The 72,089-nt window shown below is 39.5% G+C and overlaps 2 protein-coding genes across 2 annotated transcripts in view; both read left to right on the plus strand.

The window, feature by feature from the left end:
- Positions 1-10,735: 10,735 nt before the first annotated feature.
- On the plus strand, positions 10,736-35,273 carry LOC135985576 (desmoglein-1-like). The gene is made up of 16 exons (XM_065629049.1): positions 10,736-10,917; positions 17,603-17,638; positions 18,014-18,142; positions 18,822-18,977; positions 19,120-19,267; positions 20,163-20,326; positions 20,581-20,715; positions 21,240-21,425; positions 21,608-21,867; positions 22,744-22,886; positions 23,030-23,248; positions 25,066-25,620; positions 27,494-27,642; positions 28,165-28,225; positions 29,843-30,051; positions 31,061-35,273. The coding sequence occupies exons 1-16, from the start codon at positions 10,870-10,872 to the stop codon at positions 32,030-32,032; spliced, it is 3,570 nt and encodes a 1,189-aa protein (XP_065485121.1). The 5' UTR covers positions 10,736-10,869; the 3' UTR covers positions 32,033-35,273.
- A 16,130-nt stretch (positions 35,274-51,403) lies between these two features.
- Positions 51,404-72,089, plus strand: part of LOC135985218 (desmoglein-2-like) — a 23,537-nt gene continuing 2,851 nt past the window's right edge. The window contains exons 1-14 of the mRNA XM_065628305.1: positions 51,404-51,493; positions 57,915-57,950; positions 58,864-58,998; positions 60,267-60,425; positions 60,697-60,841; positions 61,998-62,158; positions 63,032-63,166; positions 63,311-63,496; positions 64,511-64,770; positions 65,651-65,793; positions 66,461-66,688; positions 67,958-68,188; positions 69,214-69,338; positions 70,483-70,821. Of these exons, the coding sequence (XP_065484377.1) occupies positions 51,449-51,493; positions 57,915-57,950; positions 58,864-58,998; positions 60,267-60,425; positions 60,697-60,841; positions 61,998-62,158; positions 63,032-63,166; positions 63,311-63,496; positions 64,511-64,770; positions 65,651-65,793; positions 66,461-66,688; positions 67,958-68,188; positions 69,214-69,338; positions 70,483-70,821 (2,328 nt within the window). The 5' untranslated portion in view covers positions 51,404-51,448. The remainder of the gene's footprint in view (positions 51,494-57,914; positions 57,951-58,863; positions 58,999-60,266; positions 60,426-60,696; positions 60,842-61,997; positions 62,159-63,031; positions 63,167-63,310; positions 63,497-64,510; positions 64,771-65,650; positions 65,794-66,460; positions 66,689-67,957; positions 68,189-69,213; positions 69,339-70,482; positions 70,822-72,089) is intronic.

Here is a 72,089-nt window from a genome sequence, read left to right on the forward strand (position 1 = left end):
CTCTTCAAAGAAAAAAGAAAATAACCTTAATTTTACTCAGTTATTTCTCTGTCTAATTAATAATTTTTAATAAAGCACTGCGATAGACAGATGGTTGTGACTTTACTAGTTACTGTTGCCAATAATGATACTTTGATAGTGATTGCTGAACTATATGACTTCCACTTTCTCATTGCCTCAACATTCAGATGCAGGTTACACCACAAAAATCTGCTCTGAAAAAAAAAAAAAAAGACAAGGGTATAAAATAATTTGGAGAGGCAGGGCAACACCTGAAGTTGTTATCAATGTAGTGATGACTAAGACAGCAAAAACACCCAAGCAAATGGCTGCTTCAGGGCCCAGCTCATACTTGAACACAGCTGGATTCAGAATGTCTTTGTGCTATTAGTCATGCAATTCACACAGCAGTCACTGCCTGAGCAGTCAGTTTAGACAAGAAACTGCATGCTTTGCTTGTGGCTCGCATACCTGCTCTGTACAGTCAGTTGAAAAGAAATGATCACAGTCCCAGTAGTGTCCTGACAGCTGGTTTGTTAGTGCTATGAAGGTGTAAATGCTCCCTGAGCCTCAGCAAACACAGCCGATGAAGACGGCTAACCATGCCCTGCAGCAGCATATACAAATATTGGTCATTGCTATCCAAAGCTTGCATTGGGATTTCTGTAATCACCTTTAAGTATACTATGTTAATTAGAGTACAGGCTCTAAGGGCTAGAAGGAAAGTCACTGATTTCCTTTTTTTCATCCATCCTTCCATTCTTCCTGGGAAGGAGGGGCAGTTAAGGGATCAGCTCTCCTCCTACCGCATGTGCAGGCATTGTGACAAGCATCTGGTCAGCAAAACTCTTGCTACCTCTCCTCTAGGTCCACTGCAGTGAGAGTTGGAGGGAGAGCGTGCCTGTCTGTCTATCTGTTTCTCATGTGACTTTCAGGTGGAAAGAGATGGCTAGAGCCATACATAGGCTGGGAGGAAGAGATATTCTCAAATTATGCTAGAAGTAGTGGTGGGATAGGGCACCATACCAGAAAGCATAATCTGGTATTTCATTGTTAATTAAAACCAGAAACGGGTGTATATGTATGAAGCAATAAGACTGACAAGTAGTCTGTTCTGAGATATGTCTGATGCTAGCCAATGGAGATTAGGATAGGAAAAGCTCATTAAAATGCCCTGCCTTTTAAAACAGCAGGCAAAAAAACCTTAAAATGTCTCCTCTAAGCTGCTATCCAGTGTTAGGCAAAGTATACCAGTGCCACTGCAAACACACAGCCCTCCTCAAACCCAATGTCTTAGAATCATAGAATGGTTTCATTGGAAGGGACCTTCAAAGGTCATCTAGTCCAATCCCCTGCAATGAGCAGGGACATCTTCAACCAGATCAGGTTGCTCAGAGCCCCGTCCAGCCTGGCCTGGAATGTTTCCAGGGATGGAGCATCTACCACCTCTCTGGGCAACCTGTGCCAGTGTTTCACCACCCTCATTGTAAAAAATTTCTTCCTCATGTCCACTCTGAATCTCCCCTCTTCTAGTTTAAAACCATTATTCCTTGTCTTGTCATAACACACCCTGTTAAAAAGTCTGTTCCCATCTTTCTTACAGGCCCCTTTTAAGTTCTGAAAGGCCACAATGAGGCCTCCCCAGAGTCCCCTCTTCTCCAGACTGAACAACTCCAACTCTCTCAGTCGTCATCAGTCCTTGCCTTCAGCATCCTCTTGTCTGCCCATCCTGCTCAGCAGCTTTCAGAGGGAAGGATCCAGGTGCAGAACTTGTTCAGAGTCTGAGATAACACAGTGATCCAAACAACCAAGATTATGCTTGAGCTAAGATGGGAATGACACTTTCCGTCACATTCTCTTAGCAAGCATGGAAAAAAATTGAAAGTAAAACTAGGATGACAGCACTATGCTTCAGGGCTTTACTTGCCTTTGGATACTGAAAGCAGTAAGACTGGATAACACTGTAACATTGCCCGGAGTCTAGAAACCATGGGCGCTTTCATACAATATATTTGAACTGAGATGTTGAGATTGCTTGTGTGAATTTAGACACACAGTCCTGGCTCATTTGAGGATGAACATGGGCTTGAAATAAATGTATATCTATATATATGAGTATAAATCTAAACAATCCAAACTGTCCCGTCATGAATGTTCAGTTTTTCAAGTTTATACACAGATATTCTCCTCAGTATTTACTTCTCCAGTTCCTCAGTGGTGTGTGTCCTTGCAAGCCCTCCACCTGTGAAGACAAAACTGCAGCATGTGTGAGGTAGCATGACCATTTAGAAAATAGCTTATTTTGAGATAAGATTGGAATTTTTGGCTACAACTGATATCAAAAGTCCAAATGCACTTATCTTTGGGTCTTACTAACATCCACATTATAAAAATGTGAAATGTCATTATAGATTTTTCTTTTTCAGTTGAGAAAACAAAGTGCAAAATTGAACCAAGTACATCACACTTTAACACTAAAACTCAGTGAAATTGTTCCTAAAGCCCAGAAAAAAATCTCCTTACCATGTGCAAAAGGTTAGTAAGTCAGCTGAGAGAGGCACACTGGAAGAGTGAAGAACTGCTCCAGACACAGTTTTATAACTTTGTCCTTAATGCCCATGCATGCTGCTGCTCTTCCACTTGCTTATCTGGAGTAAAAACTGTTGGAAGTTATACCTAATTTTGCACTATCTAAGGCAAATTCACCTTTAAATCCTGTAAGCATTTGTTGTGTTTTAGATTGCCAAGCCAAGATTTTCTGATCTTTTTTTAGTGGCTGCTGATGTTAGACTCTTAAAATCATCTCCTTTTGAAGTGATGCTGTGATGCTGTTACCCAACTTGGTTTTCTAATTAGCGGGCCTGATTTTAGCAACAGTAATCTGGCGATGCTTGACATGTTTGAAAGGCATGCCACTTGGGTGTTTGGACATGACTTTACAACCATTTTAGAAATGTTGCTTGAAATTGAGCCTCCGCTTGTCACCAAATTGGTCCTGGGTAGCTTCAGATTGCTCCTATAGCTCCCAGAGTTTCTTTCTTTTCCTGCATCTTTGGCTTTTTTCACTCTTGAATATAGGATTATAGTTGTTCTTTGTCCCAGCACAGATGTTCCCTTCTTTATAAATAAGCAGGATAGCTCATGAGATATCGAATGCATTTTCAGTTAAACAAAATATATGGAAAAAGTAAATTTTTCAAATGAATATTAGTATTTTACTCTTTAGCCACTGAAAACCCTGATCTAAACAGTAAGATACAGAATACATTTTAAACATCAGGACTAAGTTTTATTTATCCACGTTGGTTTAGTCACTCTTCTATTCCCTCGCACACACATCCCTCCTTTTTTTTTTTTTTTTGGCTTCTATGGCTGTTATATAAGCCTTTGGCAATATTTAAATTCCAGAAATGTAACCAGATACCACTAATTATCTTTCACGTAACACTGATTATTCAAAAAAATGAAATAAATAATGTTAAAATATTTGCAATTTAACATAAATAGTAGATTTGTTGTTGTTGTTGTTGTTTAATAAACCATAATGGCTGCACGATGTCTGGAACAAATGTGTATAGGTATTTTATTTTAGAGATAAATACTTTAGAAAGTACTACACACTCTCTGAGTGAAGCAGAGGGGTGATGTTCCTGAGATGCCATTCTTTCTCTGCTCTGCCTTTTTGTACACACCATGTATATATGCATACATGTACACGGATACATAGGACATAATATCACCTGAATAATTATAGACTTGGTTTACAGCATCCATATAGTGAATATATCATTTATTCAGAAACTGTGGTATTATCATGACCTACAAAAATAATTTAAAGTGCATCCTCAATTCAGAGAACAGAAAGGAAAGCAAGATTACATTTGGAGAAGTGAAGTTCTGGCTGGTTTAAAATATTGACTTGAGATTGAAAACTCTCTTCTGAAACTGTTAATCCTTTTTCTGCACTGTGAGCTCCTCAGAAGGGAGACTCTGTTAGTATGAGTGGTTTAGCAACAAACACAACAGGCCTTGATGCTGAGGGCAGCCTCTGGGCAATTTCTGTGCACTACTGCAACACACAGGTTCAATCATATGAGTTATGACGTGACTTCAGTTTCATTTTTCTGCTCAGTATAATACCAAATACAGCATTAGCCTTTAATAAAACACATATTTCTTGGCTTCTGATGGATGTTTCCACTAACATTACAGTCTCTTCAATTCTAATAATCCTTTATTTTTTATCTAGCTGCCTATACTTACGTCACATATACTGCAAAGACTAACTTTCCAATAACTTTTAATGAAGTAAAATGTTTTATGAAATAATTTCAGAAGCATGCTAATTTTTCTTCACACATTTAAAAAAAAATCTGCTTTTTACTTTTTCATGCATTTTAAGGTGTCCTGTCACTGGATACCAGCTTATCCTCTTTTCCTCTAAGATGTACAGGCAGAAAGCGAGGAAACTTGGGATGGTTCAGGGGTGAATCTAAACAAATATCCACAGACATACTAGCCTTTCACAGGTCTTCCACGTGTGCCCACATTGACCAATCAGCTTTTCTTGAGGCTCTGAGGGCAAGACTAATTCTGCCTCCTGAACTAACTCTTCCTCAAGAGATAATGGATAAGAGTATAACTTTGGGGTTTGAGAGAGACAAGGTGAGATATGTGCCTCTAAGACTTTCTTGACTTTCCATCATGATATTTGATGTCCTCTGAAGAACTTCACTGGTCAGCACCTGATGTGTTCTCTGATATCACCTCCCAGCTGCTGCCACCATGCAGATGTGACAGTGAACTTCCTATCTTACAGCAGAAGTCTGTGCTTTGCGGCTGCAGACCTGCCTTGCACAAAAAACTCGAAGGAATGGGATAGTTTGCACACAGGTCTTGGAGAGTTCCTGGGCTGTGCAGCTGGGCCCAGGAGCTGGGAATTACTGGGAAATAGAGAATTATAGAATCATAGAATGTCCTGAGTTGGAAGAGACCCACAAGGATCATCAAGTCCAACTCCTGTCCCTGCACAGGACAACCCCACAGTTCACACCGTGTGTCTGAGCATGTTGTCCAGTCTCTTCTTGAACACTGTCAGGCTTGGGGCCGTGACACCTCTCTGGGGAGCTTGTTCCAGTGCTTCACCACAGAGAGACAGCAAGAGTATTAATACTGATTTTCAGTGATGGACTCATCATTCAGAGAGAGTCTTGGCAGTAACTCATACAGGCAACATTAACCTGCAGATAAGCCTAGACCTTACTGCAAATCCTAGAATCAGGGAATTTGGCTTCACCTGAAGATAAAACTCACTGGCAGTTAATTATAAATAAAGGGAAAATAGTTCTCCAGATTGGGAGAATACAAAGGCAGCTAGGAGATTCTAGTTGCTTGAAAAAGTAGCAGATGAGTGTTACCCAAGGTACTTAGGAATTTCAAGTTTTTTCTGTTGCTGTTGACTTCAAAGGTTTGACAAAGCAGACAGGCATCATCTCAGAGTGAGCAATTTCATGATTACATTGCCCTAATCATTCTCATTTCCACAGACCTTATTTTTCTTCCTTGCCTTCTACTCCTTGAACCATGTATATTTTTTCTAGTTTTTTGCAAGGCTGTCTTTCTGATTATGTTCCTAGGTTTGCCCCACACATCTTCAGCAACTCAGAAATGACAGTGTTGTTACCACGATTATTATTATCAACAGTTACTAACAATAAGTAAGCTGAAACGGATAGGCTGCAAAAATCATCTGTTCTGAGGAAGGTGAAAAATTGCCTTTGAGATGATCTTGCCTAAATCAAATTTTAACATTCCATTTCATATCCAGACAGATGGGTTGATAATATAATGCAGGGTCTTGTTAATGAAGCTGACAACAAGAGAAACTACCCATCCTCGCAACTCTTTTTGCTAGAGAGAACTTCTTTTGGACTGAAATGGATGCTTAGCAGTCTGAAATAGTCTTGATAGAACCCTGTACTCCATAAAAATTTTATCAGCAACAAAGTGATCCTGCTGATATTCCTGTGAGATTCACAAAGTATATCAAAACACAAAGTATTTGACAAAACATAGATCTGTGTATCACTGGCATTGCAAAGTGTGTCCTGTGCCTTACCTGCCAAATAATTCCTAGGAGCTCCAGCTCCGTGAATGTAAAATAAGATAAATCAGAGGTGAGTGCATTGCCATATGCCACTTGTAAGTTATCTTAGAGTGCAGAAGGTGAGATAGAGTTGTGTCCCTGCTTTGCTGAGGTATTTCAAACAAGTCGCTTCATCTTTCTATGCCTTGGGTTCCTCATATTAAAATTGGGTGAATGGTGCTGACTTCCTCATTCACTGCTTTAATAGAGCTAATGGCATTTACCATTTGCCTTTTCTTGCTCTTGCAGAAACTCTTCTTTTGCCTTCCATGTAAGTCTGAATATGGCATTGATAAAATAATTTAAATCTACATTCCTGGGTTCTTGGCAGGAAACAGATAGTTCAGGAAAGACTGTCTTCCTCTTCCAGAATGGTGGCGTGTATTGACTTAGGAATGACAGATCCTCCAGGTAAGTGCTGAGGAAACATGATTCCTTTAATCAAGATGGTAAGGCTACAGCAGAAAAGCTTAATTATGTAAGTTGTTGGGGTTTTTCACATCCCACACAGGAGACTTTCACTCAAGGCTAAGTCTGAGACTGTAGTATTAGGGGGTGTGTTCATGGTTATCTCAGGTAGATCCAAGCCCTTGCTACATCCCAGCTGGGCTGTCCTGCCCATCCTATGACCAGCTTGGCACTCATAGCTCTTCCCTCCTGCCATTATCTGCTCTGGATATTTAGTACCTTTTAAAGATGCAGGGTTTAAGCCATTTAGGAAATCTGAAAATCATATGCAGCCTCTCACACAAGTGAGTATATGCATGTTCTTTACAGTCATGGGTAATATAAAATTGTTTAAATATGTATGCTTATTAAAAAAAGAAAAACTGGAAAAATATTTAACATAAACTACTAGGAAAAAAAAATCAGAATGGAGCTCTCCCTAAAAAAAAAAACAGACTGAAGTGAAGCAAAGAAAAAAAAAAAATAGAGTTAAACTGAAAAATAAATATTAATAAATTAAAACTTTATAAGATGTGATTGATATTATGAAAATGAAGAACGAAAGTGAATAAATTAAAAGTGATAAATCTTTTAATTTAAAAATTCAATTAGGATATCCACATTAGCCTACTCTGCAACAGTCTGATACAATCATGATGAATTTATGCACAATTCAGTTCTGGGTTTTTCATCCCAGTCTGTAGTATGCTTACTTTTAAAGGCACATTTAGTTTCTTTCATGTGTTTTCCCCTTACATAATAGTACAACTCTTGAGTTGAGGTTGTGAGCTTTAGCCTACAGGAACATTTATATTATCCATGTGTGAAAACACCTACAACATACACCTGACTGAGGTACCTGGTGTGACACCCCATTTCCCTGTGTCCTTTAGCATTCCCACCTGGTAGGCTCATCACTTGTCCTGAAGGGAGGGGGTTGTTTAAGCCAGTGATCAGCTCTCCTTGAGCAAGGTTTTTGGCCGGGCCCCACACTGAAGCAAGTGCTGGAGATGGATTTATGGAATTTCTTCTCTGCCATTCGGTTATCTCTTTATCATTGGTGACTACTTTCTACTTCACCTCTGACACAAACAAGCAAAAAAAATCATATAGCTTTTCCTTTTGAACTCACGCCATAGGATTCAACCTGTCTGTAGTGACAACAGGCTTATGGGTAACTTCAGATCCTATTGATTCCATTTTCATTCATTTTGCAAATGACAGATAATATGTTGGTCAGTTTTGTTCAATGAAGACCACTAATTTAGACTCACAATTAACAATCACAATATTGCCAGAAATTTTATCAAGTGAAAAATTTTATCATGTTTTGCCATCTAGATGAGACACAAAAGTTGTATTTAGCTATCTAAACATTAAGAAAGGTCCTTTTGGAATTAAATGCACAGAGCAGAATTGTATTATTGTTATTACTGCTTTTATATGTATCTTATACCACTAACATTTCTGCATGTCTCATTTTCACTGATCACCTTTCAGATTCTGAGAAAAAAGTAATTTTTGTGTCCATGAGACCTGGCCACTTTATAGAAAGGCTACCCTAGCACATTACCTAAATTGTTCTCAGAATACCAAAATATGAAGAGTACCAACATTTTATCAGAATACACAAATACACCTAGCTTTTCTGTAATTCAGGTATTTATTATTACTTCATCATGCTGTTCATTGTTATTTCCTTTCCTATTTTTTCTAGGTCCAGTGAAGCTCTTTTTTGGCTCCTGCATATTGTGCAATATGGGATATGTTAAATAATGTCTCTCCAATGTCTTCAAGTATGAAAATAAATTATATTTATAGGCAGGAAGTAAAGCAGCCTTTCTGAGCATGGAGCAGATTTATTTATTTTGAAATTCAGAATGGCACTGAATGGGCACTTACCCAGTGAGGACAGCAACTGACCCTTGACTGGGGGATTTGCTCATTGCTGACCGGGGCCAAAAGCTGCCCCTCTGAGCCCCAGGACAGGGGCAGGTGTAAGTCATATTAGGAGCTCTGCCAGAAGGGTTGCAAGACCAAACTATTTTATTTAATTATTAATGTGCAAGTTATATTTTTGAAAGAATGAACATTTGCTTTGAAATCCCATTTGAAATTACAGTACAAGTTTTCCTATTGAATGATTGTTCTTATTTATCTTCTGTTATAACAAAAAAATTGAAACAACAAAAATTAGATATTTTGGTCTGCAAAAGCATATGCATATTTTACAATTGCAAGAAATAACTTCTTCTATCCAGTGGTCAAAATAGAAATTCAGAACAGCCACGAGCAGTTTTGAGTGATACACACCTTCAGCCTTTTTTGGTTTCTTATCAAGGCTCCTATATGTTTTAGCTTTCACATGCAGTGATTTCTTAATAATCTAAATAAAATAAGTTTTATCAATCTTATTTCAAGGATATTCCAAAAACAGTCTACTGACCCAACTCACTGAAGGTTTGTAGAGAAGTTTGAGAACTACTCATTCTGAAGGTGTGTTTGCCCTTATTCTATTTATTTCCACTACATAGAAAGAATAGAACCAACTCTGAAATGCCAAAATAATGGCCCACTTCAACCACTGACTATTGCATTAGTAATACACATATTTTACATGTTACTGCAATAATGTTTATATCAGTATGGTATGAAACATTAAAAAACATACAAACATAATGTTAAAAATTCTGCAAAATAAAAAAAATAAGCCCTCCAAACCAAACATTTGAAAAATCTAGAAGGAAACACGTTTTAAAAATGTCATACTTTGGAATATTTAATTAAGCATAAGTTCTGGAATAAGACACTTTGATTCATTAAAAAATACACATATCTTGTATGCACAATAAATAACTTTTTACTTTTATTTAATCCAAAAGCAAATTTCAAATTGATCTCAGTACCAAAAGCCGAGTGACAGCAAGGACATGCACGACTGGCTTTGGCAGCCCCAGCCAGCTGCAAGGCAGTAAAGCACTTGTGCTAAGCAGTGTATAGGCACGGCACCCTGCAAAGTTGCTTACCCAGTAGGAGCATGGGGCCTCATCCCGGGAGGTGCTGAGTAACCTCAGAGGTGCTGAGCCCTCTTTTCCCAGCTTGAGTTCAGCCCTGGGAGATGCCCAGCACCGTGGTGGGCTTGACAGGCTCAGGAGAACAACAGTCATATTACACTTTCAGAGATGAAGCGTGCACCCTCCTCCCAGGTTCAGTGGCAGAGCAGAAGCTCACTCTATGTTTTTCTTGCACGTTGTGAGATAGTTCAGGCGTCCCAAGGATGCAAGGTGGGACTCACAATGCCTCTGCTACAGAATGGAGGGACCTATTGCGGAGTGAAGTGGGGAATCCTCTCTGATCTCTCCATTCCTCACATATTTGTGCTCATGTCATCCAAAGTGAGACCAGAAGTGAGCTGTGCAGCACATTGTCTCTTTCCTCCACTACCTGTTGATTTGAGCAGCTCTCCAGTTTCTCTGGCACAGCACATGTACATCTCCCTCTCCACCATGAGCACAACCCATAGGAAGGGAAAGGTATGGCATGAGGAAGCTTTGCAGTTGGTGAAAGCAGAAAGTCTTCTTCCTCCCCTTCAGATGTTCTTGTGGTCTAATGAATGAAACACTGCTTTTTTCCCCAAATGAATATGTTACCTCTTTAATGACAACCCCATTCTGCTCTGAGTGCTGCACGTCTGTTAACAATGTGCATGGAACTGAGTTCTTTGCACTTGGAAGTAAACAAGTAGACTTATATTTTAATTCAAACTAATCAGTTCTGAAAGTCCATATTCTTTACAGTAATATTCATTAAGCTCTTCTGTTATAGTTGGTGCAAGGAGAAAACTGGTAATTGCATTCAAAGCAATGATAAGTTACCATCTTAATGCTTCCTTACGTTGTGAGTAATTTATAAATCACTCGGTATCTTCTCAGCGAAGCTTGTCTTCTGTTTTTAAAACGTGCCTTTTCGTATCCAACAAAGGGTTTCAGTGCAATAAGAATTAAGGTGTGTCTCATAGCTTTTACCTGCAAGCAATAATGATGTTGTCAAGCGTTTCAGGTGAGACCAGCCCAGGATTTTGGGGTGGGGAAAGACACTCTGTTATACAGCATCTTCAGTGCTTCCCTCAGAGGGAGGCAGAGACACCTTGAAGGGCTGAGTATAAGGACATCTACCGAGTGTCTTTTTAAATAGACACCAGAGTTGGGGGGGAGGGGAAAAAGGAACAGGCTTGTAACCATAACTCAGTTGGACTTGTATCCAAGAAGTCAGATGCCATGGACTGGCTGCCTCACCGAACGGCTGCTTTTCTGTTCCTTTTGTTGGTAAGTCAGATTTTAAAACAATATTTGTAATCTCTGTGATTATGCCAGTGGAGTGTTCCTCAGCAGACCATTAAATTTTACAGTGTAAACTACCTCCCAAAAAAATCTTGTGAAATTTAGCATAAAAACAAAGCTGGGCTTATTTTAAACTGCACTTCTGAAGATTCTATACAAATAATTTAGTTTTTCATTAAATACTGACAAATGTTTCTTTTGATTTTGACTTTCTGCACTCTGTTAATGTTGAATATGTGACTTTCTATGTTTAATGCATGACTTTTTGGGTGACTTTTTTCTGTGGCTACTAATTAAGGAGTCACTGTTATTAATAAAAGTCTTATCATTATAAAAATCCTAATAACTTGACTGGTTATCATTTGGTTCTATGTCTTTCTTTTTTGTATCAGTTGAGGGAATATGAAGAGCAAATCTCTTTTCCTAAACTGATTATTAAGAACACTTCAGAGCTGACCAAATCATACAGCTATATTCAAGAGAAAAACACTAAATTTAGTGAAGACCTTAGCTGAGTAAAAATCAAGACTCGACCTATTATTTCACATTATAAAGAATTGCTGTCTTGTAGTGCATTAGTGTCTGAGCTGCGATGTGCTGAACAAGTGAATGCATGATGAAAGTGTTGCTCTTTGGATTTGTTTTTCTCACTGTAAAAGGAAAGTTGTGGCTCTGGTCAAGTGGCATAGTTGTACAATGTGTTCATCAAGGCATGGAAATTACGCAGAAAGGACTTAAAAGAATTATGGAGGCCCTTCTACTTTTGCAATCTGATTTTTCCATGGATTATTTTTACTTGTCTGTGCTGCTTTGCTGAGATTAAGTAGAGGCTTAAGTCCTGAAGATTGAAAAGAGTAGGATTTCTTTTATAGTTATGTCCTTCTGGTTTTCCCATAGTTTTACTTTTTACACAATGTATTAGTAAGTGTAAATGTTAGTTAACTTCTTGTTAGTGACCCCTCTAGAAATGTTGTAGTCAGGGAAAAAGTGTTTGTTGTTATAGAACATGAAATCTTAAAACTTACTTTAAAAAGATAATTCATTAATTTTAGGTGACAGCTCTGCAGTCAGTAAAGTAGAAACAGCCAACACAGGGCAGCTGCAAAGCAAACAGTGACAAAACTTGGCAAAAACAAGTTACGGTTCGGATGAGTTTCTGCATGTTTAATGCAGCACAGAGAGATTGGCATGTAGCGCATCACACTAACACTTCTGAATTTTCATGTAGCGTTAGTGGCTCCTCGTTTTACTCAGCTACCTGGTGATGTATACTCCTGATGTGCTGAAGTTCAAAAAAATGTTGACTGTACTGTATCTAAGCTGTCCATTCAAAAGAGATTTTACTGCTTTATCTTCTCTCGGCAACTCTGCAGCCATTTTAATTGTTCCAGTATATTATTGTTACAGTTGTGACTGATGTGCTGGGTCAGGAAAAAGGAGCAATTGTGAAAATTGCCATTATGTTTTTATGTCTATCAAATATATGAACTTTTACTACCCATTGGAAACAATTGTTGTTATCTGTTCTTCTGCACAGCAGTGTTCATGGTGGCCTGTAAGGCTTAATATCTTCTTTTGGCACTTTATAGAAAGCTGATGGACAAACTATAGAGATTAAATACATTACAAATTATGTATCCAATTTTAGTGTATTCTGAGAAACAGTCTTGGCTTTCAGTTTGATTAACCTTTCATGAAAATCACCTCTCTGAATGGTGTGTCTAGTTAAAAATTGCGGTGGAATTATACATACTTCAGTACTCTACTACACTTTCAAAAAAAAGAAAATTTACCAGCCCTGAAACTAATAATTTTCTATGTGCATTTCACCATTGGTGGGACTGATTCTGCAACCTTTGCTCACGTGACTTCAAAGGCGTTATTCTCATGAGTAAGGGAGTTCTGTTTGTGACACTTGCACAGACACGTTTTATGGAAATAACCTGTTTGATCAGGTATGACTCTTCTCCTGCCAGCTATCATGTGACAGCTAATAATTGTAAATTCACCACATCTCTTATATGCACTTTTGTCTGGCTACATTTTCCCATGAGTTATCTACCTTTCTGTTTTGTTGGGTTTTTTTTTTTCCCAATTAGGCTATGGTTACACCCCTTACTCATAACTTGGTTGCACATAAAAACATTAAGGACCCAAATCCTCTCCTTGCATATGCATACGAAACTTCTGCCAGGATGTAGCTAGCAGCCTGCAGGCTCCTCTGCCAAAGAATTTTGTTGTAGAAATAGAAGTTAAAGCAATTCCACATCCAGGACTTATCACCTAAGGTTGGGTTCTTAAATCTGCAGTTTAACGTTCCTAAGTAAAAATGGACCATAAGCAAATATGCATTTGCAGATAGAGCACTCTAAGCTATCTTAGAATCCCAATTTATTGAGAGATTTATTGAGGAGAATTAGCATAACTAATTTGAAAAACTTGAATTTGAATGATAATGACACACACACCGTATTGAAATTACTTTTCTGTTCATTTTTCCAATACTTAAGCTCAGTTACTGTATGGAAATTCATTATTTCTGTATAACTCATCAGAATATAAACAATCTCAGTGGAAGCTTTTCCAAAGCGGTCACTTCTTTGAGTACATATATTTTAAAATAAATAAAACTTTGGAATATCTTCTTCTGACTGACATGAGCATTGTCATGCTCCTGCTGAAATAGCAATGGATTCTCCATCCAGGGTGCAACACCAAATCTTGATGTCAGTTGCTAACAGAGAAAGCAATAGAAGCACCTGACTTCCACAGAATTAGAATACAAAATTCCAGAAAAATTATCCTGAAAAACTTCAGCTTTAAGTTGGAAGAAACACATTCATTAGTGACCTAGAAAAATAAAAATTACAGACAAAACCACATTCATATTTCAATTTTAAAGTGATCAAATGGCTTCTTTTTAAAATATGAGGGTTCATCTTATGTTTTGAGTCTGCTTCTCATTATTTCATATGCACTGATTTGTCCTTTTTTAAAGAGATACAGAATGAATAAAGGGAAGTGTTCGTTATTTCAACCCTTTACTAGTCAGAGCTATGACTGAGTAAGAAAGATGTAGAAGTCCCAAAACGCTGACACAATCAGAGCTACCATGGCACCATAATGACTAATATAATATGTGTGAGTTCTCAACACTCCTCCCATCCAGGCCAATAACAATACCACTGTTAACTTCAAAGGAGGAGAAGCAGATCCAATATGAATAATGCCAGGAAGATGTTACAAGGCGTGTTCAGTCATTTAGATTTGAGTAGGTGGAGGAGGGAGGATTCCATAATTGCGTATAATGTTGCTTGGCAGTCAATTAATGATTAGTTAATTCTTGTTTGTAAATTGCTTTGAAGGTGCAAAGAACCATATACATCCTATGGGCCTAATTCTGTTCCCAGTTACATCAGAATAAATCCAGAATAACTCCAGTGTGACTCTAAGGCGTCATTTTGGACAAAAGGTTCAGGCTCTGTATCATTATAATAACAGACAAGCTTCCAGACAGGCCACTATGGGAATGACAGTCACTGTACAGATAATTCCTGCCCACACCTCTCCCAGCCCAAACCAGAAGCAGCTTGTGCAACGAGCCTCTAGCTTCTTGTCAGAGTTTCCATTTTGTCACAGTCTCTCAGACTAACAGGACAGCACATCTTGATACCGCTCTGATCAGCTTGCCTACCCCAAGGACCTGAGGATGCATCCCGTGCATTTCGGTGGCTCCTCTTGCTTTAATTATTGTTAATTACTGAATCTACAGAAAGTACTTCATGTAGCTATTCAGATACTAGATTAGAAGGGAAATTTGTTCACTACCTAGAAGCATGCTGAGTTAGCTGCCAGAAGGCAGTACTTCTCTGCTGGAAATAGCACTGGAAAAAAGGGTTTGCATCGCAGAGAGATATTAGAAATAGACAGCTGAGGTGGGGGGAGCCTTCTAACTGCTGATGATAGTGGAGAACCAGAAACCATTAGTTGGAGAGGCAGAGGAACCTCCATCCATGGATCAAGTTGGATATGTATCATTGCAGAATTGCTGAGGTTTAACTTGACAACTTTGTCTGGTGTCTGCCCACCCTCCTTCCTACAACAGAGTAGTAACTGAGAGAGACATACCAACTGCAGACATCAAGTTCATCAGATGAGCCTTTTCAAACATCATCACATTCTGTGCTAAGGACTTTGGATTCAAAACCATCAAGACATTTCAAGTTCTTCCATAAGCAACAGGTAGCAGAATGGATTTTTCCTTAGTCAGCACAACTGTGGAAATATAGGGCCTAAATTTACAATCCCCAGTATTACTGATGAACAAACTCCTGACATTCCCATTATTGGTGCTCAAGAACAACAGATGAAACTCCAGTGTAAAATGTATATTCTTCACTGCTTGACAACAAAATTCTCTAAAGGCTGAAAGAAAGCATTTTATGAACATTAATGTCTTTAAAGAACAGAATTTTTTACAGGCGTAATTCTTATTTCAGAGATACTCAACACAGTTTTTCAGTCAGGCCTGCTGAGTATGAGAGTAATGTGGCTGGATGTGAGATATTAGTTCCACTGTTGAATAGCGGAATACGCCACAGGATGCAGACAGCAGACAAGATTCACTAACGTTTCACTGGGAGGTGTATACCCATACTTTCCTGTGTCAAGACAATTGCTTGCATTGCCAGAAGGGATTTCAGCCTTCCATCAGGAGAGGATTTCACTGTACTCGCCAAAGGAGGGTCTGCTCTGCCTGCAGGATCAACTGATAGGAGATGTTGAATCAGTGCTCCTTCTGGTGGACTTTATCACTCAGCTTCTCTGGTGAGGATGCGATCTGCCCCTTCCATTCTCCCATGTTTCCCCAAGCTCCACAGGAGCTTATAAAAGGACAGACCTGAGCTTCCACTGAGGTGAAAAAAATACCCAGTTTAAACAGAATCTGATATTGTCCCTTTCTGAGGTGAGTAGTGGCTGCACATGAATTTGAACCCCACTCAGGATCTGAAGGTTTAAGTAGCCATTAAGACATAAACTCAGATTCAAATATGTATTTATGCTTTTAGCAAAATATGTACATAGCATAATGATTTTCCTACAGAGTACTTTTCTTAACCATTTATGTCAATAGCTTTCTCAAAGAAACAAGAACAAAAATTCTTACTCTATGAATAGTCTGATAAATTTCAAGGTACTATGCACACTAAATGGGGAAATCCACAATCTAAATTCCCTCATTCAGAGGCAGATTAGGGCAGCCATTATGTGCTGAGGTCTCAGGGACTGTTCTGCACAAGATCAGATCATTGGAGACATTCTTTTGTAAATGATAGATGGTGGACCTCTTATAGATTATAGGTAAATGGGGAAAACGGGGGAAGAGGAAGGAAGGTGAAGCTGCTGTTCATTGATCAGTTGCATGTAAGGGGTTGTTTTACCACGAAGTAAGTGGGAAAAAGTCTGTGCCCGTCTTCCAGCCTTGACAGAACAGTGCGATACGTTTGAAATGAGGGAAGTCCCACGAAGTAAAGCTACCATAGAGTAAAAGATTGTCATAGATTTCATCCAAGTATAACCGACATGAAGCCCACCAGATAAAACACATCAGAAAAAAAAAACCTATTGAACAGTACCAGGAAATTATAAGGAAAGTGGAAAATGTATATCTGTAGTTGTTAACCACATTTGGTGAGAAAAGAGAAACTCTGCAACACTTTTTGAGTTACCTGGGTATTTTGGTTCTCCCGATGATGAATGAAGCAAGCATCCAGTCCTGCAAAACCCATATTCTTCACCCTTTATCATCTGAAGAGAGTAGAAGCAGGTCCTAAACCCGAAAGAAATGCTCTGAAGAGGTACATTCACAAAGTGAACTTCATTATCACAACTTATTTAGGAACAAGGTGAATTAAACAGTGCTTTTTTCTAAATTGTGCTAATCAAGAAATCGAGGATTCTCTATTATTTTAATTTTAAAGCAATTACATATTCCATCCAATCCTGCCACCTTCATTTGCTCAAGACTTTGGTTGCATAGTTAGACTTCAAGTCAAAGCTCACTGCACTCCAGGGATATCTGCCTGATGACTGCAGTTGGCTTTCCGTCCTACGTTGAATCTCTTGTCCCTCATTGGGAACTTTATAGAAAACATTATCATTCTTTTTTGGTTAAACTACGTACTAAAGTACTCCAGGTCTACTGTGGACTTCCTAAATAAGAAAAAATAAATAATAAATAGTAAATTATTTTAAGTAAATAAATACTCCTTTTCTAGTTTCCTAGACATACTTTTTAATGACAACTCTTGCAATCACTTCTCTTTTCAGCTGATGTGTTCCAAGCTAAAAATCAGTATGAAAGCTGTATTTCAATGTAGGTATAACTTGAAATATGCTATGGCACCTCCATTCAAACTCAAAGTTCTACCTTGAAAGACAGAATTAATTTTGAAGGTGTTAACTCTCAAGGAATTCAAGTGATGGATATAGAAAAAAAATGAATTGCACAAAGTCATTTATGGAAATCTTGTGCCTACTACCTAGATAGGTTATTGCAATAGACTTGAGAAAAAGTACTGCTCCAGTCCTGCAATATATGTCAGCTGGGGTTTGCTTACTGTGTTTTGTCCTACATTTTTATATGCCTATCTTCTTATTGTTCTTGCAGGCACTTTTGGATTTCAGCACAGGATTTCATGTAGAGGTAATATATATTTCTTTAGAAACTTGTTTTCTGGTGAAATGAAATGTAGCCAATGCAAAAATGAAGTGGAAAATACTGAAATAAGACATTTCTGAACTTGAAGATGGAAAACATATTTAAATATTAAATAGCTGCAGATAATAACCTGCTCAGCCTCTCAAGAGAAATTCTCCTGAACCTAAATAAGTATCTCAAACACAGGAATAATTTTAAAGTAAACATTTACAGTCTTCAAGTTTGGGACTCACAGACACTAAAAAGTACATGATCTATAAAAATCCCTTTTCTCCTTGGTGTTGGAAATTCTAAATGTCTGTATTAATTTAAAATGTATTGAAGTTACTGGTCATATGATACTGGAACTATCTCTCAAAGGTAAAAGAATGGGATGGAAATGGAACAGCAAAATGGAAAACCTTCAGAAGACAAAAACGTGAATGGATCAAATTTGCTGCAGCTTGTAGAGAGGGTGAAGATAATTCTAAGAGGAATCCAATTGCCAAAGTAAGTAGAAAGAAAAATAAAAGTGTTCACTGACAAGGAAGATTTTCTAAAGGCAGGATGATACAAGCAGAGAGATTTGAAAGTATATTTGCTTAGAGTAGTCAAAGCAAGGAATGTAAAATAAAGACGATGCAATATTTCCAGCTCTGCTGAGACAGTCTCATAAGGTGAACCCAGGCAGCTCCTGAAGAGTGACCAAAGACTTCCCAGAACATTGCCATCAGTCTACTTCCTAGACAGCTCCAACCACAGTCACTTCATGTGCAGCATTTTTGTACTAAACTGCGATATTTTTCTTTTCTCTCTCATTCTGGGAAACACCTGAGCAGAAGCTCAAGGACAGCACATGACTTGTGGGCAAATGTCTTCCGGTCCTCTCATCATGACCATATCCTTACTGAGGTCCACCCAGAGCGTGATAGTCTTGGAATTCTCTCTTTCCACTTCCCTGCCAGAAGATTTAAGAGAAATAGAAAACCTGTCCAGCACTTAAGGGAAGATGGATCTCTAGGCTGGCTGTTTTGCAGCCTTCTATTGGTTCTGTCAACTGAACCTTGTGATATGTGCTTGAGAGACAAACTGAAATTATAGAGATGTACAGGAACTGGTATTAGCAAAAAAAAAGGCCTGCAGGTATCCTCTGTAAACTTGCACAAATTATAATTATCTGTTATTGTAGATCCGATCAGATTGTGAAGAAAACAATCCAATCACATACAGCATCTCTGGAGTTGGAATTGATCGTGCCCCCTATGGAATATTTGTTGTTAACCCAAGAACAGGAGAAATTAATATAACATCAATAGTGGATAGAGAAGTAACCCCAGTATTTGTTGTAAGTACTCCCCTTTTTCTTTTACCTTTATAATGGTGGATCCAGGGTGGGGCAGGGAGAGCAGAAGGAGACAAATTCATTTGTTTCAGATTGTTTCCCTGCTTCACTTTTGGTTTTAAAATGAGTAAATCTCTTTATTTAGATACGTTGCTTTGCTAAACACTCAGTGACTGGTGTAGATTTGGAACCACCTCTTGAACTTCGAGTCAGAGTTCTGGATATAAATGATAATCCTCCTGTATTTGCACAAACTGTATTTACAGGATCTATTGAAGAAAGCAGTATGGACAGTAAGTAACTATGTTATGCCTATTACAGTATAATTAGTGAAACTCCCAGAAAAGAGTTAGTATAAACCTGGGGTGCCCATTCTACTTTTTTCTTAGGCAATGACATATATTTGCTAGGCCTACTGCAGAGGAAGGAGTGAGAGATGCTTCTCCAAGCACTAGCAGAGCTGTGGCCCAAGCTCATTGACTAAAATTAAACACTGATGCTCCCTTCCTCCTTTCCTCCCAGACATGAATGTGAATGTCCCAGTTTCTAACCATACCACCATGCAAATTATTCCAAATGTGAAAATTAAAAACAAATCAATAAAAAAAATCAACATTACATTTACACTTATTTCCTTTGAGGGTATATAAAGTACTTTTTTTCCATATTTTATATTTCAAATATTTGTATTTGTAGCCTGAGTATTGCAATTGCAGTAGAATATTACTAAATACACCCTTACTTAAAATACTAATATGGTTCTTTTTACCAAAAGTAGAGCAATCAACATTAGACATGCAAGTAGCACTGAGGCAATGTTGCCTAATGCTCGTTTTCTACTTTGTAGAAATTCTCATTTAAAACTGTGGAGATTTCTTATGTGAATATCTACAAGCTCAGTACTTAATGGTTTTACATAGTCCGTATGATGACTTAAAGAAGTTCAGTGAAAATCTGTATTACTCTATCTGACCTTAATTTTTAATGCATTTTAAAGTCATAAATACTTAGTCAGAACCAGTGCTACAAAATTAAACTTTTGTTTTTCCTCTGCAGATGTCAATGAATAGACAGCATTCTATCATTTTTATACACTAAATTTGAGCGTTGTCTTGATGAGTTGTTTGCAGAAAAAAAAGAAGAGGTTTTCTGATTTGCTTTTTTAATTATTATTTTTTTATTTTTTAGATACACTGGTGATGAAAATAATTGCAACAGATGCAGATGAACCTAATCACTTGAATTCTAAAATTGCCTTCAAGATAGAGAGTCAAGAGCCTTCAGGTCCACCCATGTTCATTATGAACAAATATACTGGAGAACTCCATCTTGCAAATTATCTTGATAGAGAGGTAACATTTCCCTTTCCAAAGTTAAATAACATGATGTTGTGGTGTATTTGTGTTACGAGGAGTGGGGAGGAGGGGAAAAAAAAAGGTTGTGTGTTTTACAAAACTTAAGGGAGAAATGCTTTTCTTCTATATGTTACAATAAAACATCTAAGGCAAATTCCTGCATTAGGAAATAGCAGGAAGACATGAGTATTTGTAACATGTAAAATGTACAGGCAGTCCCTCTAACATGCTCATTTCTCTTTCTCTGACAGCAACATAGCAGCTACACTCTTGTTGTGAAAGCTTCCGACCGGGATGGAGCTGCTGATGGAATATCATCCCTTTGTAGCTGTAACGTTAAAGTTATTGATGTCAATGACAACTTCCCAACTCTTGCTCAAAGCTCGGTACGTTTCGAATACCAAAAGCAACATCACTGCTTTGAAATCCTGTTCAAAAGCCCAGCTGATAACAGAGCCCTTACTACTCCACACAGCGCTTTCATATTAGAATGTTTCCTTGAAAAAAATCTAATTGGTCACTTGCACACCAATTCTGATAACATACACCTAGATTATTTTTGTACCCAAAGAAGTCGGTCTTGACACTGACTTCTCTGTATTCAGAGAAATCCAGTCGTTGAGGCATCCAGACCCGTGCAATATGACCAGATTACATAGATTAACCTAATCTTTGTATAGGCTTTTTTTGTATAAAAAGCACAAATCCATTTCCTCTAAACTGCCTCTGCCAACACTTGAGGTGAGACAGCTCTTCAGATTTGCAAGCAGAATCACAATTTATCTTGAACACATGATTTTTATTAAATTTGCATGAGTTATGGGCAAGACATCCTTCAAAAAAATCAGTTGTGTTTTCCTCACATTACATATTTTAGTGTTTGCTAATAGGTATTTATCTGTCATTTCAGTTCTCAGCAAGCATTTCAGAAAATTCACTCAGTTCAGAACTGATACGAATACAAGCTCTGGATGCTGATGAAGAGTTTACAGACAATTGGTTAGCAGAGTTTTTCTTTATATCCGGTAATGAAGACAACTCGTTTGAAATTATTACAGATCGAGCTACAAATCAAGGAATTCTTAGAGTAATTAAGGTATGGATAAATACTGTGATTCAACTGGTGAAATAATAATCTTAGAATAGTTTTTAATTAATTGTTACAAAACTACACAAGTAGTAAAAATATTGCCAGTCAACTACTTAAAATATAAAATATTTAAATAAAATTAAAGGAAGTTTTATTTATTATATAGTTCTCTGTGGTTTCTCTTTTAGGAATTGAATTATGAACATCTCCAAACTCACTCACTGATTATTGGTGTCAGGAACGTAGCTGCCTTCCACCACTCTGTTGCACATGACTTCCAAGTAACTGGAACACCCCTTACCATAGAAGTAATGAATGTGAAGGAACCGCCAAGATTTCATCCATCTTCTGTTGTCTTTTCTGTACCAGAAAATACAAGAGTGAATTATGTTGTGGGAACATACACAGCCATCGATGAGGACACTGGCGCTATTGCATCTAACGTTGTGTAAGCTCTCCCTGCTTAACTCCCTGGGTGGAATAATTATTTTGAGATTTCAGTGGGATGAGGAATAGGTAGTTTAAATGGTGCTTTAAATAAATAAATAAATAAATAAGTTAATAGATTAGTAATAGACTAATAGCAATAGAATAATATTTTCTTCAGCCCATTTTTATGCTATGATTGCTTTTGTTTCCTGACCTAATGTCCTTAGCCTTGGGCACAAGACAAAGAAAATATCATTTTTCAAACAGGCTGTAATTTAAATAAATCAGAACAGATTTTTTTTTTTCCTAGCCCAACATAAGAATATTTTTTCTTGTAACATTTGAAACATTTGCTACAAATAGGGGTTTTTTTCTCTCCTCTAAAAAGGCAAGTAGAAAACCCCAATTATGGGCAATATTATACAATCAGAATAGAAGAATTCACTACCAGCTCATTCTATAGTAAAAAAAAATTTTAAAAGGCATTTATTTCTGCCAAAATTAATGATAATTAATAGGACAATAATTTGCTTTTTAATATATGTAGAAGTAAATACAGCCAGTTTACAAAGATTTGAAAAAATTTCATTAAACAGAGAAATATGTTAGCAAATACAACTGCAGAAAGTTATAGGAAGATCTGTGAAGATTTTACTTTCAGACTACCACTTTCAAAATATAATGGATTTCTATGCAATTATTTTATTCCTAATTATTTTTCTGGTCTACATCTTATGAAGTGTACAGGAAATTTGCTTGAACAGGGTGAAATGCAATATGACCTAGTACTGCCTAAAGAAAAATATTCCAGAGTGACAAATACTATTTGCAAAATGAATATGTAATGCATATGTTCATAACACAATGCTGAGTATTTTTACTTCATCAAATACAGATATAGTATAGGACGTGATCCAGGTGCCTGGTTCAGAATCAATCCAAACACTGGTGAAATTACACTGAACAGAGTTATTGACTGGGAGTCAATCTATGTAGTCAATGGGCAGTACAGAGCAGAGGTTCTGGCTATCACTAGAGGTAAGAAAAGAAAGTAAGTTTTCTGAAACAAAACACTATTTTTTCCAGATCTCTCTCAATGTCTTTTCCTAGATTTCCCACCTGAGCTGCATTATTTACAGTGTCAAAATTCCCTCTTGACCACAAATATCTTCTTTTTACAGGGGTTCCTCAATATACTGCTACTGGCACCATTGTGCTTTCAATACAAGACTTCAATAAGAATTGTCCAACTATTAATACTGAACTAAGGAAAGTATGTATGCATTCCCCCTCAGTGATTATCTCAGCAAAGAATGCAGATAGTGAGCTATATGGTACCCCTTTTACATTCAGCATACATGGTGAACCTCAAACTACGTGGATTATCAGATCAATAAATGGTAAATTAACTTACATTTTATTACAGAATAAAGCATAGTAATAAGGTCTTAGATAAGACAGCAGATTAGGATAACCTTTAATAACAAACAAAACAGTTATTAGAGTCAATTGTCATTTCAAATGTGATTTTATGTGCATACGAATCCAAGTAGTTGCTCTGGATTTGCATATATATATATATGTATTTAAAAAATCATATTAAAACTAGAATCAGAATCGTTACATGTGTTTTACCTAGTTATCATCTTTTAAAGGAAGCAAAATACACTGATAAAAATAGAGCAGCAAAACTGTACTTTACTTGAGTATAGCTATGATAAGCACCTCTATTGGTCTAAACCTAATGAGGTAATTCAAAGGGAGTAATTTGATACCTTTTTATTTCAATATTATAAAAAAAAGTCTAAACACATGACAAAACTCCCAAATTTATTTATTAGACTATAAAGTTATACGTTGACAAAGCTTTACTTTTATGAGAGGCATATGAAAATGGCAAATAAAGATTAAAGCTTTTGCAATCTATTGTATAAATGTTGATCAACACCCAGTTGAACAAGAACCAGCAGTGTGCCCAGGTGGCCAAAAAGGCTACCAGCATCCTGGTTTGTATCAGGAATAGTGTGATCACCAGGACTAGGGAAGTGATTGTCTCACTGTACTCAGCACTGTTGAGGCCCCACCTCGAATCCTGTGTTCAGATTTGGGCCCCTCACTACAGGAAAGACATTGAGGAGCTGGAGAGAGTTCAGAGAAGGGCAACAAAGCTGGTGAGGGGTCTGGAGCACAGGTCTGATGAGGAGCGGCTGAGGGAGCTGGGGCTGTTCAGCCTGGAGAAGAGGAGGCTGAGGGGAGACCTGATCGCTGTCTGCAACTGCCTGAAAGGAGGTTGTAGCATGGAGGGGGTTGGTCTCTTCTCCCAGGTAACAAGTGCTAGGATGAGAGAGAATGGCCTCAAGTTGTGCCAGGGGAAGTTTAGACTGGTTATTAGGAAAAATTTCTTCACAGAAAGGGTTGTTAAGCAGTGGAACAGGCTGCCCAGGGAAGTGGTTGAGTCACCATCCCTGGAGGGGTTTAAAAGACATGTAGATGGGGTGCTTACGGACATGATTTAGTGCCAGAGTTAGGTTATGGTTGGACTCGATGATCTCAAGGGTCTCTTCCAACCAAAATGATTCTATGATTCTAAGAAAAAGATTTTAGTCAGTGCCCAGTGAAGCTTTTCCTTCCAGTTTCCTCCAACAGGACATGACAAACTAATGGATTAATCAAATCTCAGACATGACAGCATTTGCATAATTTACTGTATGCATAGAAGACCATATTACATGGTAAATAGCACAATTACAACTACTCTTGTGTCTCCTATTTGTCCTAAACAGATGCAAATGTGTCACTTCAAGTATTTTAAAACTATTGAAAAAACTTTCGAAAAACGCATGTAAATGCCTTGTGAGAGAAAAAAAATCTATGAAATTTGCAATGTTTATATTAACTGTTGTGTGAGTAAAAATCAGGAAAAGCAGAAGTAGACATAAAAAAGTACATTTGCCCCTTTATATTTCTCAGGTTAAAAAATTATGACTACACTGATCCAGTTCAGGTTTTCCAAAAGGAAAAACTAGCACAGATGAATATGATAAGTTTCAGCTTTGAATAAGTACCGTAGACGTATAAGTGAATGAAGATCTCAGAATGGGAACACTGAGTCTTCATTCTGTTCTATGAACATTACTCACTAAAATTAAAGATTTTTACAGTATTTATAGTCAATACTTTAATCTGAATATTTTTCTCTTCCCGCCCCCTCCCCCAGCTTCCTCTGCAGAACTAGTGAATCAGAACATGGATTTTTACTATTATAGGATCTATGTCACCGTAAGAGATAACCAAGGTCGACGCTGTCCTAAACCACATATAATTCCTGTGCAAGCTTGTCAGTGTGATAGTCGTAATTACTGCACCAGCGGGGCGACAAAAATAATTATCATTGGTGGGGGAGGCAGTGCTGGTGGTGGTGGCAGCACCAGTGGCGGTGGCGGTGGCAGCGCCGGTGGCGGTGGCAGTGCTGGTGGCGGTGGCAGCGCCGGCGGCGGTGGCAGTGCCGGTGGTGGTGGTGTTAGTGGTGGAGGACACCAGGAAGGTGGAGGAGGAACAGGACCAGAAGGTGGTGGTACTGGAGGAAAAGACTATGAGGACCACACAGACTCGCAGGTTTACACTAGTGGATACAGTGAAGCTGATGATTATTCTGCAGCCACTGATGAAACTTATTATGGAAGTGGAACTTATGGTAGAGAGTTGGGATCTTCTACTACACTTAGCGCTTCTGCCATTGGCCTGATGTTTCTTGGTGGATTAATATTTGTTTGTAAGTATAAAATTAAGAAAACAGTTTTAATTAATTTTCTAAAAAATGTATTTTTTTAACTTTTCTAAAATAAAGTGACTTTTCCAGTTGGTTGTTAACCTGTTGGCTCCCATGGGCCATTTGCCAGAGAAAAAAAATTGTCTTTTCAACTAAAAGAATTTCTCTATATTTTATATTCTACATATTTATATATTTCATTCAGAAATAACAATTTCCTTCTTAAGACTTAGGGGTTTTTTTTCCTAAGGTCTTACTCAGTTGTCAGACCATCAGACAGGGTAAAAATGTTTAGTAAAACATTTAGAAGGTTTTTTGGCAAAAGCTATCCCTGTCACTTAAAATTTACATTTTGCAGTTCCTACTTCCACGACATTACTAAAAGAAATAGACAAGTATCAGCTCCAAGTTGGGTATGTAAAGATGTAAAGAACAAGCTTCCTCTGAACTCAAAGCCATATTTCAGTAGTAGAAAAATAAATATAACCATCCTAAATTTTGAACATATTTGTCTATGGCTGCCAAACATTACATCTATTAAAAACAAGTAGCGTTCATGATAACACAATCAAAACAGATCATTCATTCAATGTTCTAGTATTTTTAAAGAAACATGAGTTTCAAGGGTAGGAATTATTCAAGTTAGACTTCATAAAAACAATTACTTTCAGACCACCACAATCAGGTGTGATCATCTTTCTCTCATGGCCCAGGCATCGAACAATCAACATCTGAAATTTCCCAATGGAAAAATGCTGACTGCAAAACCAGAGGAAGCTGATTTTTCTCTGTATTTTTTGAAGAGTGAGGTTTCATTTTGGCTTTAATCTTTGATTACTAGAAATCAAGAAACTTGAAGCTGAAAAAGGCTGTTTTGTTTGTAGTTCCCAGGTGGTCAACATTACAGGACAGGCTGTCTTTCCACCTTTGGAAAACTCCTCTCCTAGTTGGTAGTCTGGAGTAAATATGTCCTTAGTCATGTAGTGTGAGGTAGCACTTTGTACACTGTTTAGCTCTTTCTCCTTTTCAGTTCACTTTGATGTTAAACTGAGCATTTTAGATGCTCAGCTTCGTCTAGTGTCAGCAACAGTCTCTCTCCACTCCCTCTGCAGTAATACCTGCTTACTAACTTAAGGACCTAAAGACAGTCAGAATTAATATTGCAGTGCCTTCTAAAATGTGCAATGTTTTCGATGTTGGTCTTTAAAGCATTCAGTAATTTCCAACACTGAGTTCTTGAAATAACTTACCACAATACAGCACACTGAGAAACCTCACTCACTCACTAACATTTGTTAAAACTGGGGTTTGGGGTTTCTTCTATCGTTTTTTTCAAATCGACCATTATGTATGTGTGATGTGAAAATTGCAACTGGAGCCTTAGCCAAAGACCATTGTAGCCAGATGGATATCTCTCCACTGATTCTCGTATGTCTATTATTACTGATGCGTATTTCTTTTCAATTGCAATATCTGAAGAGACAAATGTATGCTTATATATAAAAAATGAATGTCACTGAATGATTTACCTAGCAAGACTGGTTCTGTTTGTTTAATTCTCATATGCAACTTATATTAATTCAGCTGAGATAAATCACAGTCTGTTCCCAGGTGTACAGTCATAAATTTGGAGTAACAACCCTACTCCACCCCCACTTTGCTCTCCTATAACTAAATGTACAAATTATTCTGAATTTCCAAATACATACATATCTAAAAGCAGCTAATTATTCCAGAAGCGAGACTTGCAGGCTTTTGAAGCATTTTGAAAGACATATTTACAAAAGCTGTTGAGCACCTGCCCTCTGGAAAAAGCAGCTATTCCTGTAAGCAAGAGATGTCCTAAATCCCTGTTTCCTGTTTGTTTCCTGTTAAGTGATTCCAATTTTGATGTCAATGAGCGACTGTTGTGGCTGTGGACCTGGTGCTGCAGCTGGAGTTGGAACTGGGTTTGAACCTGTACCTGAATGCACAGAAGGGGCAATTCATCCATGGGGAATAGAAGGTGCACAGCCTGAAGACAGGGTGAGTACATCCCATGTTTCTAAAACCTGGAGTAACTCATATTTGCAGAAAAGACTGCATCTGATCACAAGCATGAAAGTGATTGTAGCATTGTGTCATCTTCTGAAAGAAGCCTGGCATTGTCAACAATTCCCAGGCAGATATAAAAAGTTATTTTCAATTAACATTTGCAGATGGAGTTTGTGTATTTTAAGTTGTGTTCAGTTAGCTCGGCCCAACACTTTGGTGTTACTATTTTCTCAGCTGAAACACAATAACTAGCAAGCTTTTTCAGTGCAAAGTAGGACAAAATAACAGAAACGATCTTCACTGATCACCTTTCACCTTGACAATGAAAAAAAACTTGGATGGAATCTTTTTGTTGTTGTTGGTTGGTTTTGGTTTTGTTTTTTCTGGAGATGGTAATTAATAGCTATCAGTAACAGTTTAGACTGCTAATTCCTTAACATGATTCACAAAGTCTTGGTCTTCATATGAGAATTTCAAAGTCATAATTCAAGGAATCTAAATGTTGTTTTCTAGGATGTCTCACACATTCTTGCTCCAACAACAGCTGCGGGAGGTGATTTTTGTGAACCCTCTGGTAAGGAGATCCTAAAATTTTCTATGTGTGCTGTCAAAACTTCGTATTTTCTGACTCAAGGAGCACTTTGGTGTCTCAGCTACAGCCCGACCCTTCCAATCCTCCATCTACAGATAGTCAAACTGATGCTAGTAGGACTTCCAGTATGAAAAAATGATCTGAGATTTAAGCCTTTGAGCAGATTCATTTCTGCAAACTACATTTATTTTGAAATATCTGCCAAGGCCTTAAAATCTCAGGCAATTTTTTTTAATCATTCCAGCTAGTGAACGGAGGGTCTTTTCAAGATGTCAGTTTTAATAGAAATCAATCTTCAAGACAGAATAAGGAAATTTTCATTCATAACTCAGTGGTGAAAGGCTCATTTCTTCCCAATTTCCAGGCTCTGCTTCCCACAAGTGACAATAGGACCTGTCAAGTAGCCAGTTAATTACTGTGCATTTATGCACTAGCCTAGACAGAAAGCTGGTACATATCACAATAAATTTATGCTTTTGAGATAAGGTTTCCCCAGGAATTTGATTGTCATAGAGAATAAGTCAAGCCCTGCAGGGCCACTTTCTCTTTTTCACCATTCCTTATTCCACAACAGGAAGGAGGGATGCTGGCACAGATACATTTTCACTAGGTTCTGACAGGAAGAAATGTCACTCTGCAAGACAACTTCTCTGTTGACTATTGTTTATTCAAAAATGTTCTCATTTTTAGGGTAAAACCGAAAGAGAACATTTTGGGGCATAAGCATGAAGTTAAGAGTGTTTGTTCTCAGGGAAGTTCTGCTGCCATGACAATGGAAGTTTAAGACTTATACATGTGTTATACTTTATTTCCATTGTTCAGTAACATTGTGGTGAAAGCCCCTGGTTCAAATTCTATAAACTGAGACTGATGAAATTGAATGGAAAAAAAAAAGTCTATGTTTCTTAATGTAATAATAGTCAAGACTACTGTATGCTATTGGTTTATTATATTACATGCTGATATTTAAGACCACTCATTGCTTGCTATCATATATGAAAAATTCTGGAGAAGATAAAATCCTCTAAGCATGACTTCATAATTTATTGTAAAGGCCATTTTCATTCTGCATTATGAACACTGGCGGTTATGATCAATTGTTGTTCTCCCAAATACAAGTTACCTATCTAACAACTAGAAAATGTGAAAGGAGTTACAAAGCTATTTCTTTTAGAAAAGAGTTTAAGGCAAAACAATTTTAACCCCGAAGAGATCATAAATATATATTTTTATATTTGCATAAATGTCCATAAACATTATCTGATTTTCTAATGCAAATGACGTGACAGCATATATATACACCAGACAGAGGAATCTCTCCAGCCAATTACACAAGTAAATCATTGATTTTCTAAAGTACATATGTACCTGCATCCTAGCCTCAGGAAAAAGCCAAGGTCTTAGATGTCTGCTAAGATGCGCTTCATTTTTATTGTAGTTTCAATGTTTGTCACATGTGCATGGATCTATGACTAGAATTAGTCTAAAATACCTTTATAAAGTCAGTAGTGTCATTGTACTCTTTTTAAAAACAACTGTCAAAATCAGTGTAAATTTTCGCAGACCTTTCACAAGAAGGATAACTTTTCCTGTTTTCAGACATATATACAAACACATATGGAGGAGGAGGAGTAGTAGCTTCTGGTGTTGAAGAAACCACAGGGGTTGGCTATGGCACTGGTACTGGTTACGGAACAGCTGGAGGAGTTTCTGGAACAGGGGAAGTAAAAGGATCAGTTGGAGGAACAATAAAAGAGTACCGAGAAGGAGGGGTGAACATGGCCTTCCTAGACAACTACTTCTCTGAGGTAATTACCTGATCCTTTTTGCATTAAGGCTGTGAGACTACTGTTAGATTCTCCTCCCTGAGTTACATGGTGGAAATCCAGAATAACTCCACTCAGATTGAAACTTCCATGACATAAGACTGGTGTAAGAGCAAAGCTGACCATACTAGTAGGAAAAACAATGACACTAGGAGTACTGCTTTTGAGCAGCTGTGATAGCAGATTTGATTGCTCAATACCCTTTTTGTAAAACTGATGGGACAGTTATAGGTAGCAAGCAATTAAATTATTTCAGCTTCATAAGTGACCACTGAATGCATATATTTGCCACTTTTTCCAGTGTATAAATAGAGAATAACTTTGTGAAATTGTTCACATGTACTTTCTGTACAGCTTGTTTAATGAAGTGACCTTAACCCTTAAAGAACTATGAACACCAGTTCACTTTCTCCCTTATTTTAATTGCCATTTCTGTTCCCTAAAAGGCTTGTGAACTGCAAGCAACACAAATATGCAGTTTTGTAATTGGCAACTTATTTAATAGCCTTTACATATACAATAAAAAAATGCTATGGAGTTTGCATGATTAATGGATTAATGGGATATATTTTCATTATTAGCATGAACTGTGAAGCATAAATACTATAATTGCATATGTCACTAAGATATCAATTAATATATAAGGACTGCTGTATTTCAAAGCCTAAACAAGACTCAGTGGAGGACAGAGCAGCCCTGAAACCCTGAACATAGACTTCTCCCAGACTGCAATCTCCTGACAGCAGACCAAATTTGAGATGCTAAGTGTTTGCAGAAACAATAATAAAATATCAGTAGCATTTGAATAAAACTTATTTCAAGGTGACAAAAATGTTAATGATATAATGTGTCCGGTTGATGTCCTGTTCTTCAAGGCAGCTGGGCCTTACTGTGGTTAGGTAACACTTACTATGGTTTGAGACCTCATAGTTAAAAATGTGATGAAAACTCACTCTGTTCTACTTATTTTTTCTGGTTTTGCACACTACAGAAAGCATTTGTGTATGCAGATGAAGATGAAGGTCGGCCAGCAAATGACTGCCTATTAATATACGATCATGAAGGAGTCGGCACTCCTGTTGGCTCTGTGGGTTGCTGCAGCTTTATTGGAGAAGATATAGATGAAACGTATTTGGAGACATTAGGACCAAAATTTAAGACCCTGGCAGAGATCTGTCTGGGCAAAGAGATTGAACCATTCCCTGATGTCAACCCACCCTGGCCATCTGTTAACATCAGCTTTCCCAACCCTGAAAGTGATCTGAACCTCCCGCCACCTGGAACCACCATCATTGTCAATGGAAGTGCACCTATGCCTCCCCCAGCTGGCACTACAACGGTCATTACAGAAAACACCTACACATCTGGGTCAACCATACAGCCCCCGAGGCCAATGCCAGATCCTTTGCTCCACGGCAACATGACGATGACTGAGACCTACACCTCCGGCTCCCCCTCTCTTTGCGTCGACCCTCTGCGTGCATCCAACGTTGTTGTAACAGAAAGGGTTGTCGGTCCTGCATCTGCCTCTGATTTGCGCGGCATGCTAGATATCCCCGACCTCACAGATGGGTCCAACGTTATCGTCACGGAAAGAGTAATCGCACCCAACTCCCGGCTCCCGACCTCTTTGAGCATTCCCGACTTGGTAGATGGGTCAAATGTGGTGGTGACAGAAAGGGTGTTCAGGCCTGCCTCTGGCATGCCAGGCAGCTTAATAAATATTCCCGCAGAGTTATCAAATGCCCACAATGTGGTGGTCACTGAAAGGGTAGTGTCAGGGTCTGGGGTGAGCAGCCTGGGGGCAGCAAGCCTGGGAGGAGCAAACCTGGGGGGCCTGAGCAGCACAGGTCAGATGCTCAGCGCTGACTGTCACCTTGGCCAGGCAATGGGCACAGTATCCCCCGGCACTTCCCGGAGAAGAGTGACAAAGTACAGCACCGTGCAGTACTCCAACCAGTAAGGCCTCTGCCAGTGCCCCTTCCTGCCAAAATCGCCAATTTGCACCAATATTCATTAGCTGCCACCCACCAAGAATATCGTTATTAAGTGTAACTAGGAAATAGCGCTAAGGTTTCTGGGATTCCTACTTGTGTGAGGATATCTAAAGGGTGCCCCATTTCAAGGTCAAACACAGAACTTTGTCAGTGACGGGAAAGTTGAAGTTAGCTTTAAATTTCTCTCTACCTAGCACTACGAGTGTACAAACACATACTAATGTTTTTGGAGAGAGATCTGATTACAAAATAGAGCACTGAGATGGGATCCTTGTGTGCATACAGTATCAGCATGAATTAATGTATTATAAAAAAGTATTAAAATACTGAGTGATTCCCCCAATAAGTAGATTTGGGTTAATAGCTAGCCCCTCACTGAAAAGACAGGAAAAGAATGTAATTAATAATTAGTCAACTCAAGACTAAATAAGCACTTTCAAATGCATCACTTTACTTTGTATGTTAGTCAAGTAGCGCTACAAAATGGCACTTTCAATCATTTCTCCCATCATCAGCAAGAGTTATAAATAATAATCATATAAACATAATACATTTTCATCGCTTTCTGAAGCTCTCAGTAAAAAAAACCACTTTGCCATGGCGTACCATGTTGCTACTCTCATGGCGAGGAGCACAACCAGCAATGCGCCGCAGCCAGTGCTGACACTGTCACCTGGGAAGATGTTGGTTTCATCTTTTCTCCATTAGCATTATAGCTTTACTTAAATCTAAAAGGACTTCAGTGACAACCAGGAGCTCTTAGTCAGATTTTTGTGCCAAACTATGACTACTATTTAAGTCTTCAATGTCAGTTTATACTTAGAGGGCTATCATATACCACGCCAGTTCTCTTTTCTAATACTGACAAGAAAATAAAGTCTTAGAAGCTTTGTGATGTGGCAAGGCAATAGCAAGTATTGTTTCACTGACACTGGTAGCTGAAGTTCTTCATGAAAAGCAAAAAAATACTTGGAAGCAATATAAATTTGCTAATAACCAATAAGGAGAATTGTTATTTCATATGTCAGTGTATTTTGCATTGATACTTTTAAAGTTTATTTGAATGTGTTAATTGAAAAAGTCTTTATGATTCTATAATTGTAATTAAATCTGGCTTTTATTTTCCCACAAAAACAGCTCTATTGGACTCTGTTTTTCTAATAATACCTTAAGGTGGCTTAGAATATGACCTGAAGGAGCAAAATATTGAGATATAGTACCTATCTCATTTTAATTTTTTATCATATGTATAGAAGCCATAGAGTCTGCAACATCACTTCAGTTTAGATACAACAGTTATAGAGAGGGACTAGCTATCTTTGCTAGAGCACCAAATTAGTAGTTTTCCCTCAAATATTGCTTCTTCAGCTTTGATGGATAGGTTGTCTGCGAACCTCCCACTCTATAAAATGGAGAAGAAATTTTCAGTTGTGTAACTAGATTAACTCATCTCAGAAGAACTGGATGACAAGTTTCTGAGTCTCATATCAGGAAAAGCCTTATTAAAAGATGCTTTCAGAAATGCAACTAGATCTACTGTCAAAGACAACCTGCAATGGCATATGGGTCAATGCAACATTTATGAACACTGGTAATGCCCATGAATCGTGACCAAACCTAAGGCTACCTCAAGAAAGAGTCCCTTCCATGGCTTCAAGTTTTATTCTGAAGCAACTGAGCAAGCTAGATGCTCTGCCCATAATATCTGAAGTATTGCATTTTTTACTTCATCCTGTAGCCTTGTTTATCTTAAGTATCACTAAAATTGCATTGACTTCACTGGGATTAGTCTCTCCTGTAAGTTATGTACCAACTGTAAGTATGGTTTATGGACCCATTCTTTAAAGGAAAATAGGTACTAACATATAAAGCTGTATCCTTTAAAGTCTGGAGAAAGTGTGCTGAAATTCACTAAAATACTGACAAGCTCCCTTTCATTTTGCTAACCTATTTACATAAAAAAGCAAATATTTGAACAATATATGGCTCTCTGGATATTTAGAAAGCCTATAGCCAAAGCCCATTAGAGATATTTTTAAATGTAAAAAAATAGAGTCTTGTGTAAATACTTCAATAATCATCTCATGCTCATCAGAAATATTTTTCCTAATTGTGCTTCAAAGTAATATCTAGTCTTCAAAAGCACATGCTGAATTCCTGAACAGGAATGCTGTGTGAAGTATGAGTGTCTGAACTATGGTCTCTTGCATGTCTAGAAATAGAAAGGGGAAGAATTAATAGAGAAAAAATGTATTTTGGTTAGGTAGTGGTTGCCTACTTCTAGTACTATCTTTTAACAACTTTTTAAAGATAAATAGCTTATTATTTAATACAATTTATTGAAAGATATCTTTAATATATGTGTCTCACATCAAATAGTCCCTCAGCACATTTCCAGTGTATTTCTTAATATTAATTTCTATTGCTGTATAATTTTTACAAAATTTCTTAAAATTGTTTTCTTATTGAGATGTGGACAATTTTAGCTTACTACAAATTGTGGAAGAAAAATGTATCTGAAGACGCAAACAAATACCCGGTTCATTAAAAATTCTGTGCAAATTCTTTTTCTAGCTTTATTCTTAAAAAATAGCATATAGTTTAATCCTGACTAATAGACATTAGTTGGTGGGTTTTTTTACTTCAGTTGTAATTTAGAAGCCCAATTACTGTCTACCTTTAATCCTGTTGTTTAATAATGAAGAAGTAATGGTTTTCAGGAAAGAAAGACAACTTTGAGTAGTGATATTAATCCTGCTTTAAATTATTCAAGCAAAAACCTCTTATTAAAGTGTCAGCAGCACGTAACACTGAGACTAGGGCTTTGGTTTTTATTTGGGTTTTGTAGAGCAGGATCCTACAATTTTACATAGGCTCATTGAGATCTTGGCAGAATTAAAAGTATACTGCCATGGAAGAAAATAGAGCCACAAGCTGAGGGCCTCATTAGATTTCTATCTTGGAAACACTATCTGAATTAGAGCTGCAGGTTTCTATTATTTTTACTCAGTCCTGATTTTGTGGTAATAAATAAGACATTTAAACGGTTGTGAGCAGCATATAGTACTTGCAATATGAAAAGATCACACAATTTGAGGAAAAAAAGTCTACTGTTTTGCTTGAATTAACATAGCTGCGTAATTCAAATGCTCCGCAGAACTGAGTAACCAAATGCATAATTTTCATTTTATTTAAAATATAATTGATATTACAGTGTTATTGCATTTTCATAAATAAAAATATTAGAAATTCGTTTGTAATAATTTCTGGATGGCACTGAAAAATACAATAAATGATCTTTTGGAACATCACGTTTTAAATAGAGTGGCTCAGGAGATATTTTTTTTTTCCATTTATCAGTAGGAAATGTAGTTTCCTTAAAACTGCTGGTTTGTGCTGGAAAATTATAGTTTTAATTTTCTTTAAAAAAGAAAAGTTGTTGATTTAGGAAGTCAGGCCATCCCAGGTTAAACCATTTCATGTGTCAAATTGACTGAGACAGTTTGGTTTACGTTGTCAAGCAGAAACTTGTGTCAGGTCTAACAAGAACTGCAGTACAATTTCCTTAAGCCATCATTCTCTGCATTGTTCTCTCTCTTTAGACGGTCTTTCCTGTGACACCCTTCTGTCCTGGAAGTCTGAAATAGTGCTGCAGAGAAGCTATACATTAACACTGGAGTACAAGCCAGAAAGAAGAAAGAGAGCAAATGACACTTTAATAATGGTATTTGGGCAGCACAGGCATTGCAGATACTTTTAGTGCATACAGGTCAAGATGAGTTGAACCAAGCAAAACCACTTTGGTTCTAAGAGTAAAAACTGAACATTTCGACTTTTCTGAATCAAATTTCTTTCCAGTGTTCCAAGCCAGGTCATTCTAATTAATGATAAGATTTTTTTTTTCAAAAAGGTTTATCTGAACTCAGTAGAACACTGCTTTTACTAAGAGAATCATGTAGTCTAATGTACCATTTTATTTTGCCTTAACATTTTGACATCTTTTTTCTCAGTATGTCATGCAGAATGATTTTTGGCACTCACGCATACTTCATATAATGATTTAAGTAAGTTAGAAAAAAACATTGTCCATGTTCCAATCTATAGCAAGGACATTGCTATCAGTCTGATGACACTACTAATTCTAGGGCAACAAAGATAATTTATCATTTATCTTATGTGTTTTTAGAACCTGCTTAAGTGGAAATAAAGCAAAATTCTGTCAAATAAAATCATCTGTTGTGCTCAGGTAACTTTAGTTGAAATCTATGAGAGTGCATGTACAAGTCAAGAATGCATCAATAGACAAAGTTGTTTCATATTGCAAATGCACAGAAATTTTACAAAAGGAGAATGATGACAAAATTACAGTTGGTGACAGTTTTGGATGCACTTTTGTATAATGATAAATCTCTCTTATTTTATTGTTCTGACAGTAGTTGAACAGCATCTTGTAATTCAGAATACGGCACAATAATGTACAAAATAGAACAGTCATGAAAAGACATTTAGGAAACAAAAGCATTTAACTGACATCTACCAAATACTCAGAAATTTGATATTCATCATACACTTTTGGGTCTACCTGCAAATTTAGTTAGCTACCTGTTTAGCCCATTTATTTTTCCTATTTTTTAGGAAAGCTTTTAAAAATAAAACAAAAAATATGTATTACTTACAGACTTTTTCCGACTCATTCATTAAAGATTTGATTCAATGCTGTCAAAATCTAGGTAAAATAAATAGTAATTTGGTACCTGCAGGCTTTGAACTTACAGTGATTCAGTACAAAAGATCTGATTGAGAGTCTGTCCATGTGCCGGTCAATGCAGGCTCAGATTGTAAGGGAGGTAAATTATCTTGTAACATCAGACTGAGACTCAGGAGACAAAGAGGACTTCATACTAAAACCAAGGTTTTATGTTTTAGAAAAGCAAACTTCAGCTCACTCAGAGCTCATCTGGGAGTGATTCTGTGGGAAGCTTACATGGAGAATAAAGGAACTAGCAAGTGCTGGGAGGTTTCAAGAACGCTCTCCTGGAAGCACAAACAGTTCATCCCCTTTGAAGCTAAGGGAAGTAGACAGAGTAGGAGACTCCCTTGGATTAACTGTGAGCTTCTAAGTCTGCTTAAAACCAAAAGAGAAGCACATCAGAGATGGAAAAGCAGATGAATACCCATTGAGAAGTACAACAGCATTGCCGGTGCGGGCAAAGATGCAGTTACAAAAGCAAAAGCTCAGCTCAAATTGAAATTGCCCAGAGATGTCAAAAAGTACAAGAAAGGGTTCTTCAGGCATGTGAACAACAAGAAGGAACAGAAGGAAAACACTGTCTAACTATTAAACAGCAGGGTTGAATTAGTCACCAACGCTGAAAAGGCAGAGGTTCTCAACACTTTCTTCACCTCTGTCTTTACCAGCACTGTTGGGCCCCAGGCTTTGGGAACAAAAATCTGCATTTACACAAACACAGAGTGATCATCAGTGAAGGAAGATTTGGTATGTGTAGTACTACAAGAGCTCGACACCTACAAATCGATAGGCCCTGACAATACCCACCCAAGAGTGTTAAGAGAGCTGGCTGACATTTCTGTAAGGCCACTCTCCATAATCTTTGAGAAGCCGTGGAGATCGGGGAATGTCCCAGAAGACTGGAAGAAATCTAATGTCACCCCATCTATAAGAAGGGCTTAAAGGAGGATCCAGGAAATTATAGGTCCATCAGTCTTACTTCAGTCCCTGGGAAAGTTATGGAACAAATTCTCCTGGGACCTATCACAAGTCAGATGATGCATATGATTGGGAAGAGCCAGCATGGACTCACCAGGGGCCCAACAAACCTGCTACAACAAAGTAACCTGCTTGGTTGATGCGGGGTGAGTTGTGGCCATTGTTTATCTGGATTTCTCCAAGGCTTTCAATATGGTTTCCCACAGCCTCCTCCGTCTGACAGGCGATACCCATAGGATGGTGGTAAGTGGCTCCTTTTCAAACTGGCAGCTTGTCATGAGTGGGGTCCCTCAGGGATCAATATTGGGCCCAACGCTGTTTAGTATCTTCATAACTGATTTGGGCAATGGGATCAAGTGTACCCTGACGAAGTTTGTCGATGATACCAAACTGACTGGGGAAGTGGACGCTTCAGAAGGGACAGCAGGAAGAAATGGATAGGCTTGAAGAGTGGGCTAACAAGAACTGACAAAGTTCAACAAGGACAAGTGTAAGGTCTCGCACCTGGGAAAACATAATCCAGGAGCGCAGCACAGGCTGGGATCTACATGTCTGGGGAGCAGCTCTATGAAAAGGGACCTGGGGGTCCTGGTGGACGACAAGCTCAGCATGAGTGACCAGTGCCCTGCCGTAGCAAAGAAAACCAGTGGTATGCTGGGCTGCATCAATGAGGGCATCACCAGCAGAGACAATGAAGTCATTATCCCACTTGGTGCTTGTCAGGTCACACCTGGAGTACTGTGTTCAGTTTTGATCCCCACTATACAAAAAAGATGTGGACAGACTGGAGAGGGTCCAGAGAAGGGCCACAGAGATGATCAAAAGACTGGGAAGCTGCCATAGGGGGAAAGGCTGAGAGAACTGGGTTTGTCCAGCCTTGAGAAAAGAAGGCTTCGGGGAGACCTTATCACCATGTTCCAGTATTTAAAGGGTGACTACAAACAAGATGGAGACTCCCTTTTTACAAGGAGTCACATGGAAAAGACAAGGGGAAATGGGTACAAGTTACTCCTGGGGAGATTCCGACTGGACATGAGGAAAATTTTTCACAATGAGAACAATCAGTCATGGAATAATCTCCCCAGGGAAGTGGTGGATTACTCAAGATTGGACACTTTTAAGATTTGGGTAGACAGGGTGCTGGGCCATCTTGTCTAGACTGTGCTTTTGCCAAGAAAGGTTGGAAAAGATGATTCTCGAAGTCCCTTCCAACCTGGTATTCTGTGACTCCATGATTTCTTATAGGACCTCGGTAAGTTGTTTAATTTTCTGAATTTTCATTAAATTGTCTTTGAAAGAGGAATGGCAACTTAATCTCCTCCTCTTAGGAGTATGATAAATTCATCAGTATTTTTAAGATACTCAGGTGTTAAGGTGTTTTGGTAATACATTTAAATATGTCACCAGCAATGTGCTTGTAGCATGCATACAGAGGACACTTCAGAATCTCTTTTGACTATAAAATCCACTCTAGATCAATTGTTTGTATACAAATGGCAAAATATCAGCTATTGGGCATGCAAAAATTATTAATAATAGCAGGAAAGTAATGCTTTTCTTGTGTTGTTTCTGGGTACATAAGTCTGACTTTTATTTCCTTGATTTCCTTAGTTAATATATTACTGAATCAAAATTACCATGGCAGGCTGTAGGTGCAGCATCAACAGACTTAGAAAGGGCCTAGAGAAATTTGTGTGTAACAGGTCTAGAAATACTAACTAAATAGACTTGTCTGGGTGAGTACTAGGAGATGGACTACTAACAAGAGTCTGGATTGCACATGCTTTCTAAACGGCATCTGCCACTGCCATTGTCAGAGACAGAATGAAAAGAAATGCACCCATTTTTCTTGTCTTATCAGTTACGCTCCAATGTCATGCAGGGGATGCTTTCAACTTTATCACACCTAAGCTCAGAGTCTAATCTGAAAATTCAGCAGGAGCATTGCCACTGATTGCAAATAGCTTTTTTTATCATCTTTGAAAAGTTGCCTAGTGTCAGTTTTAGGAGATTGCCTGAGATTTACACTTTTTATAGAGGAATGATATAGCAAAAACCTCAAGTCTTAAGGGAAAGTTGCCAGTCTTAACACTGATGTTACCCAATATGGTTTGCATTTTCTCACATTCATAGCTGTGTAATCATTAGGAAAAAAAACGAATATAGCCCTTGAGCCATTTGGGATTTTTCTGCCTTTTGCCATCAAAATCAGAATGTGTTTTGATTCAACAGAATACAGTGAATACCCACCCCGCATAGAAACGTACAAGTCCATGGCCCACAGAAATCTCACCAGAGCCAGCTCTTATTCTGTTCTTTAATCATTTGTGATTCACAGAGTAATTCTGTAATTGTTTTTATCAATATAATTTTATACTTAAAAAATAAAATACTATTATGGTAAGCGTATGAAAACTGCTTGGGCATTATCCTTAATATTTCATTTATCTAAGAAAAGCCTGTGTAGAATGGCTGTATTTCTAATAGTTTTGTAAGCCCACTGAGGAATAAAAATGACAGGTCCAACGTGTGACAGACTTGCAGCACTTTACAGTACTTCATATGTGTGTATTTCAGCGTAATATATCACAAGCTTTGCCACACCACACACCATACATGTCACAGACAAAATCATCAGCAAAAGTTTCATCTCACAATTTCCAGTGCCTTTATCATACACATGATGAATAAAGGGCTTGCCGGACAAATTTAGCATCTATAATGAAATATCTGAATACAATGTGCCCTGATTTCCCTCACACTGTATGTGGCAGTTGCACTTTTCCCCTCCACGCCCTGAGAACTGGTGTGGCAGTTGCACTGGCAGCTGCCCATCCCCCCTCTCAGAACTGGGGCCTTCGATGGCTCTCTTTGTGGGACCCCTGAGTCGGTTATCAGGGTCGTTAGCAGAGGAGGGGCCCAGACTGCCCACAGCCCAGAGGATGGGCGCAGAGAAGCCGAGAAGCTTCTGGAATGTAGTCCATCTCCTAGTACTCACCCAGACAAGTCTATTTAGTTAGTATTTCTAGACCTGTTACACACAAATTTCTCTAGGCCCTTTCTAAGTCTGTTGATGCTGCACCTACAGCCCGCCATGGTAATTTTGATTCAGTAATATATTAACTAAGGAAATCAAGGAAATAAAAGTCAGACTTATGTACCCAGAAACAACACAAGAAAAGCATTCCTTTCCTGCTATTATTAATAATTTTTGCATGCCCAATAGCTGATATTTTGCCATTTGTATACAAACAATTGATCTAGAGTGGATTTTACAGTCAAAAGAGACTCTGAAGTGTCCTCTGTATGTGTGCTACAAGCACATTGCTGGTGACATATTTAAATGTATTACCAAATGCCCACAGCCAGATCTGAACAGACTATAAATGGGGTTCCCGCCGGAGACCCCCTTTGTGTGGTCTCCTCGGAGCTGCGGGTCTGCCATGCTGCCGGAGTCACTCCCCTTAGACGGAGAAGCCGCCTAAGGCAACTTCCCGGGATGGGGAGCGCCTCACCTCCACGTGTGGGTGAGTGATAAATTACTGAATATATGCTTTAATAAGTCCTTGCCGAGACAGGCAAAAGTAAATGTCCTTGCTGAGGCAGGCGAGTGTAAATTCCTTGCCTGAGACAGGCAAGCACAAATCCTTGCCTAGCAGGCAAGCGTAAGTCCTTGCTGGAACAAGCAAGTGTTTATCTCTTATGGGCAAAATGGGGCAGAGAGGGCTCTGGTTTGTTTTCTTGCGAGTGCGTGTATGCACGCTGTGGATCCTCATTATTGTTATTTCTCTGCACCCCAAATAATCTCCTAACCTAATATCCAAACCTGTATCTTATGTTATTGGAGTGCTAACTAATTGTATAAACCCCGTTTCTAATCGGTTTATTTGCGGTACTTTTCTGGCCAGAATAAAGTTTGGTTTGGACCTTGTTGTCCGCCTAAACTTATTTTGGGGTGCCTCTGTGACACTGTGGTATCAAAAGTGTTAACCACATAGAGAGCAGATCTCTTTCCCTGCAAAAGCAAACTGTTGCTGATGTTTTAACTTTACATTCAATTGAGCTCTCCATTGAAATGAGCTGTGACTAGATTGACTCACTTGATATTTTAAGCTCCTGAAACTATAGCTTACATTACTTCCTCATTTAAACTTAAAATAATTTCCTTGATTAAAATTAGCTAAGATTAAAGTATTTTCATCTGTGACAGACCTTGGCACTAATATCTGATGACAGGCATGTGTTTTCTTCACAGCATTACTTCTGTCCTCTTTTGTCATCAATAAGTATTTCATCAGTAAGGAAGACCAAGGCGTGGCTGGAACCAAACTTGGCAAGGGATGCAAAGGACTTCTACAGGTACGTCAGCTAGAAAAGGAAGGTCAAAGAAAGCGTAACCCTCCCATGATGAACATGACTGGCAAACTGGTAACAATGGGCAAGTAGAAGACTGAGGTTACTCAACAACTTTTTTGCATCAGTCTTCACAGGCAAGCTCTCTTCCCACACCTCTCAAATGAGTGGATGAAACAGAGATTGAGGCTGCGAAGTCCCTCCCACTGTAAGAGAAGATCAGGTTTGTGACAACCCAAGGAACCTGAACATACATAAATCAACGGGACCTGATGAGATCCCAGAGTCCTGAGGGAACTGGCTGACATGGTTGCCAAGCCACTCTCCATGGTATTTGAGTAGTCATGGCAGTCAGATGAAGCCCTGGGTGACTGGAAGAAGGGGAACATCGCACCCATTTTTAAAGAGGGTAGAAAGGAGGAGCCCAGGAACTACTGACCTGCCAGCCTCACCTCTGTGCCTGGGAATATCATGGAAGCTATGCTAATGCACACAGAGGACAGGGAGGTGATTTGAGACAAACAGCATGGCTCCACCAAGGGCAAGTCTTGCCTGACCAATCTAGTGACCTTCTATGACAGAGTGACTACATCAGTAGACAAGGGAAGAGCTACAGATGTCATCTATTCAGACATCCATAAGGCCTTTAACATGGTCCCCCACAACATCCTTCTGCCTAAATTGGAGAGGTATGGATTTGATGAATGAGGAATTGGTTAGATGGTCACATCCAGAGAGTAGTGGTCAATCCAGATGGAGATTGGCGACAAGTGGTGTCCCTCAGGGGTCCATATTAGGACCAGTACTGTTTGATATCTTCATCAATGACATAGACTGGGATTGAGTGCACCCTCAGCAAGTTCGCAGATGACACCAAGCTGAGTGGTGCAGCTGACATGCCTGAGGGATGGGATGCCATCCAGAGGGATCTGGACAAGCTCGAGAAGTGGGCCCATGTGAATCGCATGAGGTTCAACAAGGCCAAGTGCAAGGTTCTGCACCTGGGTCAGGGCAACCCCCAATATCAATACAGAATTGGGGATGAAGGGATTGAGAGCAGCCCTGCTGAGAAGGACTTGGTGATACTGCTGGATTAAAAGCTGGACATGAGCCAGCAATTTCCACTTGCAGCCCAGAAAGCCAACCATACCCTGGTCTGCACCAAAAGTACAGTGGCCAGCAGGTCGAGGGAGGTGATTCTGCCCCTCTGCTCTGCTCTGGTGAGACCCCACCTGGAGTTCTGCAAGCAGTTCTGGAGCCCTCGGTACAGGACCTGTTGGAGAGGGCCCACAGGAGAGCCACCAAGATGATGAGAAGGCTGGAACACCTCTCCTATGAAGACAGGCTGAGAGAGTTGGAGTTGTTTAGCTTGGAGAAGAGAAGGCTCCAGGGAGACTTTATTGCAGCCTTTCAGTACTTAAAGGGGAATATAAGAAAGATGGGAACAGACTTTTCAGTAGTACCCCTTGTTGCAATAGGACAAGGGGTAATGGTTTTAAACTAAAAGAGGGGAGATTTAGACTAGATACAAGGAAGAATTTTTTTACAATGAGGGTGGTGAAACACTGGCACAGGTTGCCTAGGAGCAGTAGATGTGCCATCCCTGGAGACATTCAAGGCCACGCTGGATGGGGCTCTGAGCAACCGGATCTAGTTGAGGATGTCCCTGCTCATCACAGGGGGGTTGGACTAGATGACCTTTGAAGGTCCCTTCCAACCCAAGCTATTCTGTGATTCTATACTTTTAAAGAGGATCAGCCATGTGAAGCCCCTACAGTACAAACATACAGAAGAGTGAATCTAGGATTCACAGTAAAGCCCACAATATTCAAGAGAACAAGGGCTGAACTGCAAAGTTCATGTAAAATTAGGCAACATGGAAAATTCTTGGCAATATATTTTCTTCTTTTGATTTGTAGGTGAAAAGAGAATGAGAAGGTGAAGGAGCACCCAGACCTTTTCCTTGGGGTTGGGAGGAGGGGATTTTGAGGGGATGAGAAGGAAAAAGAGAGGGAACAAGCAAACCAAAAGTGTAATTCTGGGAAGTGCTTTAGACACCAGTACCATACATTCAAGTCATTATAAGAAAAATCAAGAGCACACGAAGTCACAGAGTCAGATTCTACATCTCCTGTCACAAATGTACAGCACTTGACTACATCAGCAGCGCCTCTCAGATCACTAGGAGATGCTGAATAGAAAAGCCTAGTGGTTTAAATTATTGGACCTCACAGTCCCATGTAACTTGTCTATGTTTTATTCAGTCAAATTGCCTTCTGTTAATGAAAATGCGAACAGAAGTGACTTGACACAGGATCAACTCTATTGCTATCTTTCCTGGCAAATGGCTATCCTAACCTGAAGATATTCCAGTAATGAGGATTCAACAGCCTCCGAGCCGATAGAAGTCCTTTAATTACTACTGGAAATTTCAACCAGTAACTTCCTTAAGCCTTGCTTTCTACAGCTTCTCATCCTCTGTAAAGACAGAGAGCACATAAGCCCTTTTTAATATACCTTTTAAATATCATGCAATCATAGAATGGTTTGGGTTGGAAAGCCCCTTCAAAGACCATCTAGTTCAAATCACTGGGCTGGTGATTCATCCTGACTTGCTAAAGTTTCTTGGACTCTGTGAGGACATGGGAACCAAGATTTCCTTTTATCTTCAGATCGACTGGTTTATCTTTATTAGCATGAATTATGTGACCCCTCATGAGTGCCCTTCTCACTTTGTAAATCAAACACTTAGAAAACTTAATAATATGTATATAGACTGTGTCCTGATGGGTTTATTTGCCTTTCCAGTTAACTTGGAATTATTTCTATTCCTATATTATTATATATTTATTATTATTATTAACTGCTTACAATATTTTCTTGGACCAACATGCATTCTCATTTATCCTGCACAAAACTTTCAGACAATACTAGTAAAATTTTAGTTTAAACACAACTAATGGCACTGTACCCCAAAATCAAACATTTATTTTGTTAGTTTAGCTATTCAAAGTAACCCAGCGAAAAGAACAACTCGGCTAACTTCACAAGAATGATTACTATAGAAGACAATTCATGAAGTTCTGCAACAACATTCCTTTAGGAAATATTACCAATAATGATCAAACAAATTTCAATTCCATACATTTTTCCAACCTTGGGCATTTTGTATCACTTAAATAGATTTCTCTCTCATAAATATTTTACTTCTTTATGATAAATACCACCACAGATATCTGTGAGGTAATGTCTATGCATAAGGTGAGAGCAGTTATTTTTGCTCCAAGGCTTTTCAGGTGGCCTTAGCTGGGTCTTTGCAGATGGCATGAATTGAGTTATTTTAGGACTTCTTCCAGGAGTGCTGCGAGTTGACTTGTGGCCTCATGTAGGAAATTCAGGATAGGCCTTAGAAGAGTATCAAGTCCAAATGGGTTAGTCTGTAATCTCACTGCAGTGCAGATATATTTCCAGGATCCTTAAAAGCAAAGCCAGAGATCAAGGTATGCTCTCTGCTGTACCATCATTAGCATAATTTAATGAGAGGATTTTGCACACGGATGGTATTGTGGTGATTCTCAACTAAGAATATGAGGTAAATGTAGCAAAAACATATCCTAATGCATCAGCCAGCTCCTACGGTTATTTTTATGACAGACATGCACTCTGCAGTAAGCTTGCCAACACTTGTAAAGAACATGTTTTTCAACAAGGTACACTGTGGTGAAAAAACCAAGGGTGAGGTATATGTCGCACACCAATGTAACTTCCAAGTAGTCTTTTAAGTAAAGGCCCTTTTGGTAGGGCCTGTAGTGATAGTGCAAGGAGTAATGGTTTTAAACTAAAAGAGGGGAGATTTAGACTGGATACAAGGAAGAGACTTTTTACAGTGAGGGTGGTTAAACACTGGAACAGGTTGCCCAGGAGCAGTAGATGCCCCATCCCTGGAGACATTCAAGGCCAGCCTGGATGGGGCTCTGAGCGACCTGACCTAGTTGAAGATATCCCTGCTCATTGCAGGGGGGTTGGACTAGATGACCTTTAAAAGTTCCTTCCAACCCGAATAATTCTGTGATTCTATGAAAATTTGAAGGAACTTTCTCTGCTATCACATCTAGTCCATTGATAACCGGCTACAATGTTACAGAATCTCTTTTATGAGCTGAAATCTACCCCAAAAAACAGTTGAGTTCTTGTCCCTGCATTTCCAACTGGAAGTCAACCCAAACTCTACCAATCTGAGGGTTCACTGTTCTAATTTCCAGCCTAAACTTAAGATCAGTTGATGTCTGGTTTTGTGCCTGTATTGTTCTTCAGTTTTAAAATGGAGACCTGGGTTTTTGCTAAGTCAATCCCTTCTAAGGTTGCCTGCTGACTTATGTAGAGGCAGACACAATACTTTTAAGTAGATAACCTCATGTACTCAATTGTGACAGAAAAAAATCACAGAATAGTACTCTATTTCTCCTGAGACAGAGAATGCCACATAGCTGTATCTATAGTCCTTGAAAACTCACACTCTACTGCAACCAATGCAGCTGATACTGGACTTAACACATTACAGTAAGAACAGCAGATATTGTTTCCATAGTCTAAGATGCAACTTTTCAAAATAATCTTCCTGTTGCATACAGTTCAGCTGTCCAGCACTGATGAAGATTCATGGACCAGAAAAAGGCTAATATTTCTACTTATGTTGGACACAAATATAAACTGGGAAAGCGGTGGCTGGAGAGCAGCCCTGCAGAAAGGGATCTGGGGGTGCTGGTTGACATCAGCTCAATACAAGTCAGCAGTGTGTGCTCTGGCAGCCAAGAGGGCAAACCCCATCCTGGGGTGCATCAAACACAGCATGACCAGCTGGTTGAAAGAGGTGATTGTCTCCCTGTACTCAGTGTTGGTGCAGCCTCACCTTGAGTGCTGTGTGCAGTTCTGGGCCGCACAATTTAAGAAGGACTTTAGAGTACTCAAATGCATCCAGAGGAAGGCAACAAAGCTGGTGAAAGGGCTTGAAGGAATGTCCTGTGAGGAGCAGCTAAAGACTTTGCGTTTGTCTCGCCTGGAGAAAAGAAGGTCTGAGGGGCGACCTTCTTGCTCTCTGCAGCTTCCTGAGGGAGTGGGGAGGAAGGTACTGAGCTCTTCTCCCTGGGATCCCATGACAGGACACATGGGAATGGCCCAAAGCTGTGCCAGGGGAGGTTCAGACTGGACCTTAGGAAGCACTTCTTTACCAACAGGGAGGTCAAATACTGGAACAGGCTTCCTGGAGAGGTGGTCAATGTCCCAAATCTGTCACTGTTTACAAGGCATTTGGAAAAAGCCCTTAATAATATGCTTTAACTTTCGGTCAGCCCTGGAGTGGTTGGGCAGTTGGACTAGATGATCATTGTCTGTCCCAGCTGAATTGTTCTGGTCTAGTCTAGTCTAGTCTGTTCAACCAGCTGCACGGCAGAATCTGAGCAATCACTTATATTTACCTAAATGCCGTCAAGTAAGTTTTCCCAGAAAGAGTCACACTACTCTGAAAAAAAGTCTACAAGCAACTTCAGAGCAGCCTCGGTTGCTACACGGAGGGAAAACAACAAAAGAGTTGCTCTGCCACTCCTTGTTTCATACACATAAAAGGCGGTATTTCATGCTCTCAGACAGTAAAAAAACGCTTGTGTTCAGGGCAAGGTTCTGGTCTGGCTTTTTTACAGCTCTACCAATCCCACAGCTCGTGGCTCGGCAGGCGTATTCATTTCTACAGCTGCAGCTGGCACCTGGAAAGTTAAACAACCTGGCTGCACTGGGAAAGAAAAACCAGGCAGGCAACAAACAGGAGAGTGAATATAGGGGGAAGAGTTAAAAAGAGAAAGATAAGGAGAAAGCAGCTGAGAGAGAGGAGGTAAAGCAATAGAAAGGCGGGGATTATTCCTGGTGGTTATAAGGGACTAAACTGCTTGCATTTGTTTAACGAGTGTGACAGGAAGCATGGAGAATCAAAAACAGAGTTAACGTACACAGGAAGAACAATGGCTCTGCTCTGAGGCTGGCAAGTGTTTACTTAAAGTACCAAACCCTGTCACTAATGTACTTCTCAATCTGTTCATTTTTCCCCCCAAGGGCCCTGGTCCTGCAAGCACTTCAAAGCTGGTAACTGGTCCTAATGCAACTGCTCTGGTCCCAAGAGCTGTCCGGGGGTTAGGAACTCTGTCTGCGATGTGCTTATTTTTTCACAGAATATAAATAATCCATTATATATTTTGAATAACTAAATGTAATTTTGATATATTAATGTGCGGCCTCAATACACTGCTTTCTACTGGGATCTTTTTCCAAAAGCCGAGTGGCAGGTGGGGCCACAGTGCAGTAAAGAATCTTTAAACAATGCAGAAAAGAGTAATGACATAATTTCAAACAATGTTAAATATTTGCATAATAGCTTCATATGAATCATAAATGAATTTCAACACTTCTTTACTAAGAATATACACTGGATTTTCTACCTTAACACCATTTGCTAAATACTGCATTTGTCTCACTGGATTGAATCACTTGTATAAAAGAAGAAACTGTACTTTTATAAGAAAAAAAAATAATATACAGCTGCAGTAAAGTTACCTTTGCTTTTGTAAGAAGCCAAAGTGGACTCTGCTGGTCTGATCTAAAGCATGTCCTTGTCCTCCACCCCAAGGCAGCCAGGAGCTGCCTGGCACTGCTGTAAAGCATTACTCAGCATGAGAAGGGAGTGGTGGGCAGAGCTGGGTGCAAGACACGGTTTCGGGGAAATCACCAAGGGCCAGCCATTGCCCCTTATGCTCAGCAATCATAACTCGCTAGAATGCTTGTGCTGACAACTATTATCCCTGAAAGCAAACACTCCCTTGAGAAAAGTTAGGTTGTTTCAGGTGATAATTTCTTTGTTGTTAAAAGCTTATCAAGAGAATTTAGACAGATGTTTGTACTTTGAGAAAAGAGCAACCCAGTGTGTGCTGCACACCTCAGGAAGCCCCTTTCCTCACCAGGCACTGAGGGGCTCAGATGCTTTTATGGTTTGAAAAGAAAAGATGAACTTCCTCTTTGTTCTGTGGTGTCAGTGAACTCTGAACTGCTGCTGTCTCCAGAGGGAAAACAAAGATCTAATGCTCCATGGATCCTCCCGTGCAAACTGATTGTAGGGGCAGAACTGTGGCTTGGTTGTGGGAGGAGGAGTGTTTAGAAGTTGCCAGGTTACAGAGGAGGAAAGGCAAAAAGAAATTCAACTTTAGTGACCATTGACACAGCTACTAGCTTTATTAGAAATAAATTGATACTGTTTGACATTTATTTCATAACATCAGGCAAATTATTTCTGTAAAATCTGAATAATATAAGTTTTCCACAGAAGGGAACTGAGAAACCTTCACAATATTTAAATTAGTCCTGCTTCAATTGGTTAAACATGTACAAAAAAAAAAAAATCCCCAAACTTTTTTATGATGACTGAGGGTCTTGTAGGATGTGCAGGACATGCAGCTGACCCATGTGAAAGTTATAAGCAACATAACAACAGACATCTAAGTTGTGGCAAGTTAATTTGCAGGACAGTTTCTGTCTCTCTGTGGGTGTGGAGTTCTGTGAAGAAGAGATTATTTTACTCATTCCTCCTGTAAACACATAGGTAACTTCACAGGGAAATCAGTGCTAAGGATTTTTGAAAGGAAATTAAATTAGCCTTTTACTTTATCATATCAGCATTAAAAGAATGACAAATAGTTGTAAATATATATATTTACTAATACCTCATGAACAGTGCATTGGATAGGCAACCAAAAACTTTTTCAGAATTCCAGAGAGCTAACTTCCAGATTAAGAAAAAAGTTTAAAATCAGCATTCTTCTCTTGCAGCCTTTTGATGTAAAGAAATACTTTCAAATTATGCTTAGGCTAGGAAATGTAATATACAGCCAGAATCAGAATCTACTTCTAAGTCACCAAATTAAAAGTAGTGTAATATGAAGCCTCTCCAATACATGCTCTGCCTCCTTATCTCAAACAGGAATTACTAAAAGAATTTCAGACTACTTTTACTAACATTAGCTGCAGTGGGTTCACTGGCTGCTAAATCTATACCAAAAAACATGCCTGCTCTTGACACCCTGACGAAGATCCTCAGAAGATCTCAGGGTGTATTCTTGTGAAAACATACACATTTCTGTTTGGTTACAAAGTGATCAGTCCAGCCCAGTGACTCACTGACAGAGCCAAGAAAGAATACCCTTAATACTGTGCATTTTGTGTATATTGGCTTCTTTGCTTCTACCTTTTGTGTTATTTAAATTAAGAAAATTATATTAAGGATATCAGCAAACTCCATAAATTGTGATATTCTAAGTAAATAATACAAATAGATATACGTATCTTCAGAATAAATTGTGAGGTAAAACTGTTTCCCTTGTGATCACCATGTAAGTTACAATTGTTGCAACTGACATCACTCACAATGTGAAATTATTTATCGTACACTGTTACGATATATTGTAAGAGGACATAATGTAATTGGATAGACTCCAATATGGCTGGTTCCCTCACCGAGCCCTGATAGTATCACGTATAGTATCATAACCAGCCCCTCCAGAAATTATTTAAGACAATTGAGTGTGAACTTTGGAAGATTCATTAGGTGTTTCGAAGGAGAGGATGTACGGGAAGTCTATGTAACTGTTTCACCATCATGAGGAATCAGTTATGCCTTCATAAGCACCAATTAATCAGGTGTGTCCAGGAAAGATCTCTGCCAGATAACAGTAGGAAGAATATGGCTCGGAGCATATTAAAAGGAAGATTGCAGGGAAGGTTATGCTAAACCAACACAATTTTATTTTCCCAGGAGGCTGTATTCCCCCCTATCAATTACTTGTTAGTTTATCGCTTTGCCGTCCCAGCTGCTTTGCATGCCTCCTACACCCTCCAGCTCGCTCCTCTTGGCGGAGCGGGGGAAATAAAAATCCACCTCTGGAAGCCCGAGGGGAACGGCGGCCGCCCGCCCGAGGGGCTGCGCCGGCGGCACCACCGCGGCGCGGAGCAGCCTCCGCGGGCTCCCGCGGGCGGAGCTCGGCGGGGCTGCGGTCGGGGCTCCCCGCCGCGGGCCGGGCGGGGCCGGGGCGTGCCGGGCGCCACCTGCCCCCTCCCGTGGCGGCGCGGCCGGCTCGGCTCCCGCCCGGCACACTCCACCCACCGGCGGCTACTTGTGCGCCCCTCGACGGGCCCGCCTCCATTTCCCCTCGCGGGCGGCCCGAGGAGGTGACCCCGTCCCGGGCAAAGCGCGGAGGAGACAGCGGCCATGTCGCGGGGCCCCGCCGCGGCGGTGCGGCTGCTGGCGCTGCTGGTGAGTCCGGGCCCCGATGGGGCGCCCCTGGCCGCGGGGGTCCCCCGGCACCGCGGCGGGGGAAGGCGCTGCTATGCCGCGGGCAGGCTGCGGGGTTGTTGCGCGGAGCTGTGCGGGACGGGGCGGGGCGAGCGCGCCCCGCGGGCGCTGAGCGGGGTCCGGAGGCGGCAGCGCTTGGCCCCCGCGCTGCGGGGTGCGTGTGCGGCCGCAGGGGACAGCTCTTCCCCTCGGGGCTTGGCAGCCCCCCGCGCCGCCGGCTGCTTGTGGCTGGGAACTGGCTTTCTCCCTTTCTTTGCATAGCAGTTTGCTAAGCCGAAGGCAGGTAAAGGTAGAAAAGCCCGATAAGAACGGTATGTCGAATGGGTGGGGTTTTTTGAGACGCCAGGAGTTACACGAACCCAGTGAAGAGATCACATTGTTGCCGACTTCATGTTCAACGTATTATCTGTATTAATAAAGTGCATTACCTTTTAGAAGGAATAGTGCCAGGAAGGAAAATGCCTCATAAAGTATGATTTAATTGAAGTCTTAATTGAAGTCTTTGTTGCCTTAGAGAAATGATACGAAATTCTTAACAATCCAGGACACTTGAAGTTTTCTCCTTACCTGCCTCCACTCTTTTTTTTAGCCATCAGCCTTTAGACATTGCATCCTATTAAATAGCTTTTCAGGCTAAAAGCAAGGACTATTTCGTAACAAACTTCAGCCAAAATGCCTAGGATTTTTTTATTTGGACCGATGCTTTCTAGGTGTTTCCACCTGTGGTACAGGAAGCTCTCCTCCATATCTGCAGCATTGTTTTTTAGCTCCTCACCTTTCCAGGCTGGCAAAATGCCTGCGGAAGTTGGGCCGCTGCTGCTCAGACAAAGGTGAGGGTGGAGACCAGGCCATGGACTGTGCCGGGGAGCTGCCAAGGAGCTGAGCAGGGTTCAGGAACGGCTTGATGCAGGGTCAGACTGACAGGTGCTGGAGACTGGGACTTTGCTCCCTGAGCTCGAGATCCTGCAAAGTCAGATTTGTTAGCTGGAGACCTGTTGCCTGGTAACTTTGATGTAGACTTCTGGTTGGCCGCAAGTCAGCCAGCAAACAGTTGACCTCTCCTCTTTGCAGCAAGCTGGGAGTTACAGTTTGGTTTGAAAATGTTTTATCTTCATTTTGCCCAAAAGAGCAGTGGGAAACGTGGAATTCTACTTGTACAAAAGTTTTCACCAATTATTTCTGTAACACCTGAAGCCACACCCTCGTCTGTTTTGGTGGGCTTGCAGTGACTCAGGACGCTGTTGGTTTTGCCTGAATAGGAAAATTATTTTTGTCAATCCTCATCATCTTTAGTCTCAGCTAAAGATGGGGCAGGGTACAGTACATAAGAGTAAACTCAGTTTGGTGCCTAAATGCCTCATTGCTCAATGGAATATTAGAGCAAATAAAGCTGTCTTAGTTGGTTTTTGTCAGAAGAGTGTGACAGTAGCCTCTGTGACAGAGAGAGAGGCACTGCTGTGTTGTGCCTTTTTTGGTTGCTTGCTTGCTCGCTTGGTTTGGGTTTTTTTCCCTTATCTGGACAAAGCCATTCATGTGGCAGAAAGTCTAGTTGCTTCTTTGAGAGCAGCAGATTAGGGTCATTTATATCTTATGGCATGCAAAGATGGCACTGATAACTTCAAAACCTTAAGGAACTACTGAAAAACAAAGCCAGTCTAAAAGTATTGTCTTCCCAAAGCATCTTCTATCTTAGAAGCATCAAGAACTATATGTTTTTCCTCTCCCTGTTTTTCTTGGAAGTATCGCATGGTCATCTGTGCTCCCTCCCTGCTGGCAGGCTCCATCCCTGTATCCTCATCCTCAGATACCTTGCAGAGGTCACAGCACCTTTCCCCATGTCCCTGTCTATGACCCTTTTCCCAGAAGGTCCGGTCATGCCGGACAGTAGTGAACCCGTAGGGCTGATCTTGGCTTGGCGCGTGTCCAGGGCACACACCCAGAGCCGTGGGCCTGCTGGGAGGGCACAGCTGTCGAGGATTATCAGACTGGGAGGTTTCCTAGTCATTTCTGAAAGGGGTGGACATGATGTCTTCAAGAGAGAAAATCTCAGAACACTTCCTACGTTTGAGTGAAAGAAGAGTTGACAGATGTATGAATCTTACTATGCGAACCAGCAAAACTTTTTTTTTTCTCTGATTGTACTTCCTTGATATTTGAGATATTAGACTTGCGGTGGGAATGATGAAATTTGGTCCAGAATACATTAGATCACTATTGTAATGTTAGAGCCAGTAGCAATTATTTTTCAAAATTCACAGAAACAAGTTAAATTTATATATATATATATATATATATATATATATATATATATATATATAATTGAGAGATTAAAAAAAAAGAAAAAGAGAAAACACACCACGATGCTTAGTTTTAGAAAGAGCAAGGGTGAGATTATTCAAAGAAGCCTAGCTTCTATTGTCAGTAACATGTTGAAACATGGTAAAAATATTTACAAGCATCTGTGCATTGATTCAACAAGGTAATATTGTTTCAAAAAGTGGGGGGGAGGACGGGCGGAACCAGTGCTATGGTGAGATATGAAAGCATGTGAGAAATACATAAGATTTAGTGTTTTATCCATCCTATTGAGCTGAAGTGGTACATAATTTTGGATGCCGGACTTTAGAATAAAGTGGATCCACCCATGAGAGACTAGAAGAAAGCAAAAAATGCAATCTAAATTCAGGAAATTCTGTTTTATGATTCTTGAAGAGTGATTCAAGATCTGAGAACTGAGAAAAGAAAGTGGGTAACATGCATAAGTTTGCAGATACATGAAGGGTAATCGAGAACAAAAGGGAATTACACTGTTTGATGACAGGATTGTCAACATGGCAAAGAGGGAGATTTGGTTTGAGAGTAAGACATCTCAGTATAGGTGTTTGAGTTTCTGTTATGGTAAATGGAGGTGCAGTGGATGCAGAGTGCACCTATTTGGTTGGATCAAACTGTGCTTTCGAAGCAAATCTCCAGACTCTGTGAATCTGATCCCTCCTGAGTGAAACTGTGTTGGGACATGCATCCATCTGCTCGTGGGTGTTCGGTCTGTGTGACCAGGCTAATTCTAGTCTGAGGTAACAACCACAAAATATGAGTTGTGTAGTGGTGGGTTCTCAGCAGCAACTACCTTGCCCAACAAATCCTCTCGTGTTGGGCTTACAAAGTAGACATAGCTACAGGCAGCGGAATCCAGAGAAAAATAGCAGATGTGAGCTGGGTTTGGCAGGAATTGAATTGCTCTCTGATGTCCTTGTCTGTATGGGCTGTATTTCTGTTGAGTATAACAGAAGTTTAGGCACTGAGTGTTCATTTAGACATGTAAATTTGTGTGCCTTAATCTGGAACTGAATCTTATCCAAACAGCAATACGAACAACTTGCAAAGAGCTAAAAAATAGAATAATAAAATTAGGATAAAAATTAACAAAAACTTTTCCATTTGTAAGATTAGCTAGGCACTGCCTTAGGTTAGCTAGTAAAGCTGGAGGACCTTCATCGCTTGTTTTTATGAACGGGCCAAACAGTTACCAGGAAGCACTTAGTGTAGTGTTAGTGTAGTCTTGCCCCAGGGCCAGGAGATGGGCTAGTAGATAACTTGGATGTTCTCTTCAGCCTGCTTCTCTAAGTATGGAAGATCTCCACTTGCCCATCCTCTTCAACACCAGGCTGACTCACTGGAGGTGCAAGATCCAAATCTCCTGACACACAGTGTACGTGAAAGATCACATTTCTAGGACTTACTGTTTCATAATGTAGCTAATACAGACACATACCTTCTTGCTTGCTCAGGTTGGATCTTTACATTATAAAATTAAGCTACATGTTCACAACCTGTCCTTTAGTCACTTCCTGACTATACATGAACATGGATTTGGGCAAGAGCAGCCTTGCACTCCCTATACATGGCAGTCACTCCCTTCTTTCCCCTGCCGTCTCACCTACTCCTGCTGCTTTCCTGTAGTATTTCATTCTATTTCTATTACTTCAGGCCTCAGGCTTTCCACTTCATTTTCTGTAATGATCCAGTTTTCTTCTGACAATACCTTCTCAGCTCTGTGTCATCAGTAAATGTCTCTTTGGTGCCAAGGCTATGATTCACATCAAATGACAGACAGAGCTTTCCTATTCATGCTAAGCCATTTAAAAGAAGGATATTAAAAAAAAATGAAATTCAGAATTCAGCACATGTTGGGTATGTGACTTTTTATTTTTCCTTGAAGAAAATGTCATTGAATAGTTCTTTACCCCTTCTTCAAAATTTTAGAACATTTAAAAATTTTCAATAGAAATGAAGGATCCCTTTATATATTAGTTCCACATGTATTTATGCATCTTGTAAATAAAATTGCCATTCTTAAACACCTTTTGTAGATATCTTAGAAGTTCCTTATGAGATTACTTGTGAACTGTAGATTGAAAAGTACAAGAGCAGAAGTATTTTTTACTGTCTTTAGCAGTAAAACAATGTTTCGAGGCTGCTTCTCTAGTAAGCAAACAAATTGATTTTTACTTTTAGTTATCTTAATGGAAGACTTTCTCTTTATAATGACTAATGGGATTTCCTTGATATGCATCTCAATGGACGACCTGTGTATTCTTGAACTTCCAACACTTTTGTTTATACTTTGGTTCTCAGGTTTCCAATACTAGGAAATTTCTTACCTTAGGCCTCTTGTCTTCATTCAGTATTGAGACGGAAACACTTTTCCCTTCAGTTTACCAGTAAGAACAAACAAGGATGTTCACAATGACATCTTGACAACTATTTCACCTTTCTAAAGAGTTGTAGCTTCTTTTGGAAAACTTTGACTATAAACCAAAATTCTTCTCTCACTCCTGCTGGTACAATTTCATTAATCATAAAAATAAATTTTAAAAAAATCCATATAACTGATAAACCCAAATAAGATTAAGAATATTAATGAAAACAACTTGGTCTAAGGTGTACTATCTTGTAGCCCTCACAATGCATATCTCTTAGGGAACTTAATTGTTTGCTGATTTTTGTATTCAGAATATATACATTGGGAAAATTGCCATTTGAGAAACAGTTTTCTTGTGCAAGTCGAAACAGCAGTCTGCTACATTGCTCAACACCATCCTCAGTGACGCTGCATTGTGTGGGAAAGAGATAACATCTTAAGAAAAAAAAAAAGAGCTGTCATTGATACAGCAATCAAGGCTGAGTCAGAGGGATGAATAGGGAGAACCCAGTCAACAGTCTGGAAACCAGTCAAAAAGAATATTAAGAAATACTCCCTGACATATCTCACTAGGAAATCACATTTTCTGTGCCTGCTTTTCCTTAGGCATTAGTATTAAAAAAAAAAAACAAAAAACAAACACCTAAGACACAAAATGTAGGTAGATGTAGTAGTTCTGAAAACAATGAGAGTGTTCTCTTCTCTGCTTATACAAAGCTCAAAAGCTCTATTTATTGATTTCACGTGTTATAATAACCTACTTCTTGTTGTTATTGTTTCCCAATGCCTACATTTATGCACTGTTTGAAGAGTTTTGTTACTTGTGGAGTCTTTCATGCAAGGAGAGTGAACGTAAGCAACAGAGTCTCTGGTAATTTTGCTGATGGCTCCAGTTCCTTCCATCTAGCATGGTGTTCAGGGACATGCATAGCTGTCCTGGGCCATCCTAGTGCATGAGGAGATGGACAGTCCCAATACTGGATGTTGACACATAAGGTTTTGTCAGAGCATGATTTACTTGCTAGTATGCATGTGTCTCTGCCTTGTTCAAGTAAGGGATGTATAAATGCCATTTATCCTCCCTGCAAGGCACTAAGTAGAGAGCTGCTTCTATCATGTACACTTCAGCAGACGTTTTCATTAGTTCTTGCTTTTAAATGTTATCCAACCTGTGTTGTTCACCTACGTGGTTGGTAACCCACCGCAGCCTGTCTAATCCATGATTTTCCCAGAAGAGGGAGCTTCTCCAGGGTGCTGCTGGCAACCAGCACTTACTTTCGTGGCAAATTCACATGGTTTTGGAATACTGAAGCATTATTTGGCACTAGAAAATTGTTGTTTAAAAATGTGCATGAAGTTTGCAATTATTTAAAAAAAAAAAAAAAAAAAGCTGAATTGCTTATTATCCGTTTCCCCCTATTAATTGCTTATTATCTGTTTCCCCCTGGAGAAAAGTGAAAAACTTCATGATTATTTAATTATAGTGTGTTTTTAATTTAAATGGTTATGGGTACATTTTTCAGAAGCTATTGTGAGTAACTAGTAAATATTAATTGACAAAGGTCAGATGTCTTCTTCCTTATGGTTTTGTTGTTCTTATGAGGTAGGTTATGTCAGTTAAGTTTTAGTACTGCTAAAGCGACATAAAATTAATCATTATTATCATAACTCTCATTGCAGATCTGTTTGAATTACGGAAATGGACTCTATGTGAAGGTAGGAAATAATGGAAAACTGCTTTTCTTTATCAGTGTCTGAAGAAGGGTTCTCTTAGCAAAGAGCAAGTGTCAAAGTCCTGCTTTACTTCAGTTGATAAATATCTTGATTTTTACCATTTTCTGCAACATGAAAGTTGTGTAATGAATAATAAAATGAAAGCCGAAATGTAAGTGAATAGATGCCTACATCCATCAAAGTGGGTGGCGTTCAACTTTGAGAAACTTCCCCTAAAATATTAAATTTGTAGATCTCTCCTTTTTAAACTCTCTGTAAATGAAATCAACTATTATTTTATGGAAGGTGTTAATTGTGGAAACATTTCCGGTTGTTAATCTAGAAGCCAACAGACACTGCAGGGACTAAGCTAGACAGAAGCACGAAGGGTGTCATGCAGATTGAGAATGAGGGGTAGTTGAGCAAGGATAGCGGAGACAGTGAATGGGTTCAATAGCTGTTGGTTGGCCTGCTTTTTCATGTACTTTGGTTCAGAGAGATGGCTGAGTATGAGGCAGTACTGGTGGGATGGCTAACAAGTTAATAAGACAGAAATGATGGTTTAAAATAGCCTTAGTGCCAAACCTCTTCCCACATCTTATGACAAGCACTTAAATCTTCCAGAACAGGTGGTTTTTTGCCAACCGCTGGTCATGGGGGCTTGCTAATGTATTTAAAGCCTGTCTTACCTAATTCTGTCTTGATGAAAAGACTAGTGTAGTTTTCCTCTTCAAACAATTTGAGGAACATGCAGCTCTTAGATTGTGGCTTGGAAGGCTAGTGTTTCTCCATGATTTTGAAGTTACTAGGTCTTGAAAAAGTAAAAGCTCTTCAGAAGTGTGGGCTACAGCAGCAATAAAGTATTTATCTGAAATGGCTCAATGTAATGTTGACGTTCAACTTTGTTTTTTCACAGGTTTATCATCAAAATGGCAGGAGTGGGATGTTGTCTCACCCCAACAGCCTGGTCAGACAGAAGCGAGAATGGACAGTCCCTCCAGCTTTCATACGGGAAGAAGAGGACAATTCCTACAGGAACCCAATTGCTAGAGTAAGCCTAGAAAAGAGATAAATACAGAATACACATAAAAATAGAGATGAAAATGTAAAATAAGGGTGTGGCTGCCCCAGGCACATGCACAAATATTTCTTGAATTTTAAAGGACTTTTGAATGTCAGTTGAAGACTGGCACATTTCCTTCTGTTTCCTTCCTTCAGCAGATTAGTTGCTCGTGCAGCCTTATTTGACTCAGTCTCTCATCTTTTCCCAGCCACCAGTTTTCATAAAACTTTTGGGAATGCAATATCTTTGAGTTTTTTCACTCCATCACCCCTACTCAGCTGTGGATGAAGTTGGCAAGCGGGTCCCAAAACTGCTGGTGGTGTTTGGGCAGAAGGATGTACATGGGGCATGATTATGTATGCCTAATTTTCTTAGGAAACAGAGCTAAAAGTAACCAAGGTGTTATCCTTTGTGCAAGAGTGATATGCGTTTGGTTCAGCACCGGTGTTGAAACCTGAATTCACCACACCTGCCACTTCAGCATATGATGTAACTGCAGATGGTAGCAGGCTGTTACCCTCTGCTTGGGCTGCACCTTGATAGTGCTGCTGGCACAACATGCATGTGCTTTTCCAGATGTTTCAGGTGTTCACTGATGGCAGAGGAAGGGTATATATAATCTCTAGTCCCTGCAGCCTCTTCTGCCTGTTCCTCTCCAGTTCTGACCTTTCTTCCTCCACCCTATCACTTCTTCACTCCTGGTCACACTTGCTAGCTTGGGTCTAATGTCCCTTAAAAAGTTGCTGTGTTTTATTTTCAGGCTTTACTCAAGTAACTTCAGTCTCCTGTGCTTAACTCGTCGTTCCAGACTCTCTCGTTTTCTTTGGTTTTGTTTTTGTTTTCTTGGTCTTTCTCATTTTATTTGCCACCATCCATCTGATCAGCCAGTTTCCTCCTTCTTCCCTCACTCCAGCTTTTCACCTTATCACAGTGGTTTTCCAGGCTTTACTTGCACTTGTATCCTATCCCACTCCTGTTGTCCAAACAGACCAAATTTTCTTCTCCCAGAGACCTCTTCACTATACGGTTCCCAGCTATTGTGCTGCCCATCATGTTCCTCGTCTCCCTGCACAAGATCCTCAGATAGAACTTGGAACTCTTCCTGCATTTGTCTCAACATCTCTACACCCAAAGGAGTGCAGGAAAATATGTGCTTAATATTTTTTTTTGTTTGTTCATTACAAAAGTATTTTATTTACATTTTTAAATGTGGTTTTATTTGCTGAACGCTATTTAATCTGTTATGCTCCTGCTAGATACATTCTGATCTTGAAGCTTCAGGGATAGTGGTGACTTACGCTATATCCGGTCAAGGAGTAACAGAACCCCCTTTTGGATTATTTGTTATCGATGGCAAGACTGGAGACCTGAACATAACGAGAAAGGTTGACAGGGAAGAGACTCCGATGCTGCTTGTAAGTTGAATAGTTACTTTTTTCTTATAGGTGCCCACCTATCCATTTTTAATTTATTTTGTTCAGATGTGTTTGCCTTAATTAGTTTTAAAGTTTCTGGATATTTGTGTGTGTGTATGCATGCTTATATTTATAAGCATATAGTATATGCTTATATAATGCTTACATTTTGTTATATGTATTATATATTTCTATATATTTTGCATATGTATTTTTATATATTACAGTCACTCATTGTATTTGCTTACTGTTTCTGTCTGTATTATTTCAGCTCAGAGGTCATGCTCAAAATAGGAATGGAGTAGATCTGGAAAAACCAATAGACCTCCCCATTAAAATTGTGGATATAAATGACAATTTTCCAGTGTTTTCACATGAAGTTTTTGTTGGTTCAATTGAAGAATTAAGTGAAGCAGGTAACATTATTTTTAGAATTTTTTTTTTTCATTTAGCTTTTCCCAACACATGCAAGGGCACAAGTGAATATGCTCTTTGCAGCAGTGTATCTGCAGTAACAAGGATGCATTTTCTTGCTTGCATAAGCCAGGTTATCCACGCCTGAATGAAAGTTTTTATTCAGGGCTAAACTGTGTGATGTGATGACAGGAAAGTGTCCACATAAAAGCAACAAGACAGCAACACTTCCTCTTATGGCATCTTTGGTCTGGTGTCAAAGCTGCCATAAATCCAGTGGCCAAAGTCTCTCAGCAGGAATTGCAGGGGAAATGCAGTTTACCTTCTGGTCTCACAATCCCAACCTAGTCAGGAGGGACTCTGCTCCACCATGCTCATGAAGAGCCCCCTTTCATCTGTGAGCTGGAGAGGTTAAGTGCGTATGGCTGTGACCTAACCCTCAAAGAATGAGTTAGTGGCAGTTTTCCTATTGATGTCAGTAAACATAAGAGCAACAGGTTATTTCCCAGAAGATAAGAAAAGCTGGAGTAAAACCACCTAATAAATACCTAACATTGCATCCCTTTCAACGTCATGATAGTCTGAAGAAACAAATTACTGACCATCTGCTTGGGTGAGATTGAATTCCCTCAGCTCTCTTTCAGGTCAGTAGCAGCCATATGGTAATTGCTTCTTTACCTGAATTCCAACTAATATTCAAACTTGGGCACTGGACCCTGAGGTACACCTTTTCCCAGAGGACAAAATCCTGTGCCATGAGTTGTAAGGGAGTTGCGCCATGGGGACCACCATGTATTTTGAGTGAAGCTGTTGGGAAATGCAACTTGTTCAAAAACTGTTTCTTTCTTCTCTATATGGTATCTACAGTTTTCTGACAGAATTTTTTGAGAATTCAACCTGTTGTGTAATTCTACTGCATTGATTTCTATGAGTTATAGACATGGTGATACAGTCTTTCTGTTTGCTAGAAGATATACTTTTAACAGGTATTATTTGGATTTTAGGAATGCTTCTTCAGGTCTATTCATTAAAAAAGGCAAGAGCATCAAAAAATTGTGTGGTGCATCTGACAACAGTCCCCTAATCTGTTGAATTACAGTAAAATTACTTGGCAGTAGATGTCAGTGTAAACATACTATATTTTGGTTTGTTTTCCAGGTACCATTGTAATGAGGATAAATGCAACAGATGCAGATGAACCAAATAACCTAAATTCCAAAATTGCCTACAGGATCATTTCCCAAAGCCCTAGTGCTGCATTCAGTATGAAGAAGGATACTGGTGAGGTTCGAGTGGCAACAATAAACCTTGACAGAGAGGTAAAAAACCTCCCAACTTTTGTCTATTAACAGTGGTCTTCTGATACCTGTTGTGTCACCTCCAGCTCCGCCTACCAAGTTGGAGAGCTGGGCCTCCTCTTACCTTCCTTCACCTTCCTTAGGAATGAAGCCTTGTCTGGCTGGTGCATGGTTTTCAGGGGTTGGGGAGAGAGGTGGGGGGTGACAGGATCAAGGTTGTATTTCCCCTGTCACCTCTCTAGCACAACACCAGCCCCTTGGCTGTTGATTTCTGTCCCTCCCATGCATCCAGGGCAGCAGTCAATGAAACAAGGGGTCATTTCTCTGTGCTGGAGAGCATATGGCAAAGACAACCCAGATCACCATCTGCAGAGCTTCTGCCTACATCTAGATTTTTGTAGCCTTCTGTGCAAATCATGGTGGAAAGAGATAGGATGGATGCTGCGGTGAAACACCATTGAAAGCCACATACTACCAGCAACTTTACCTGTGCTTGCATGAATTTTCACTGGCCAGCAGATGGTGATCTGGCTGTTAGCTTTGCAGATGAGAGCAACATCTCTGCCTTCAGCCCTGTGCTGACATGCAGGTATTGCTGGTCCCTGTCCCTGGTTTTGGCCAGATTTTTTTTTTTTTTTTTTTTTTTATTTTTTTTTTATTTTGCCATGCAAGGACAGCTTAGCTCTTTGTGGGGGAGGTGGAAAAGTCCCAAATCTTTTTTAAAGCCTCAGTTCTACTCCAGCAGAGCCTGTCAAGGTAGTTGTGTGTGAGATTCACTACTAGCTAGAGAGAAGCTATAATTGGCCACAAGGGGGGTTACCAAAATGTAATAGATGTAACACAGCAAAGGAAGTTTTTAGCCAAGTTTAAACACTTGTTTTCTTATCGTGGCAGGCACATAGTAGCTATTCTTTGGTGGTGGAAGCGAAAGACCGTGGCGATGAACCAGGTGGGAATACTGCAACATGTTCCTTAGAAATCAAGATTTTGGATGTCAATGACAATGTGCCTGTGGTTGAAAGTCATGCAGTAAGTACATTTCTGACAATATTTGGCACATTCCTACACCTGGCAGTATCCCATTGCTTAATATAAGGTTGTGCAAACTTTCTTGCACTGGTGAAATGAGGTAAATCGTGACATCTTTTTAAGAAGGGTGTTTTTTGATTGCAGTTTGAAGTAAGCATTGAAGAAAACAGAGCAAATGTGGAAATTTTGCGGATAAAAGTATTTGACAAAGATGAAGAGTTCTCTGATAACTGGCTGGCAAACTTTTCCTTTGTTTCTGGTAATGAAGGCGGCTTTTTTCATATAGTAACAGATAAAAAAACAAATGAAGGAATTTTGACTCTTGTGAAGGTTAGTGTATTCTTTAGAGAGTCTTCTTTAAATATTAGAATAATTTATTCCCTTTAAATTGATATACAAATTATTTATATTCAGTCAGTATGTAAACTTTAAATTTACATGGTGAACACTCCTCCTTTGCCATATTCTTTGTTGGTGTATTCAATAATTCCATGCAAAATAATAATTTTGTCCAGTTTACCATTTACATTCTGTGTGATCTCGAATATACCTAGTGGGGCAGAAGTTCCCAACTTTCCTTGTCATTGTGTGACAGTGCTAACACATATGCTGTAAACTTTCCAATGTTTTTGCTGTCCTTGCTGGCCTCAGTTTAAATTTCTTTATTTACCATGGTCACAGATAATGTTGCAGGCAACATCTACTCCATGAGCAATGGTCCACACACTTATTTTATGTATTTCCATAAATTCAAATTATGAAAATATTTTCCATAATTTGACATCTCTATTTTATGAATTTCGTTCCTCTTTAGCCCACAAAAATTGAAGATTCATAGTGCCCTAAGCACCTGTTTTCTTTTTTTTTTTTTTCCCACTCTGGTTTCCTTATCTGAAAACTGATAATTGTTAAAAAAAAAAAAATCGTTAAGTAAATGATTGGTTAAAAAAAATAAAAATATAATGGAAGAGCAAAGTAATATTGAGCACTGATTCTTGAATGTAAAAACAGAATGTGTGGGTTGGACTCATTGCACCTGCCTCATATTAGTTTAAATTCAATAACATAAAGGCATAGCTATCATGCAATCCATTAAAAATAAGAAGAGTAATGTTCCTTGTGTAATTCTAAAGAATTGAAGCATTATGTATTGAGGTATTGAAACTAACATGTTAACCAACAGTTCTTCTTTGCACTGTAGCATCCTTATTTAAATAAGGATGCTACAGTGTTATTTAAATAGTATTATTTAAATATTAAATGTATTAATGTTGTTTGGATAACAGATTCTGTCAAATTCTAAGTGGGGTTTTTTGTTGTGTTTTGTTTTTTTAATTGCTCTAGGAACTGGATTATGAACAAATGCAAAGCCTAAACTTGGGCATTGTTGTTACAAACAAAGCAGAGTTCCACAAGTCAATTAAATACACTTATAAAGCACAAACAATTCCAATCAGCGTTAGTGTGATTAATGTGTGGGAAGGCCCTATCTTCCCTGGTGGCACAAAAATTATTGAAGCAAGTGAGAAACTGCAGATCGGACAGATTATTGGACAATATCAAGCCTATGATGAAGACATGGGTAAAGCAGCAGTTAACATTAAGTAAGAATCTTTTTATAATCATCATAATTGAGTATGTCAGAAATCACATCTTACTATAAAAATGTGTATAATGAACTGAAATAATTTAAGAGACAATAGTTTTCTACTATGCATAATTCACACCTAGAACAACATTGTTATCTTCATCTTCATTATTCTATTATGCAGGAAATAGCTGATGTGAAAATCCTACTTGTTTTGTTTATATGGTGAGACATAAGTGTTTGTGCTGAAGTTGTCTGTGCTTGCACACTGTTTGTCATGATTGTCTACTTTTGGAAGTAGATTTACTTGTCTGACTTCATCACTTGCAGAAATGTTAGGAAAAAATACACAGAAACATCTAGCGATCAGACAGAAGGGATGTGAAGTAGATAAGCCTGGGGCTGTGTGTTTAGATTTTGAATTGCAGCTCTTCAGCTAAAACACTGAATCACCACGGTGGCTTTTGCAAGTGGTACAGACCAGCAGAGGTCCATACCCAGAGGTGGACCCCTCTCCCCTACACCTGTAATACCATCTCTCCTGGGTGGTGGCTGCTCAGCTTTTGCTGGGAGCAGGGATGGAGGGGAGGAGGACAATGACCAGCAGCGCAGCTCCTGCTCTTGCTCCGGTTTCATTCCCTGGGTCTACTTTTCATAATGCCTCCACACCTAAATCCTGGCTCTAAAGGGCAAAACAGGTTTCAGCACTCAGGGTAGGTTTATAATCTTAGGTTTATGGTTGAAACCAGTTCCAGTGGCAGGAGAATGAAACCACAGACCTAGGGATGTGGGCTCTGCTTTAAACGAAGAGTAAACATACTGTGAAGCTGCTTTTTCCGCTGATGATTGTTTTCCTCATTATAAACATGTACATCTTTATCTGCAATTTTAATCAGATACTTGAAAGGAAGCGACATAGCAAACTGGATCACAATAAACTCACAGACAGGTGAAATCCAACTTTCCCAAAATCTCGATTACGAATCGTCTTATGTAGTAAATGGTACCTACACATTCACCATGTTGGGTGTAACTACTGGTAAGTTGAGAGGATTTTGTTTTCACACTGATTGGTTTGTTTAGGGTTTAGTTTGCCTTTCTACAACTGAAGTTGGTTTAACCTTCCTATCTTTAACTGCATAAAAGTGAGGCACATAGTAAAGTTTCCTGTAGGCTCTGTATTTGGAGGAGAGACATGGGCAACTCATTAAAACAGGATGAACCTTTGAATGGATTCCTAAGGTGCCCCTTTCTCTTCTTTGACTAGACGGAGGTGAACTTTTTGTAAAAGTTTTGCAAAGACCTAGTCTAGTAGGAACATCCCTTGTCCAGGTGGAAATTGCCAGTATGCTAATCAATAGACTTCAGAGTCCTAAGTTTTCTTGAATGCTAAGCAAGAAAGACTCCCTGAACTTCTTGTGTATCTAATTAGAATTCTCCTTTTACAATCTGCATGTTACTATGTAACCATACACAGGATATGCTTTTTTTAAAAATTAAAACAGTAAAACCAGATTGCTTTCAGGAGAACTTTATCAATATGTTTATTAACATTAGGAATGAAATATTGCTCCCATAAGCTCCAGGGAGAGCTCTTTCAACTTATTTTAGCAATGTTTGTGTTTTGGAAAATATTAAGTTTTATTTAAAGATGCAAGTTTTTCACTTTTCAAATTAATTTAATTTTTCGTATTTTAAAACCTTAGCTGCTCCTATGAAAACAATCACAGGCACAGTCGTTGTTCAAGTTAAAGATGAGAATGATAACTGCCCAGTTCTTGTGAACCCCGTGCAGACTGTGTGTTCAGATGCAAAATCAGTTGATGTTACAGCTCGTGATTTGGATGGTTACCCATACAGTGATCCCTTCAGCTTTACTGTCATTGATGAGCCAGAAGGAACAGCAAAAAAATGGATAATTGCAACCAGAAATGGTAAGAAAATATATTTTTAGTTACTTTCAGTTCTTTGGAGTCGTAGTGTTTTAATTTGTTAATTCCAATCAAACTGACAGTTTGGCTGATCCAGACTGGAAAAAAGCCCATGTATATGGAGTCGGGTATGAAGACACATCACTCACATTCTGCTAATGGATATAAAAGCACAGTCATGTCTTCTGGGGCCTGTCACCTTCCCTCAGTTGAACCATCTTCACCTAGCGTGATGACCCAATATGTGGTGACCAGGATTTAATGGGTAATGCTGGGATTAAGCCATTCTCATCTTCCTACAAAAAGCATACAGTGATGGAGGATGCTTTTTGTTAAAACAGCTTTGGGGATATGGTAATACTGGCTGCAGTTGTTCTGACTTAACAAATCAACCTGTCTGCATAGTAGGCCTTGAAAAGGGGAAATACAATGTAATCTAAGATTGTCTAGCATAGTAGGAACAAAAATAAGTCATAAATCATAAGTAATTTTAATGAGTATTTCAAAATGAGATTAAAATTTTCTTCTTATGTTTCCATTCATATAAGCCTAGGAAATGCCTGAAGGAAGCTCTTCAGGTAGATCAAAGGCACCAGAAAACATTTCTTCTTCCCAGATTAATTATTCTGTCCTCTATTGATCCTATAGCATAACACTGCAAAGCAATCAGCAGAGTCATCCTAATGTTTAGGTTTAAGACCAAGAAGGAATCTTCTGACCTTTCCTCACCCCACTTGCAGCCAGACTAGCAGTAATTGTAGGGGTCACAGCTCTTTCCCAGCTGGTAACATCATCTGGGCATCTCTTGTCTAGTTGTGTCCCTGACATGACACAGCCACAGGACTGAGTGGCATGCTCGCTCCCTCGTCTCTCCTTGTGGCCTATAACATGTTAATCTCCTAAAGACTGAAGCTGGTTTTTTTATTAATTCAGCCTCTGGCTGTGTGGATGATGTGAAGGTTAACACTACGTTGGCAGCTGGGCTGTATTCCATGATGCGTCTCTGCTGGGATGAAACTCTTCGCAATTACCTGAGACTGGAAGTGAGCATGGCTGCTTTGTTACCAGCACGAATTACTTGACAAAAATAAGAACACATATGCTCTAGCAGCAGCTAATTAAACTTAATTCCATTGCATTAGCTGGACTTAATTGGAGGGGGCCTGTTGGGGAGCTGTGAAGGTTTTATTTCCCTTAGTTTATAGGAGTCAGCTTTCTCTCAACTCATTTCTTGTTGGTCTTTTCTTTTCCCCCCTTCCTTTTCTGCCTCAGGCACCAGCATACAGCTGATACCACAATACCTGAAGATAGGAAAAACTGAAGTTCCCGTCCTAGTAAAGGATTTCCAAGGGTTGAGCTGTGATAAAGCACAATCTCTGCAACTGACTGTTTGTAAGTGTGCGGATGGTGGCGTATGCAGAGACAAAGCTAGTGGCATTCCACCAGTGCGTCTGGGACCGGGAGCGATTGCGCTGATCATCTTGGCATTTTTACTTTTGCTGCGTAAGTAATCGTTTCATGTTATCTCAGAAGCACTGTAAATATGGCCTGCAAGGCATCAGGGAAGAAACGGTCCAGCTCCCAGGTTTTATCATGTTGATATAGTCTGTGTAAACTCCTAGTCTGTGTGAAGTCATGGCAAATCCCCGACTAATTTTGGTAACATCAACATTTATCCCTCAAAGGATTTCAAGCTGTGCATTTTAATATATACAACTTTAATATTTGTTTATAGCACTGTAGATAACAGGTGGAGAATCAGTAAGGAATCCTTTCAGTGTTTCCCACACCTCCCCATGTGAACCCTAATTCTTCCTAGTCAAATCTCAGCGCCCTCTCCACTCTCTTCTCCCTCACTGCAGACCCAGCTCTGGGGCCTTGCTCTGAGCAGCACGTGTTGTTCTTTGGTAAGACAAAATAGATGCTTGAAAATAAGAGAAAAATTTTTGCTGTCAGGGAATGGCCATGTGTACCAATGCTGTGTTTAAAATGGCGATATTTAATTGCTTGTACTGATAGCAGTCTAGCTATGGCAAAACAAAGTTCATGCCACACGAATACGCTCTGCTCCTGAAAGTGGATTGTTTTGAGTTCCCAGGCAACGCTCTAGATGTGTCACAGGAGTGGTGAGGTGGAATTTGCATGACACCATGTCATTATCTAGTAGTAAAAGGACGGGGAGAGTTAGAAGTGCTGAGGTTGTACAGTGATATTTAGGACTTGGTTTCGGTATATGAGATCTTCGATAGAAGCATGGCTATATTCATGTGTGGTCATCTACAGGATTGAAGCCCTGACAGGTTAATTGTTAGTTTACTCTCTAGGAAACCACCCTGGCGTATGTTTCTAGGAAATACCTTGAATATTTGGGAACATGTCTTCAGTCTTTATGAGCCCTCATTCTGATCACTAGCTCACTAAAGATATGTTTTGGTATGAGAGCTGACCAAACTGCAGTTCTGGCTTCTTTTAGCATGCTTTAACCCTAATCATCACATAGTTAATGGCAAATTTCTATTTCCCCATAGTTATACCTCTGTTACTGCTGCTGTGTCCCTGCGGTTCAGGAGCGAAGGGGTTTGCTGCGATACCCGACTACAGCGAAGAGATGTTGCGTCAGTGGAACAGCGAAGGGGCAGCTCCCCAGGAGAAGGCACGTATCCCTAATAGCATTTCTCTTTGATTTCAATCCAAGCGTTCACTTTGACACTTGGCTTCTCTTCCACATTATGGGCTGGTGTTTCAGGACTGTACAGCAGATTTTAACCACACATGAACATTAATTAAAATTAACCCTGTGAGGCTCAGGGAAGGATGCACGGAAGATGAATTCCACCAGCAGCCCTAGAAACACCAGCCACAGTGTTTGAATCCCAAAGTTAAAGGAAAGCAATCAAGCAAATATTGATGATATCTGAGCAAGAGACAGGAGTGTGGGAAAAGTATTGATGCTGTAAAGCATGAAGCATTTGCATTTGCATTTGCAAGCCTGGAATGTTCTGTGCTCCTCTGGGAGCATGGTAAAGCAGTAAAAGAATGTGTTATAAAGCTTAGCTTGTAGTTTAAAGTTTCAGGTTGCATTTTAAATGACTTCCCTGTGTATTTGGCTTCTTAAACAGAGTAAATTCTTTAAAAAAAAAAAAAAGGGCAGAAAAAAGTGCAAATCTGCAGAGGGAACAGTGAATGCCAAAAGAAGTTTGCCCTTTCTTGTTATGCTACAAACCCCAGTTTTCAAAAAAAAGCCCATGACACTGGCATGCTTTTGCACAATAACAAAGAAACAGAAGTAAGGTTAAAGACTTGATTTCGGGCCAATGATTACACCAAATTCTTGGTAAAAGACAATTAACAGGGAAGCCAAACTGCTAGAAAAGGAGAAAAAAAGCACCATAGAGGCAGCAGGCAGTGCATACTCCCCTACTTTGTGTCTGGAGAAAGCTAGGCAGAGTCTGTCTTGGAAAAGCTGAGCTCCCTGGAGTTTTGCAAGTCTTTTTCGGTGTTTGTGGTTTCTTTTTTTTTTTTTCTTTTTCCCACTTTCACTCCCAGCCCTTTTGAGTTTCACTAAAATGATCTGTAGAAACATTTCTATGATCCTCCTTGGGAACACAGTTGTGGAAGCTGCACCCTGTTTCAGGAGGCCCTTTACTCTTTGCAGCAACATGTATAAGTGCGAATTCAAACAAGTCATAAGGCTGCACCCTCCCAGGTCCCACCCAGCCCCGCTGCTGGTTTGGTGAGTTCCATGTGCTAGACCGTGCAGCTTTCATGTTGCATCCTAATCTGTGTTATTTATGTAGACGATGCTAAGCCTCATTCCATCCACTGGACTGGGGAGCGCAGGAGCAGTGGCTGGCGGAGCAGCAACAGCAGCAGCAGCAGGAATGAGCGGAGAGGAAACTGCAACAGGAGGAGGCAGCTCTGCCTCTCATGTAAGAGAGCAGCACATCGCTGACACCAAGGAAAGATGGGAAGACCAAAGGCATCTCCTTTCTGGTGCTGAATATGGAGCCATGGCAGCCAGAGGGGCTGAAGGCCTGGCAGGTATTGAAGGCAAGACAGTGCTGGCTGGAGGAGGAGTCGCAGTGGGGGTGGCAGGAGCCATGAATGAAGAATTTTTGAGAGACTACTTCACTGATGTAAGCATATGACCTGAGAATAACGATATTTTGATACTTACACTTGGTGTTGTGAAATGCTGTTCATGTTATTACAAGCACAGATGAGTAGATACGGGTATACAAACAGTCCTGATACAGTGATCAATGTTGTGTGCATGTGGAGTTGGGAGCATTAAGAATTTTTGGGTTAGACTCACCTGTGGGACAATGCTCAGTCTTGTAGCACTGGGTGCTTACAAGGTGTCCCACAGCAAGACCGTTTTCTCGAGGGAGGTACATTGGAATGGGATCCAGAATATTCAGCAATGACCAAGGAGCCCCTTGCCCAGGAAGAAGCCATTAGAAAGACTATGTGATATAAATCTCAGGGATTAAGCACATTAAACTGGCCTATAGGGAGGCACCTGTGACTCATCATGAGTCACAGCTACAAACTTTATAATGGAGCAGGTTTTTGAAAGATAAGCTGTAGATGTCAAACGGTAGAGGGTGGGTCTGCGTTTTCAAAGTAGATGATGAAGTAAGTGGTGTTGGACTTGTCTATTTGCCCAGTAGTCTGAGTAAAGGGCCATTCATCAGAAGCATATGAGGCACATGTTGCGTTCTCCTTTCTGACTTTTTTATCTGAGTGACTTAACCATTGACCAACAGGCTATTCCTGCTCCTTGGAGCTATTCCTCTTTGCATAATGCAAATTGTTAGTCCTCAGACTGGTGAGTTCCTTATAGTAAAAGTTTCACTTCTATATGCCAGGGGATGTACGGGTTGTCCATCACCTTTACAAATAAAACATCTTCACACTCTGTAGCTGGCTGATGATGCAGTTCTTCAGGGAAGGAGCTGTGCAGCTTTACTAGTACCACTCAGGCCAGGAAAGGATTTGAACTCAAAACACTTGTGTGCTTCCTGAGTGCTCTGGCTACTGGTCTGCTGGGTGAACAGATGCAACAGCAGCAATTCTGCTTTCTTTCCACTCTTCGTGCTTCCTAACATTAAGACAAACTTTAAGCATAGCTGCCTGCTGTAGTCCTTCAGGAGGGCTTCATAAAGGTCATACTAGAATAACCTTTACAACTTTGGGGAGGCTAAAATATCTCAGATTACAGGAAAGAAAAAAAAAAAAAAAAAGACAAATTACCAAACAAAGTAGTTCCAGATGTATGTTGATTTTTGTAGAAGCATCCCAGGTAATGTGCCTCCTTCCAGGATCAAATGTAGTTAAACATACAGAGTCAATTTGCGTCTGGATATATACCACATTACACAGATGCCTGAGCTAATATGCA

Source organism: Caloenas nicobarica, chromosome 2 (assembly GCF_036013445.1).
Source record: "Caloenas nicobarica isolate bCalNic1 chromosome 2, bCalNic1.hap1, whole genome shotgun sequence".
NCBI classification, from domain to species: domain Eukaryota; kingdom Metazoa; phylum Chordata; class Aves; order Columbiformes; family Columbidae; genus Caloenas; species Caloenas nicobarica.

Bases quoted from the DNA above. Each gene is read 5' to 3' on its own strand.
- LOC135985576 (XM_065629049.1), top strand. From the start codon at position 10,870: ATGGACTGGCTGCCTCACCGAACGGCTGCTTTTCTGTTCCTTTTGTTG. The intron at 18,143-18,821 runs GTAAGTAGAAAG...CTGTTATTGTAG, and splicing joins AGAGGAATCCAATTGCCAAA to ATCCGATCAGATTGTGAAGA. The intron at 27,643-28,164 runs GTGAGTACATCC...GTTGTTTTCTAG, and splicing joins GTGCACAGCCTGAAGACAGG to GATGTCTCACACATTCTTGC.